This window comes from Ichthyophthirius multifiliis (genome assembly GCF_000220395.1).
Source record: "Ichthyophthirius multifiliis unplaced genomic scaffold scaff_1120509251419, whole genome shotgun sequence".
NCBI classification, from domain to species: Eukaryota; Ciliophora; class Oligohymenophorea; order Hymenostomatida; genus Ichthyophthirius; species Ichthyophthirius multifiliis.
In genome coordinates, this window is record NW_004085892.1 from 12,664 (window position 1) to 83,309 (window position 70,646).

The window sequence follows — 70,646 nt, forward strand, 5'->3', positions numbered from 1 at the left end:
TCAAAGTTTTCCTTTTCTATTAATTGCTTACTTTTTGATGATTTATAGATGTAAATAATATTTTCTGATTTTATTAATATTTTAACCCTTTATATTATGGTATTTAAATGTGCTTAGAAATCTGTACAATTATTAACTATAAATAATGTGTGTTCAATTATCTTTTAATTAGCTTAATCTATTAATACAAAATATATTTAATTTAACTTTTTATCTTCTTTTAATTTAAAAGCTAAAACACACAACAGAGGAGGGGCATTATTATTGTTAATATGTAACTATTTTTTCATATTTTATTTAAAAAAATATATATATATATTGAGTATAAATATTAAAAAAATTGTATATATAATAAATAAATATATATATATATATATATATATATATATATATATATATATATATATTATTTTCTAAAATAAATCAAAATAACGTGTGTTTAATTATTAAAGCAAACATAAATATAATATATAATTAAATTTAAAAGAAAAATAAAAGATATAATAAATAGAAATCATTTAATATTTTTAATAAAAAATAAAAAAAATATAATAAAATCTTAAATTTTTATAATTAAAAATTTATATTCTTTCACATTTAATTGCTATTTATTTTTTCTTTTGATTTTTCAACTTATTCATTTAATATGTTTTTTTATAATTCTTTCTTATATTCATTATCATCCATAATATCGTTTTCACTATCTTCACTTTTTACTTCATTTTCTTAATCATTATTATCTTAACAACATTAATTTTCTGAAAATTCACCTTCGATTTCTCCTTCAAACATAAATTTATTTTCTTCAAACATACTCAATTATTCCATAAAGCCTGGGTTAGGTTAACATATATCTCTTCTTTCTTATACATATTTTAATGTCTTTAAAATAAAATAAATTATTTATTTTAAAATTATTTTTAATTACCGCATTTAATGACCATTTATATTTTTTCATAAGATACATAATAACTATTGTTCCAGAACGTGATTTTCCTTAAGCGCAATGAACAAATATTTTATTTTTAGGATTTTCTAAAGCATTTCTTATAAACTAATATGTTTATTTAAAATATGGGAATATTTTGACATCATCTTCATCTAAAATAGATATTTTTAAATAAGTAACTTTAGCTTTTTTTGTTATTGTTTTTTTTTGGAAAAAAATAAAATAAAAAATAAAAAACTTACTATTTGACTCGAAAAAGTTTTCTACTTCAGTTGTCATATTTACAACATGAGTAATGCCTAATTAACTAATTAGCTCCTCTTAAGCAGCATGTTAACAGTTTCCATAATAAAATTATCCATTTAATATTTCATTAGGATAAAATTTTAGTTAAACATCTTATTTATTTTATAAAATATATTAATATTAATTAAAAATAATAATAATAAAAAAATAATTTTTTACTATTTAATATTTAAAAAAAGTTAGTCATAAAAGGATATAATTAAGTGAATAGTTAAGTAGGTTATCTTAAAATATGAACTTGATTAATTTTAAATTTTTTAAGTACATTATATAAGGCTAACGCTTTTCTTAAATTAAAAATTGATTGATCTGAATTTACATTTAACTTTTCTTCTAATAGTTTATTTTCTAACTATAACTATAAAATTTTATCGGAAATTTTTATATATCCACTATTTAATAATTCACTTCCTTTGATTTGACTGTCCATTATATATTATTTTTATATTAAATCGTTTAAAATTTATAGAAATTGTGTATTCTTATCCTAAAATACTATAAAGTTATAACACCTCTTATTTCTAGAAAATAGATCTTGCTTATTTTTAGGTAATTTTTTTTAAATATTTTCAAGTTTTATTATTTCTGAGTGAGCAATTATTTATTTTCCTAATTCATTATCAATTTTTATTACATTAGTTACTTCTTATTTGATGCATTCTCCGTTTGTTATATCATATATTATTAAACTGTTTTTTACTTATTACCCTTTTTAGATCATATTATAAAATATGTTACAATCAACAAATGATACATCGATATTTTTCTAATATTATTTAACAGTACTTTGTCTCTTTAATGTGCTTCTTCTATTCACTTTTTATTTATATGTAATATAAAATTAATGAATGTAAGGTTTTTTTTTTTATTTCTGAAAAAAAAAAAAAAACAATATTCTTACTTTTTTTCTATAATGTTTAGTTTTTATTTTATTATTAATTTTTATTTTTAAAAAATGCTATTCGTAAGTTATAAGAATTAATAAAAAATAAAATTAATTTTATTAAAATTAATAAAAAATAAATTAATTTTATTAAAATTTATAAAATAATAATAGATAAAAATTAATTAATTAAATATATAAATTTTATAATTAATTTTATAAATATCTGATAATATTAAAATTATAAAATAATTTATAAATAATAATAATAAAAATATTATTTAAATTGTTTTTTAAAAATATTTGTTTTATTTATTTAATAATTATATCTTTATTTTTCAATAAATAAAATAAAATGAATCAATAAATATTGATAAAAATAGCGGTTTAATATTAATTATTTATATATTCTAAAATTTTAATAAAAGATATATAATCTGATATTGAATCTGATAAATAAAAATAATTAGGTTTATGTGATTTATGTAAGAATTAATTAAAAAAAAGAAATTAATTTATTAAATAAATAAATAAAATAAAGCAAAAAAAGTTGATTATTTTTAAGAATCTTGTAAATTATATATAGCTTAAGTATTAATTACAAACTATGTATAAAATTAATTTATAGACAATAAATTTTATAAAAAAATCATTTACAATATATTATAAATGTATTTAGATAAAAGAATTACTTATTGAAAAAAATGATATATTAAAAAATATTGATAGACTAGAATCTTAATTAAAAGTTTTTTTTATTTAAAATCTAATAAATATTATATATATATAAAATATATGTATAAAGAAAAAGCAAACACAAGCTAAAATAAATTAAAACACGTTAAGACAAGGTGAAGAAAAATAAAAACGATTCAGAAGATAAGCAACACAAATATAGAGAAGTTTTAACTGTCCAGCATAAAATTGCTAAAAATCATATGGGTATATATATATAATTAAAATTAAATAATAAAATTAAAATTAATTATAAATAAAATGAATATATTTTTTCAATATTTTTATTATAAAATCAAATTAGAAAAAAAATAAAATATTTTTAATAATTAAAGAAGGATATTTATAAAATTTATATAATATAAAAAAAAATTAAAAATTTAAAAAAAGTAATATATATCTTTATAAAATATATTTATATAAATTTAATAAAATAAAATTAAAAATGTTAATATTTGTTATTTAAATATAATAATAATAATGTGTTATAATTATATTTATATACATATTTAAAGTTTATATATTTATATATAAATATAAAATTATATATATAAATATAAATTATATATATATTTATATAAATATATCTATTATAATATAATTCATTTTAAGTATAGAAGGTTCACTTTAATAACATATTAAATTGAAGCATCCTGAAATAAATTTAAAAGGTATAATTTTTAATATTAATAATTTCATAATTAATTTTATAAAAGAAATTAATTTAAAAAACTATAGAGATGATGACGGTTAAAGTTAAGATAGAAGCAAAGATATTAGTTATTAATAAGATTAAAGTAAGAAAAAGAATCTTTCAATAAGTAGAACTAAATAGTTATAAATATTTAGATAATTAGAATAACAATATGGATTTATACTAAAATGATAATTATAATAAAAGTAGTTAGCTAAGTGAAATTAATAATTAGAATTATATTGAAAATAATATAAATTAATAAAATATTGATAATTATACTTTTAATTTTATTCCATAAAATAATGAAGATTAAGATTCTTTAATATAAAGTACAAAGTAATATAATATTAAAAAATATAATTTATTAAATAATAAAAGCAAATACAATTTAGATTAAAATGTCGAAGAATAAAATAGAAATGTAAAAATAAATAAATAATTATGATATAAATAAAAATAAATAATTTTTTTTAAAATTTAATAAATATTTATATAAAAAAAAAATTATATTTATATAAATATTATTGATATGTTATTTTAATTTAATTATATATATATTTTATTTAATAAATAATTTATATTTAAATTATAAAGCAACCCTACTTAATGAATATATCAAATTTTATTTTTTAATTGCTTAAGTAAATATGATAATATATTTTAATTATCAATATAAAACAATATATTAATTATTGGACTTTTTACTGAACCTTCAATATAATTATTTATTTATTTTAATGTCTAAGGTTATTTTATTAATAATTTAAATATTTTAATTTTTATTTATTTTAATAAATCATTTTCAATGATTTTTGTAATTTTAAATATCGCATTTTTTTATATATAAAACTTATCAATATGTTTATCAAAAAGAATAGATGATTAATAATTTTAAGAATAAATAAATAATGATTATTAAAATTATAATGCTTAAAGTATGAATTTTTAATTAAGACAATCAGTAATTAGCATTTAGTCAAAAAGTGAAATAATTTTTCAATTTTTTTGTTTTATTCTATATTAATATATATGTCTATATTTATATTAATAGTATATTTTTTTTATTATGATTTCAATTAATTTAATTATATTTTAAATTATTATTAATTTTTTAATTAAATTTATAATTTTTTTGTTTGATATAATTATATATAATGATAATAATTTTATTTTTTAAATTAGAATTCACTTTAATATAATTGGGATTATATTATATTGTTTGTGTTTTTTTTAATAATTTTTTTATATTTTTTAAAAATAATTAATAAAATAATAAAAAAAATAAGAAATATTCAAAAAATGCTTAATTTTTTTTTAATAAAAAAAAAAAAAATCCTTAAAACAATTTATATTATATATTTAATACCTAATTCATATTAATATTTTTAAATTAATTTTTTTTTTTTTTTTTCAGATTTAAGAAAAAATTATATAAGATTTATTGATTAAATAATATATTCATAATTTTTTTAAAAAAAATTAATATCAATTATTTTTTATATTTAAACAAATATTTATAAAAAAAAAAAAAATATATATTTTATTGATTGGTTAATATTTTATTTTTTATTAAAAATTAAATTAGACTTTAAAATATTTAACTTTAATAATTAAATATATATATATATATATATATAATCAAAATTTAATTAACAAAATATTTTTAAAAAGGTATATATGTAAAAAATAAAATTACTAAAAAAAAAAAAATTAAAAATAACCAAAAAAAAATATACAAATTATATATAATAACAAGTAAAAAAATGAGCACTTATAAATTTGAAATAAAAATAAACGAAAATTCAAAAAAAAATATAAAAAAAATATAAAAAACTCATATAAAAGATTATGTAATCGAAAATAATATGTTAACTCCAAGAACTAAAATGGACATCGTTTAATTTTAAAAATCACCTACTTTAACTTCAAATGAGGAAAAGTTAACAAAATTTTCGGAAGAAACTATATCTGAAGATGAAAATAACTAAAATAGCTAATCTTAATCATTAAATACAATTACTACAAATAACGACAATACATGTAATAAAAATGAAAAGGATTCAAAAATAATAAAAAAAAATAATAATAATATTTTCTCATCATATTCTGAATGTACTGAATCTTCTGAAAATGATATAAATTCTTTAAATTAAAATTAATAATAAATATAATAATAATATCCTTTTATGTTATTTAAAGAAATGATAGATACACGTAGATATATAAAATAATAACCAAAAATTATTGTTGATTTATCATTTACTAAATACGATATAGTAAAGCATGTATGTGAGGATTTATTTATATACGATGTTTAATATAATCATAATGTAAAAAGTAATTTTAACCTTTAATGGATTGATACTTATTTATAAATTGAAGATTATAAAAGAATGCTTTCTTTTTAGAAAATAAATCACTTTCCAGGAAGTCAATAGTTAGGGAAAAAAAATTTACTATCCGCAAATTTATTTAAAATGAGAAATAGTTTTCCATAAAATTACAACTTTTACCCCCTAACGTGGATTTTACCTTAATAATATGAATAATTGAAGAGATTTCACTATTAGTCCTTAAAATAAAAGCCCTATTATATTGTAAAACCGGAAGCCTGTTCTTAAGGGAAAGGTATATTTTTAACAAATACAATTGATTAGTTATAGAATAAAGAACATTTTGTTATTCAAGAATATATAAAAAAGCCTTTTTTAATTGATGGATTGAAATTTGATTTAAGGCTGTATGTTTTAATTAAAAATATTAATCCTTTGAAAATATTTCTCTTTTAGGAAGGTTTAGCAAGATTTGCAACTATTTTATATTAAGAACCAAATAAAAATAATTAAAATAACCTTAATATACATTTAACTAACTATTCTTTGAATAAAAAACATCCAAAATTTATATAAAATTAATCTATTTAACATGATGATATAGGACATAAAAGAAGTTTTAGTTCAGTTCTTAAAGTATATATATATATATATATATATATATATATATATATATATATATATATATATATATATATATATATAAATATATATTGTTTATTTTATTTTTAAATAAAACAAAGCATTTATAAGAATAAGGACATAATGTGGAATTATTAATGATGGAAATCAGATAAATTATTGTTAAAAGTATAATTTCGGCATAACCTCATATTTCTAATTTATAAAAAACTTATTAATAGAGAAACGATGGTAATGAAATGTGCTTTGAAATTTTTGGGTATTTTTTTTTTTTCTTCTATAAAATTTTTTAATTAAAATTAGATTCGATATTATGATAGATGAAAATTTATAACCTTTTTTATTAGAAGTAAATCATACACCTTCTTTTTCTACTGATTCTCCATTAGATTTTATTATAAAAAGAAATTTAATAATAGATACATTAAATTTAATAAATACTTCCAATAAATAAAAACAAAAGTATATTTAATTAATTTTATTTAACAAACAAATTATATATATAAAAAAAAAGATATTATAACGAAAGAGTATAATAATAAATACATAAAAGATCTTTTATTAAAAAAAAATTCTCCTTTTTGAACGGAGATATAGATGATGAATTATTAAATCAAATATAAAAAGAAATATATGATTATGAGGAAAATAATATGGGTGCATTCAAGCGTATATTCCCTTCGGTTCAAGATCCTCTAAATTATTAATAGTTTTTATAAGCGGCAGGTTTTTCATAGGAAGATTAGGATGTTGAAAATAGAATATAAGAAAATTTATAAATAAAAAATTATTAATAGTATAATTATGAAAAATTTTATAAAACTTGTTTAAGGAATCGTAATTAAGATCATAATTCTTGTATTATTAAAAGTAAAGATTTTACATAGAAAACATAATTTAATAATTAAAAAAATAAATTGGAACCAATTGTATAAATAAATAAATAATTAAATAATTATACTACTAATAATACTCAATAAAGAAGTATTAGTTAAATTAAAATAAATTCTAATAATAATAGAATTTAATTTGTTATAAAATAAAAAAAAGAGATAATTAAGAGCGAGTAAATTAAAAAATTAATAAAAAAAATTTTAGAGCTAATAGCTTATAAGATGATAATTGCCTAGGTAATTCGTTAAAAGACAAAATATATGAAACATAATACATTGATAGCTATATAGATAAAAACACTGATAATAATAATATTTCTAATTAGATTAAAATTTAAAAATTAAATAATAATTATCTTTCATAATTTAATAAATAAAATTGATTGATATTAATGTATATGAAATTTAATTAATATTTTTTTGTAAATTTTATAAAATGATAAATTAAAAAAAAATTATATTATTTATTTTTTAAGTTTTTATATTTATGAAATAAATTTTTGAAAAGTTTAAAGCATTTTTTTTCATATTTAATTAATTTAAAAAGTATATTTTAATTTCTTTACTGATTATTAAAGTAACTAAATAAATTATATAGACTAATAAAAATTTTATAAATTTATTAAATATATATAATTTTATATTTCTAATAATTTTCAAGTGATAAATTAAATTTTATATAAATTAAAGATATAAATCTAGAAATTAATTAAAATTTTTAATATATTTAATAAAATATAAAAAATAAAAATTTATAAAAATTTTTCAATTTTAAAATTTTTTTAAAAAAATAATTAAAAACATTAAAAAAAAATTAATAATAAAAAAAAAAAAAAAATTAAATTTGCTAAAAATAAATAAAAAAAGTATTGTAAAAAAATATTTTAAATAGATATCATATTTATTATTTAAATTTAACAATTTATATTAATTAAAGTATATCTATTAAAGTTATAAAAAAATAATTCATAAAAAAATATGTAAAATGTCAATTTAAATATTATAATACTAAAATATTTTATAAAAAATAATAATATATAATTATATGTAATTATATAAAATTATTATATATATATTTATATATATATATATATATATATATATATATATATTTTCTTAAATCGAAAAAAAATATATAAATATAGAAAATAAAAAAAAAATTATAATAAATAATAATGAACACAAACAATATTCAATTTATAGAAAGTTCTAAAACATAAAAATTTAAATGCCCCATATGTATGAATATACTTAATTAGCCTACAACTTTAATATGTGGGTAAAAACTAAATAAAAATACTTTAATTTTTTTTTTTTTTTTAATTTTTAATATAGACACACATATTGCATAAAATGTATTAATAAATCAATAAAATTATATTAATATGATTTTTGCCCAATTTGCAGATAAAGAATAAATACAACTTAAAAGAAATTTAATATAAACTTTTTAATAAAACAATGTATTGAGGAACTTAAAGTTAATTGCATATGTAAAAATTGCAATTGGGTTGGTAAGCTTAAAAGACTTTAAAATCATATAAATTAATGTTAATTTATTTAATAAAAGATAATTGTTATAAATGATTTTAATTAAAAAAATAATTAAAGTATTTAAATTGAATAAAATTTTGTATAAAATAAACCACCTTAATATATATAGATAGAATAACAAAATAATCTGTAATTAAATAATCAATTACCTTAAATTTACAATGATGTAAAATATATATATATATATATATATATATAATATATATATATATATATATATATATATTTATTTTTATGTCCATAAATATTATAATTTTAATTTTTTTATATACTATATAATTTTTTTTATTTTATTTTAAATAATTGTTATTTTTATTATTAATTTTTAATTATATTTTTATCTTCCGTTTTATAGAATTGCTTACCCCTGATGTAATTTACTTTAGGACACATAAATTGCTTTATATGTCTTTAATAACTTGTTTTACAAACTAATTAAATGTGGGAATAAATATTTACAGGTAGAATTTGAGTTTATATTTAATTATTTAAGTCAATAAATAGAAATTAGTATATAAGAAACTATAAAATAATTCAAATAAAATATATATATATATAGATATATTAATTAAAAAATAACATATTTGTATATTAACTATATTAATTCTTAAATATATATATTTTTTAATATATATGTAATTTATTATTTATAATTATATTTATTTTTATATTATTAATTAAATTCATTTTTCTTATAAATCAAATTCTTTTAGAGTATGTTTCAATGTCTATTTTTTAACATTAGAAATATATTCTAAAATTACACAACAAGTTTCCTTTTTTAATTTAAAAAATATTTTTATAAACAGATATATTCAATTATTTGTTTTTTTATTATTAAAAAAATATATATGTATTTAAAAATAAATTAATTATAATTTTTTATAAGGAAAATAAACTTTAAAAAAGGTATTTTGAATACCACAAATAAAATAAATATAATATATAGCAAAATATTTTAAAAATAATAATTTATTAAATTTATAAATAATTAATATTGCCTTTTTAATAAATTAATTATTTAGTTATATTTTATATCAAATTATATATAAAATAAAATAACAATTCAATATATATTAATTTTTTATATTTTATTTTTATTTTAGTTAATATTTTACTTATATTTCATTTAGCTCTTATATCTTTTTTATTTTCAAGCTTTTATAATTTATTTTATTCTTTTAAAGCAAGTTTTTCTTTTTTACAAAAGTTCTTCTTTAATTTATTATAATTCCTCATTATCTATTTATTTGCTTATTATTTGATTATTATCCTTACCTATTAAAAAATAATCAATTCTTAGTTATTTTGATAGACTTTTTTTGTTCAAAAACATTTAAATTATATTTCTATTTTAGTTTTATCAAAAAATCTCTTATATTTTTAAGTCAATTTTATATTTATATTAAAAAATACATTTTATCGTCTTTTTATAATTAATTTATAACTTCTTTGATTTAATTTTCAACAATGTGAGGAAATTATTTTTCTAATTCCTAAAAGCTTATTGGTTCTTTTAAATTTTCTAAATATTATTCCATTTTAATTATATTTTTTTAAGAAAAATAAAAAATAAAAAAGTATTTAAATTAATTTTTATATTTTTAAAAATTAATAATTTTGAATTTTTTCTTTAAATTTAAATTTATTTTATTAATTTTCGTAAAAACAAATGATATTTTAAATACATATATTTGTGTAAAATTAACAAGTTTTTTTTTTAATATAATTTATATTTTTTTTATTAAAAATTATAATATTTAACCTTATTTATGTACATATTTTTTTATTTTATAAATTAAAATTTTCAGTATTTATTTTTAGAGTTTACTGAAGGAGAATTTTTTGTGTTATAATTTACTGTATTATTATTATGTTGTATAATATTTAATTTAGATTCGTTTAATTCATTTAAGTTTATTAAATAATTATATTACTCATTATTATTTTATATTTAAGATTCTTTTTAGTTATTTTATTATTTAATTACTCTTTAATATTAATTATACATATTATAAAATTTATGATTACCATTATTATTTTATTATTTAATTTTCACATTCGGAAATTAAATATTATTTTATAAATTATCTTTATGTAGTTAATTGTTATTAATTATCTAAAGTTAATCTAATATTTTATGGTCTTAATCATATTTTTCATTATAATATAATTATTAATTCATTTAAGTATAACTTATTTAATTTTTATTTTACGCATATAAAATATTTTTGCAAAATTTAGATTTACTATTAGCCCTATTTTATTACTTTTTTTATAGAAAAGTTAATAAATAATATATATAATTAAATATATATATATATATATATATATATTTTTAAAATAACTCTCGAATATTATATAGACTAATTTTAATCTGGTTAACATTTTTACTCGTTATTATTATTAAATGAATACTATTTTTTCTAATGATTTACTCCCTAAAATTTGTTTTTTTCACTAATAAAGGACATTTCTTTTTTTCTGTATCATCTTCTGTAATTATATTATTAGTTGAAGCAATATTATGTTCATCTTTTTATTTATTTTTTTAATATTTTTTTTGTTTATTTTTTTAATACAATTTGATTGTTTTATTATATTTTATGTTTTTTGCATTTCTGTTTCTATATTTTAATTATTATATTCTTAATTAATATGTATTATAGATTTTTTTTTTTTAGCATTTATCTTTTTTTTATATTTTAATATATTTTTTGTTGTTGTTTAGTTTTTTACAAAATTTTCTCTAGATTTTATTCTTTCTTAGTTAATTTTTTAATATAATGTTTCATCTAATTCTTAATTTTTTTAATTTTCTTAAATTTAATAATTATAAATTTAATTTTAAGCAATATTTTATTTAATATAATTTTCTGGAATATTAGTAAAGCTCAATTCTAATATATATAATATTTTTTTTTTTTTTTTTTTTACAGATTTTATTTATAGAAGTGTTTTTTATATAATATCATTTTTATTATTAATATGCTTATTTTCATTACTTGTATTTTTTCCAAATTTATTTTTATTTTTTATGAAATTATTTTATCTTTAAACTAAATTAAAAATAATAAAATATTTATTTTTTATTTTTTTACACTATAAATCATTATTTGTATTCTATTATTTTATTATTATCGTATTTTATTTATTAATTTAACTTATTTCTTTTGATTTTATATAAAATCCCTATATATTTTAAAATATATATTTTATATTATTTAACTATTTTTGATGCTGAATCTATTCTTTCAACTTATATATTATTGTTATTATTATATTTAGGAATATTATTAAATTCTTTTTCTTTTAAATTCTCAAAATAATAATGTTAAATAGCCTAACTTGCAGTAATTCTTTTATCAGGGTCTATTTTTAATAATTCTTTTACAAAACTAAAAGCTTTTTTCGACATTTTGCCTAAATACCTATTTTCTAAAATTTCTGATTTTTCAATATCTGGAAGTTTTATTCCTAAAAATCTTGGATTTTTTTAAAAAGATTCTTATTATTCACTTGTTAAAGCACCTTAAATTTTCTAAATAATAAGTAATTAATCGATTTCGCTTTCTCCGGGAAATAAAGGTTAACCATCAGTTAATTCGCACATAATACATCCTACAGCCCACATATCTACTGGTTTTCCATAATTATTTAAACCCAATAAAAGTTCAGGAGCTCTATACCTTTTAATTTATTTATTTTAAAATAAAATATAAAAAATTACCATCTAGTGGCTACATAATCTGTTAAATTTACATTTTTTGAAGAAATTACTCTTGCAAATCCAAAATCACATAATTTTAATGTTCCGTCTCTTTTTTTTTAATTTCAATTTTATTTTTTATTTAATAAGATTTAATGTTTTTATTTTTTACGGATTTATTAATAAATTTTCGGGTTTTATGTCTCTATGTATTATTTCTAAAGAATTACAATATTAAATTGATTTACATAATTAATAAATTATTTTTTATATTAATTCAGGTTCTAAACCATTTGGTTTTTCTTCAATAACTTAAAGAAGGTTTTTTTCTAAATATTCGAATACCAAATAATATTTTCCTTTTCTATTTTTTTTTTTTATTATTTTTTAATATTTTCTTTTGAAAATAAAAAACCGTTTAAAAGCTTCTTTTAATTAAACTATGTTTTCATGTTTTAACATTCTTAATATTTTAACTTCTCTTAAAATTGTTTTTTAAATTATTTCGTCTTCATCAGATTCCTTAAATTTTTTAATAGCAACTAATATAATTAAAATAAATATTATATATATTTATTTCAATTATATTGATACAAATATTTATATTTTATTATATATACTTTTTTTTTTTATTATATATACCGATTTCTCCATTTTCTTTGTTTTTACATTTTAAAACTACTCCATATGCACCTTCTCCGACGATTCCGATTACATCGTATTTGTTCATTATAATTACTATATAAATAGATGATATTATTTTATATGTATATATTAATATAAAAATATATGTATATATATATATATATATTTAATTTTTATTAATTATATTATTATACATTTATATATATTATTCCAATAATTAATATAATTATATTTATTTTTTTTGTAAATTAATAAAATGTAATATATTATATTTGTAAAAAGTTTTCTTTAATATTTTTATTTAAAATAAATATATTTTTTTAAAAATAAGTAATATATAAATATATTTTAATTTATAAAGCTAAAATAAAAAATTATTTATTATTAAATAAGAATATAATAAAAATCAAAATTTTTAATAATATTATATATATTTATAAAATATGAAAATTAAAATAAAAAAATCATTAAGTTATAATATTTTCAACATTTATATTTTCCTGTATTTAATTTTCAACTAAAAATAAGTTATTATTTATCATTTTTTCTAATTCCAATTTAAAATCGAAATTTTAATATTTAATTTTAAGCCTATTAATAAATGATAATTCAGTAAGATCGTCTGGATTAATAGGCTATAAAGGTATTTCTTTATATTTTCTTAAATCTAATTTTTTTTTCTAATTCCAAGCAATATAATGAACTGTACATAAAGTTCTAGGTCCCCAAGGACCTTTAGTAAAATTACTTGAAAATCTAGCCCCACAATATCTACACCAATCCTATTTTTTTTTAAAAAAATATAAATATATATATTTAATTCATTACTTTAGTATATTTTAAATAATCAAATTCTTTTTAAGAAGGTATAGAAAAATATTAATATGGGAGTAAGCTTTTTTCTTTTTATAAAATTTCTATTTTAGCATTTTCTTTAGCTTTGATTTTTTAGAGTTTTTTTTTAGAAATTGTTTATTTTTATTTCATGTTTTTTTCTTTAGTAGGATTTCTTTTTAAATTAATTTAATTGTTATGTTATTCACAAATCATTTATTTTTTGCTTATTTTTTTAATTTTCTCACCATTTAAACAACCTAAATGGTAAGCCTTAGGGCATTTAATACATTAAGAAATTACTTTAGAATCTCCAGATTAAGTACATGAAGCACAATAATGTAAAGAACATCTAAATCTTTTATTATTCGAATCAATAAATTTAAATAAAGGAGCATTTTTAATACAATTTAAATGATAGTATTTGTTACAATTTGCAGTAGAGCATTTATTTACAGAGTCATTTTTTTATTTCTTTAATTTTTAATTATTATTATAAATTCCATAATTTTTACAAATAAAGCATATAACCATATTTCCTTAACAATCTATACATATATATTTGTTATTAGTCATTTATTATAATTATAGGTCTTCAAAATTTAACTCTTTAGGGTAATAAATATCTGCTTTTTCTTTTAAATTTTATTTTTGTTCTATTGTTTCTTTACATTATTCATGGAAACTTCTTTTACAAAAAGATTAACAAAAAAAAGTACATTTAGGTTATTCACATAGAGAACATAATTTTTTATATATATCTTATTATTATTTTTATTATTATTAGTCTTTATTTTTGTTTTATTTTTTTTATTTATTATTTTTATTAGTGTTTTTTTATTTTTTATAATTTTTTAATTTCTCAATTTAAACATCTTCATCATCAGAATCTGAGTTTTAATCATTCTCATAAAAAAGATCGTCATTTTTATCATCATCTTCTTCAATTAATTATTTTACTAATAAAAAATAAAATAAATTAAATATATATTATTGTATATTAAATTACTATTAGATTAAATATTAGTATTATTATTTCCTTCTAATAAATCTTAAAGTGTGATCTTTTTAAATCTTCTAGAAGGTTTATTGATTTTTTCTGAGAAATCTAAAGCTAAGTTTTTATATTTAATATCAAAATCTTTACTAATAGATATTTTTTCGAGTATATTTTTAATATTATTTTCATCATCAGCATTATAATTTGTCTAATTTAATTTGCTATTAATAATTTCATATATAAATTCACATACTTTGAGGAAATAATTTGTTTATAATTCCTAATTATTTCCAAATAAATTAAATTCTTTTAATAATTAAAGACTTTTACTCTCCTAATCTTTTAAAACTTTATTCCAGAAATTAGGGTCATCAATATTTAAATCAGAGTCTCCTTTGTTAGCTATAAAAGAGCTTTTTTGGAATGTATAATTTCCATTAATTATTGAATATTGGGCAATTCTACTATTTTTTTATAAAATTTATTCTATATCATCTTGGAAAAAATCGTTTGATTTTTTTATTTCTTCTTCTTCATTTAGGAGTCCGATTATTCCCTTTTTTAGTAATGTTTCAATTTATTCTTTTTCCATTTTTTTATTATTGTTATTTTCACCATTATTTCTTTTAAATTCACCTCCCATAAATACTGCCTGGTCAATTCCAAGCTTTTTAGAAGCTCTCTCGAACATTTCTGCTTCATAAGTCTTCTTAGTAATAAATCTATAGACTTAAACTTCCTATGTTTGACCAATTCTATGTGCTCTAGCAGTCGCTTGAACATCATTCTGTGGATTCCAGTCAGAATCAAAAATAATTACTATTGAAGCTGATGTTAAATTAATTCCAAGGCCTCCGGCTTTAGTTGAGAGAAGAAAAACGTGAATATTTTTGGTCAAATCGTTAAATCGGTCAATTGAATTTTATCTTTCTTTGGATTTAATTGAACCGTCAATTTTTTCGTATTTTATTAATTTTTATTTCAAATAGAATTCTATAAGGGTTAAAATATGTACAAATTACGAAAAGATGAGTATTTTTTATTTTCTGATTTATATTTTTATATTAATTTGTCTAAAAGTATAAATTTTCCCGAAGTTTAAATTATTTTTTCGAATTTTTTTTATTAATCATTTTCGCAATCTAAAGTTAATTCCTACTCAATTTCTTTTATTAAAAATGGATGATTACAACATTTTCTTAATTACATTTCGAGATTATTTAAAGATGCACCCATTACTAGTGATGAAAATTATTTTTTTAACATCCCTTTGTTTTTTTCATATATAGCTCTATATATTGTTTTTTATATTGTTGTCATTTCTATATCTATTATTGTTTCTTATAATGGTGGGATACTATATATTTATTTTTATATTTTATATACTATTATTAAATAGTTAATTACCTGTTTTCTACATCTTCTTTCATTCTACGAAGTAAATATGGTTTTATAGTTTATTGGAGGTTATTGACTTATTCTTCAGTTTATAAATCGCCAAAATTCATTTTGAATTCTTTTAAAGAAGAGAATTTTTAAGGTTCTATGTAATTTAATAAGGTCCATAATTCTTCAGTATTATTTTAAATAGGGGTACCTAAAAAAATAAAAATTATATATATATATATATATATATATATATATATATATATATATATAAAATACCAGTTAATAATAATACTCTTTTGCATGGCATTTTTTTTAAATTTTAAAGAAATTTAGCTTCTGAATTTTTCAATTTATGTGCTTCATCAACCACAATAAACTAAAAGGGAATATCCAAAATGAAATTATTAAGATCACTCATAAAAATCTAATTAGATGTAATAAGTACTTAGAACTTATATATTTCTTATGAAAAGACAAAGTTTCCTTTAGTGGAAATATCAATATAGAAAGACTCGTAGTTTACACAAAAATTTCTCCCATCCTATCCTTTTTCATCTTAATATAAAAGCGCATTTAAATTAGTCCATTCATCAACTGTTCTTTTCCAATGTTAAAGAGTACTCAAAGGCGCAATAATAAGAAAAGGTCCTCTTACATTTTCAAAAGTATATAAATGATTAATAAAAGAAATACTTTAAATTGTTTTCCCCAAACCCATTTCATCGGCCAAAATTACGTTTCTTTTATTATACCAGGACTCTATGAGCCAATTTAAAGAGTCTAATTGATAATTTCTTAGTAGTTTTCTTTATTTATATATAGGTTAATTTTTTTAATTATATTAATGTAGTTATTTCTTTTGTTTAATATTATAGAAATAAAGTTAATTTTTCATATCTATTATTGCTTAATGAGTAAGTTTTTTAGCTTTTCGGACATTTGCACTGTCTTCTTCTAATTCTAATAGTGTTTGGTGTATATTTAATTATTAGACAAGTGTTTCTCTTGATTCTTTATCTATTGCCCGATTATTTTAACGAAATTCATTTATTTTTTAGGGATTTTGGAATTAACTTTCATATTCCCATGTACTTTCTAAATAGGAAAGCGATTTCCATTTAACTAGATATAACCTATCGATTTCTTTTACGAAAAATAGACTTTGTAATTCTTAATTAGATAAATATATAAACACGTATTTATGCATTTGTTGGTCATCATTATCTTTTAACCAATCATAGGAAAAAGCATGCGGATTGTATTTTTCGATTTCTTAAAGGGTTAAAGGTATTAAAATACCTTTTTTTCTGCGGTTATTTATTGAATTTATTTACTGTTAAATAAATTAATTTATTTCCTAATTTTATTTATTATTTTCATCGATTTCAATTTCTATTTTTACATTGCCTTCGATTTTAATTTTTTCAGTTTATTATTAATAATTTTAACTATTTTCAAATTAAGACTTTAGTAAATTATATTTTTTAGTTTCAATTTCATGCCATTATTTATATAAGGCAATAGCGCACTTTTTATATAGTAAATATATATATATAAATATATTCTATATATATTTGTTTTTTTTTATCATTAATACTTCTCTTAATGTATCACATTAAATTCTGATATACGAATTGGGATCTTAGTGATAAATTCTACAATTTTTAAAAACTTATCCTATGTCTTATAAGATATCATTAAAATTTTAGTAAAAGTCCAAATAAACTCTATTAATAACAGTACCGAAATCAATAGGATTTTAAATTATATCATTATAATCAGGAACTCCATCTTTTTCAGGATTAACAGGTTCCATAAAAGCTAGTCCATAATGTTCTTCATCTTTAGAAAAATTAAGTAATTTTTATATAAAAATAACCATATTTTCACTCCATTTTCCTTTTATTTCATTAGATTTTTTGGGGTGAATGATTGGAAACAATTCATTAGAATAAATAATTCTATCAACTTCTATATATGATAAATCAAAATAAATTTATTATTCTTCTTCTTGATGAATATCTTATATCTAAATATTAAAATAAAAGTAAAAATGTAAAGTATATATATTTATATAGGTATATATATTAATATGTATATTATATATATATATATATATATATATATATATATATATATATTTTTTAAAAAAACAATACTTTCTTTGTTGTTTTTTTATTTTTTCTGTTATTTTTTTATTATATAACTTAATTAACAAAAATAAAAAGGACAGTAAAATGAATGTAATTTTTATATTTTTTTTTGAATAAATGTTTATTAATAAATTATATAAAAACAAAAAAACATCATATAAATTTTTATATATATATATTTAAATTTTTTTTTTAAATGTTTTTTTTTTTTTACTTTTTCTTTCATTTAATTTTCAAAATCTTTTATAAATTTATTAAATTTAATTTTAAATCCTCTATTTTAGCCTACTATGTCTTTTTCTGAAATCCATTCACAATGCAAGTATGAATAATTTTAATACTTAACTAAATATTCATATTCATTATCGTTTTTCTTTCGTCGTGAAATTATTTAGTCTATTTATTTTTAATAATAACCATATTAGAGCAATTCTTATTTATCTTCTTCTTTATATTAAGAGTATTTTAGTTCAGCTTTTTATAATTAAAGTTCTATTTCTTCATCATTTAAATTATATTATTGCTTTTTTTGACGAGTTTGGTATTTTCTCTCTATAACTATTTCAGATTATTCCGTACTGTTTGTATTAGACTTATTTTGCTTTTAAAAATTTATATCTTTTAATGATGTTTCGTTTTTCTAAGGTTCTTACATTTATTTAAATATTTATTGTTTATATGTAAAAATATTTTATTTTTTTGTAAATAATAGCTAATAATATATATTTATTTATTTACTTTTTTAAAAAAAGAAAATATTTAAAATTAAATTAAAAAAATACATGATATTAATGTGATTTATATTTTTTAAAAAAATACAATAAAAATAAAGTGGAAATATATTTGTATATAAAAAAATTATATAATTATTCCCGCTTTTTTATTAATTTATAAAAAATAATGATGGAGTATTTTTTTTATAAAAAAAATATAATGATTATAAAAAATTAAGTAACAAAAAAATTTTTTTTTTAATAAATTTAACTAATATTTATTTACTATTTTCATATTTTTTCAAAAATTTTATTAATTGCTATTAAATTATAAGAATATAAAAAAATTAAAAATATTTCATAATAAAAATATATTACAGTATTTTATATCAACATATATTTTTATTTCTTATAAAATAAATATATCTAATTAAATCATATAACTCATATTATATATACTAAAAAAATAAATAAAAAATTCTGAAAAATAAGTATATATATATAAATTAATTTAAATATATATTTAAATATATTTAATTATATTTATATAAATTTATTTTATTATTATTTAATATATTTATTTTTATATATTTAATCAAAATTATTAAATTAAATATTATATTTAATAATCAATTGTATTTTTTTAAAATTTATGTTTTTTTACATATTAAAATATTAATATTAATATCCTTCATTTTGTTCATAATAAATTATTTTTTTTTTTTTTTTTAATTAAAAATATTTTTTTTAAATATTTAATACATATATTTTCTTTTTTACATAATAAATTTTTCTTTTTTTTATATATAAAATATAAAATATTTTTTATTTTTAAAGTTTATTTATTCAAATTTTTTAATATATTCGTTTTATATAATATTTTTTTTTTATTTTAAACCTGAAAATAAAAAATATTTATAAATTTTATTTAATATTAATAAAATATATTCATTAAATTGTATTAATTATTTAAAAAAAAAATATATACAAATTTAAAAATTGTGATTATAATTTAATTTAATATTTAAGAAAAATATGTAATAATTTTTTTTATATAATACTATTTATGTTTTTTAGAATAATTTCTAATTAATATATAATTATTATTTCATTATTAATATTTTTTTTTTTTTTTAATTATTTTAGTTAATAATAAATTAACATTAAGTAAAATAACGAGAATTTTTTTTAAATTAATTTAAATTAACAGTTAAGCAAATTAAAAAATAAATATTTAAAATTATAAAATAAATTAAATATTAATTTTAAACATTTTAATAAAAAAATACTTATCATTTTTTTATCTTTACAAATGCCCTTATATTTTGACTATAATAAAGATTTATTTTTTAAAATAAATATACATAATTTATAAATTATGTTTATTTTTTAAGTTTTTATTTTAATATAAATAGTAGAGAAAGCATAGTAAATAAAAAAAAAGAGAATATTAAATTATATTTTATTAATTTTGTATTAAAAAAAGTAAATAAAAGAAAAAGAAAATAAATCATCTTAAATCCATATTTATTGGAAAAAGTTACGATCCTACATTACTATATTTATTTTTTGAATTTTCGAATACAGTCCAGAACCTCAAAGTTTCATCTCCTGCTCCTGTAACAATATTCTACCCACAAGGGCTCATTGCTAAATAGAGAACCCTTTAAGTATGTCCAGTTAGTGTTTAAATTTTTTCATTGAAGGATATTTCCATACAATAATTTGATTCAGACTATATCCATGAGTAGACACTAATTCGTTATCATTTTTTGAAAACATTAAATTACAAACTTAAGATCCAGTATCTAAATAATCAATTTATTTAAGAGTTTGAGTATTCCAGAATCTTATACATCTATCAGCCGTACCCCCTCCACTGGCAAGTATATTATGTTAATGTGGAGAGAAGCCTATGGCTTTTACAGCTGCTGAATGTTACGAGAATTTAGATAATTCTCCTTATTTTTTTAGACTCCAGAGTATTAGTTTATTGTCATTTCCTCCCGAAGCTAATAATTGTTCATCAAAAGACCATTTTAGACCACATATTTCTTGCTTATGTCCCACGTATTTTTAAATGATGTTATTCTTTCCATCCCTTGTGTCTCTCACTAAAATATTCCTATCTCTCGATCCGGAGGCTATAAGTGTTCCATTCCATGAAATACTGCCAACCCTAGATTAATGTCCTGGCATAATTTAAACTAACTTATGTTTTGCAGTGTCATATAATCTTATATTACCTAAAGAATCACCTATTGCTATATGATTACTTCTCTAACTCCAAGAAACCGAACTTACTATATCTGAAAGGCCAAGATTGCATAATTAAGTTATAGTAGAAGTACAGCCGGACCATATAAAAACTTCATTTTTTAGTCCTACTGCGAGGTAGTTTTAGGGAGACCAATCTAGTAGGTTAAGATAGAAATCATCTTGGAGATTTTAAGATTCTAGTATTTTATAGGGTTATTTAGTTATTTTACGTTCAATTTCATTTTCGGATGGTTTTAATATTAATTATTATATGTTATTATTATTATTTTTTTGGGTTTTTAATTAATTAGGGTAGTTTTTATGACCGTATGTAAATAATTTTTTTGGTTCTTTCATTATTTAAGTATTTCCGTTGAAATTATTTAATTCGCCGTTATAGAGAATATTTATATTATTAAAATAATTATGCTCTTTTAAAATAGGTCCTTAATAATGAGAATTTAATATGTGTTTTTAATAGTCTCCTAAAATTTATTATTAGAGTAAATTTGAGTAAAGTTACGCACTTTACTAGTCTCGAGGGTTTATTTCAGTTTATTCAGTTAATTCGGTGTTTTCGAGTGTATTTTCATTCATAAATAAATCATATATATTAGAAGGGACACGATTTGGAATGTATCTATCAGAATATTTTATTTTTTTTAATTTGTAGAACTAGCTGAATTATAAGATTAACTGTTAAATTAAGAAACTAAAGAAGGACTCTATTAAAATGATTTTGATTTTAATTATATGTTTGTTTCTTCTATTTCTTATTCATTTATATATTAGAGAGATTGAGGGTTATTGTATTTATTCGTTTAGTATTTTTACTGTTATTAATCTAGCTGACTTTCAAATAGTTGAGTTTTTGATTGAATTTAGATTTCGCATTCAATGTCCATTTAGATGTTTTCTTAGTTTTTTTGGTTCATTTAAGATTATGTTCAAATATGCTTTTATATTTATGTTATGTTTATTTTTTCTTTTTTTTAGATGAATTTGTAGTTCCTTTTTTTTTTTTTTAACTATTTATAAAAAAAAAACAAGTATAATATTTATATATATATAAATTTGTTTTTATTTTATATTATAATTTTTTTTTATCAATATTTTTTTTAATGTATAGTTTTTTAATGTTAAAATTTATAAATTATTTTTTATTTATATAATATTTATTTCTAATCTGTTAAAAATATTTTATTAATAAAAAAAAATATTTAAATTACTTATATAATTTAATTTTTATATTTTTAATAAATATAATTAAAAAATGTTCATATAAATAAGTAATAAATTAATTTATTTTTTATATCTAATATTATTATAGTTAAGTACAATTCATGTCTAAAAAATAGAATAAAAATTAAACAAATATACATATTAATATTATTTATAAAATTAAATATTAATATATATATATATATATATATATAATAATATTTTTATAATTTATAATTTTATCATATATTAAAATTTTATTTACGAAAACATTATCCTTTTGATGATATTTTTAATTTTTTTAATTAATGTTTTTTTTTAAAAAAAATGAAAATTTTAAAACATATTTAAATTATTTTAATTTAATAATTAATATATTTTTCTTTAATTATTTTTTAATTTTTTAAATATAATAATTTATATATTGAAAAATAAAAATAAAAAAACCAAAAAAATAAGCAATAAATTACCAGAAGAATGTGCACTACATTTTTTTATATAAATAGGGATTAAAATGCTAAAATAAGATTTATTGTAGTCCGCAACCGAGACGAAAATTTTTCCCGTCCGACATTATAATTAGACAAGTTTGATAACGACATAAATATATATGGAGGTCGAGATATAAAAGATAAAGGAACATGGATTGGATTAAATATATAAAATTATAATATATCATTTTTGACTAATAGGAATGACTTACTTACTGCTTTTTATGAACTTTTAGTAAAATTAAAGATAAAAAATGAATTGTCGAATAAATATATATCAAGAGGCAAATTAATCGAAAATTTTATTTCTAGTGATTTCTAAGAGAAAATTAAAGATGAGGGAAATACAAAAATATATGAATATTCAAAATAAATATAAAATGTATATTAATAATATAAACCATTTAACTTGCTACTTGGAAATCTTAAAACTATGGAGTTTATATTTTAATCTAATATGGAATAAAATCCTCCTCAGTAATTAGAAGATGGGTATTATACTTTTTGCAATTTAAGGGATATTTAGCATCCTTTAAATAAATAAAAAGAAGGGCTAAAAATATTTAAAAGTATAATTGATTGTTATTTTGAGTAAAAAGAATATGAAAATTAGGTTTCGAAGGAAGATTTAGTAAAATAAATTCATTAATTTGCTTAAAATAAAAATTAATATTATGAATCGTTATTTTTTTTGTCTAAGTCTTCTATTTTTCTTACTCCTTATTATTCTTTTTTATAAGGAAGTTATAAAGGAACTAGAAGCTCAACTGTAATTTTATTTGATAATTAAAATAATATTATTATGTCAGAAAATACTTTTAATGTTAATGACAATTAAATTACGAATAAGAAATTTAATTTTGTTTTAAAATGAAACTATTCTTTTCTTATTATTTATACTTATTTACATATTAATATTTTTGTTTTATATTTTTTTTGTTTATTTATTGTTTTAATACTTGAAACTATTTATTTCTGACAATAATAGTTTTTTATATATATAAAATTAATTTACATTAATAATAATATTTTTTTATTTTTTTTTATTTTTTCATATTATAAATTTGATTATTGATATTATGCTATAATTAATTAAAATTATAATTTTCTATAATAAACATGTCAATTTTAAAAATATAAATGGTAAAATTTTAGAATATATATATATGAAAATAAAATAAATATATAAATATATTTATAAAATAAATAAGTATATAATAACTTACTTACTTATATAGTTATTAATTTTAAATCGAATATTTAAATTAATAATTTATAATTAATATTTTTATTCCAATTTATATTTTTCTTTAATTACAATAGATTACAATAGATTACAACAGATAAATTTATAATTAAAAAAATGATAAATATTATAAATATATATTTTAGAATATCATTTTAAGAAATTAGATAATATAATTTTAATTAATATTAAGTTTTTATAATTTTTAATTAATAAACTCAATAACTAAAATAACTTTTTTATATTAATTAAATAAAAATAATTAAATGTATAGAAAAATTAATTTCTTATATTATAATAAAAAAAACAATTAAAAAATAATTTAGAAAATATAATAAGTATTGATAATATTATTTTTATTTTTATATATTTATTTATTTATTTCATTTGTTTTATAATTATAATTAATCAAAATATTTTATTAATTTTTTTTTTTAATATTTAAAAAAAATAAATATATTAAATATAAATTTTTTATTTTATATTTTCAAATAAAAATAAAATCAACCACTAATAATATAATTAATATTAAATAAAAAAAAAAAAAAAAATATAAAAATGAGTACAACTACATATAAATAAGCAAAAGTTTCTTAATAATAAGCCGAAATTGAATAAAGAGAACGTTCTAAAGAAAGAAATTATAATAATTCTATCTACAATAGTGACAAGAAATTGAGAATTTCACCAGGTAAAACGACATATAATAATCTTATGAATTAATAAAAAAAAATTAATAAACTTCGTGAAACACTTTATTTTGATGAAAGGACTAAAACCGTTCCAAAAACTACAATCAAAAATCATATTGTAGAAAATATTGTTTAAGATGGAGAAATTTTTTTAACAAATTAATAACTTTTGGATAGTGTATATAAGCTTAAAACTTTAAATTTACTAAAAAATAATTAATCACATATCAAAAGCTATTAAGGGGTGACTAAATTTAACTTTGTTTACAATGATTTTCATGCAAAAGCAACTAATAATGGATATTCAAGAAATTTTGGAGGAGTTTTTTACACAAGATGATTATTATTATATTAAATTATAATATAAATTTTTATTTTAAGTATTTATGCATAAATTAATTATATTATAATTAACTTTTATTTCTTACTTTTTAATTAACTTTTCTTTTTTTCATTATTCCCTTTATATTTTTATTTTTGGAAAATCTATAATATATAATTTTTTTATTTATAAATAATTATTTATACATTAAAAATATTTATTATATAAATAATTTTGATTTTTTTATATTTAGAGTAAAATAAGCTTATATATAAATTTATAAAATTTTTTTTTAATTTTTGTATTATAATATGTTTTATGTAAATAATTATATAATTACATGAATATGAATATAAAGTAAATTGAATATCTATATATTTAATATTATATATATATATATATATATATATATATATATATATATATATTTATATTAAATATTTTAATTTTTATCAAATAAAAACTATAAATCTAATATTTTATATATTCAAATATTTTAAAATTATTTTTTTTGCTTAAAATATTTTAATTTTATAATTAAAAAAAATATATTTATATATATAATATAATATAAAATATAATAAATTCTTTGACAAAAAAAATGAACAATAATTAATTAGAATTAATATAATTTAATTTAAAGAAATTAACTAATTGTGATATTTAAGGCCAAAATAGGATTATATCTAAAACAAAATACATAGATTAATGTTAAGCTGAAATAACTTTTGAATTAGAAAAAATTTAATTTATAAAAATATGTAATTAATATAAAAAATATGTTATTTAATAATTATAAAAGAAAATTTTTCATGTCCTAATATAACATTATAATTTTAAAATGATAATGAAATAATTAGGTAGTTTCATAAATAATTAATTGATGAAAAAACTCTAAACGCATAATATGAATCTTAATTTGAATTTAAATTAGATTAATAATTAGCAAATAATTTAATTATAAAAATGTATAATAATAAACAAAACCTGATTTAAAAGTAAATGGAATTATCTTTTTAATTGTTCAAAAAAAAGAAGCGAAATAATTATAATCTAATAAATCAAGTGTTTAAAAAAAAATGGTTAATAATCCTATATAAGATATAATAAAAATGAAAAATAATAGTGAATAACTAAGATATTAAAGGTATTTTTTTTATATAAATAAAAAATATAGGATAAAAAATAATAATAATAATATATGTGTAATTATAAAATTAAAAAAATAAGAATAAATAACATAAATTACATGAGATTATGGACTTTTAAAAATTATATTAAATAAATTAAAAAAATACGGATATCTGAAAAAATAATATATATATATATATATATAAATATATATATATATATATAATATATTTAAATAATTTATATATATATAAATATATATATATTTTTTTTTATTCTTATATTATTTAAGAAATTCTAAAGATTTAAATATATTTGAAAACAAGATACTTAATTATGAAAAAGGAAGTAATTTCTAATTAGATTAAGTTATAAATGATAGTAAAAGTAATGAAAAGAAAAATTAAAAATCTACACTTGAATAAAGTGAGTAAAAAAAATAAGGTCTTTTACCATAAAGTTTTAGTGCTTTATAAAATAAATAATAAAATAAAAATATTTGGAATGATTCTAAAATAAGTTTAAATGTTTAAAAAGGAAATAATTAATATAAAAATAGTGATAAATTGTAATTATAAAAAATGGAAGAAGAAGAAGATGATTTGTATAAAGCTATGAAATTAAGCAAAAAATAATTTGAGGAAGAATAAATAAAAAGATAAAAAGATTAATAAAGATAATTATAATTAGGTGATAATGATGATTTTTTTAAAGACAAAATTTTTTATTAGTTACCTATTGAAGAGTATAAATAAGAAATAACTCCTAAAAAAAATAATATATAGTAAATTTAGGAAATTGAGGATAATAAAAAAATAAATAATTTTGAAGAAATTATATATAATGATAATTTAATTTAGGATGACTATAGTCCTTCAAATTATATAAATTAATAATAAAATAAAAATAATAAATTTAAATTTTAATAATTTGATTTAAAATATGAAGACGTAAATGAGTTTGCAAGAAATATACAAAGATAAGAAGAAATAAAAAGGAAAATAACTTAAAAAAGTTTTCTTTTTATTCCTGCATTGAAATCGATACTTGTATAAAATTCTAAAAAATATATAAAAAACGATAATAAAATATATATATATATATATATATATATATATATATATATATATTTAAAAAAGAAAGATAAAAATATTACTATTAGTGGTTATGAAGGATCAGAAAGAAATGATATAAAATAACTAATTTTTTCATTAGGTACATATTTTATTTAAATTTTTTAAAATATTTTATAATAAATAGGTGCTCATTATAATGAATAATTATAACCAGATTGTGATTATATTATATGTAAATTTACGAATACAGAAAAATTTAAATAATATTATAATAGTAAAGGAAAATTTTAAAAATAAATTCTTATTGTTAATAAAAATTATTTAATTTAATGTAAAAAAGAAAATAAAATAGTTGATCCTCGCCCATTTTTTCTGAAATGAATATTTTTTTAATTTGATAAAATACTAATTTGTTATATAATTTTTTAAAAATTTAAAAATTATAAATACATAAATTATTAATGATGTTATTTTTAAATAATATTAATATAAAATACTATTAAATATATTTAAATAAATTTTAATTGAGAATAATGTTTTATTTAAAAATTTATAAAATAAAAAATATAAAAATGTATTTTAGAAAAATATAATAAACAATATATATATTTATAAATTTATATATATATAAATATATATATAAATATATATATTTATATATATATATATATATATATATTTTAATTAATAATTTAATATTTTGTCTATTTAAATATAAATATTTTATATATAATCAAGCAATATGGATATATTAAATATAGATGATTATTTAAAAAATTAAAAGGAAAATGATAATTTATAAGACTTTAGTTAATTTCATCGTTAATAGATATAATAATCAACCAATTTAATTCCCAAAGCAACTAAAGAAAACAATCTTTAAGCCAACTAATAATAAGTAGGTCCATAGCGTCCTTAAATAGGTGCTGAATATAGCGATTCATCTTCTGATAGTGAAGATGAAGCTGATATATTGAAAAATGATCCAATATATATGCAATCTATAAACCAATAAAAAAATAAAACTAATCAATAAGAAAATATATAATAATTAGAAAATTCTGATGAAGAATAAGAAGACTAAATTTAATTAGAATAAAATAAAAGCTACTAAATATTTCCTGTATCCCACCAAGTAATATTAAAAGGACATACTAAAAAAGTAATATGTTTATCCATAGACTAATCCGGATCTAGACTAGCTTCAGGTTCAAATGATTATTTTGTAAGATTATGGGATTTTAATGGTATGAATTAAAATATGAATTCTTTTAGTATGTCGGAGCCTTTGGAAGGACATCCAATTAAAGCTTTAAGTTTTAATTCGAATTCCTAAAATTTATTAGTAGTAGGGGGCGGCTCGTAGATTTGTTTAATGAATAGAAACGGGAAAAGAGGTAATGAATCAATTAAAGGAGATATGTATTTAACTGATATGGCTAAAACTAAAGGACATATATCAAGTGTTAATACTGGAATGTTTCATCCTTATGATTATAATATTTTTGCTACAGGGTCTAGTGATGCAACTGTAAGAATCTGGGATTCTGAAAAGAAACTTTTCGGTATAGAATAATAGATGACGCATGTTAATTTAATTAAATGTGTAGATTCAAAAGGAATAAAAAGTGAAGTGAATAAACTCTAATATAGTAAAGATGGAAAAATTGTTATGATAGGAACTTTGGATGGATCACTGTAAGGATTTTCTACATAATAATTTCATAGACCAGCTTTTTGTATGAGAGGTATATTTTAAAAATTATTTATATATATATATATGTTTTAACATTTTTTTTTAAACAAAAAAATATTTATAGGAGCACATGCATCTAAAAGTGAATTTGGTGGTATATAGTTTTTTAATGATAATTTAAGATTCGTATCTAGAAATGTAGATGGTACATTAAAACTTTGGGATTTAAGGAAATTTTCAAAACCGGTTACTTATGTAGATAATATTGTTAGTTATAGCCCTAGTCCTGGAGTATGTATATAGAATGAAGATAAATATATAGTTACTGCTAGCTCTGTGTCTAAAAATATAAAGGAAAGAACTGCTTTTTTAAAATTTTATAATTCTTTGGATTTAGATGAAATTTCCACAATAGAAGTCGGAGAAGATACTATTACAGAAATTTTATGGCATCCAAATTTAAATTAGATTATGTTCGGATTCGGTCATTAGGTTATGATTTATTTTGATCCCGAAAAAAGTAAGAAAGGGGCAGTTTAGTGTATTTAAAAAAAACCCAGAAAAATAACTACTGAAGAACTTTAGAATAATAGGCCCATTATTAGTCCAAATGCACTTCCTTAATTTAAATCTTCAAATACTTATAGCTTGAATTAGGAGAGGATTGTAAAAAAAATTAGGTAGGACCCAGTGGCTTCTCATAAACCAGAATAACCGATATAGGGACCTGGAAAAGCAGGAAGAATAGGAAAATAATCTACTGTTACCTAGTTTATGATGAATAGTCTTAATTCGGCACCTGATAATAGGGAGGATACATAAGCTGCGTTATTGTAAATGTAAGAAAAAGCTGAAAAAAATCCGTTTTTTATTGTTAATGCTTATTAAAAAACTCAACCGAAAGCAGTTTTAGATATAGAAGATAAAGTTTAAGAACTTGATGAGTAAAAATTTTTGTAAAAAATTAAGTAAATTTGTCCATATTGTGGACTTAAGTTATGCACTTGTAAAGATAGATTTAGATTAACTTTATAGGAAGCTAAAAGTAAAAAATAATGTTGAATAATTTAATTAATTGATAATATTTAATTGATGTTGCATGTTAATTTTTTTTTTTTTAATTATTTATAATTTGATTTTTTTATGCTTTATTTTATATATATATATATATATATATTTAATTTCCTTTTATAATTTTTATACTTATAAAAAAATATTATTATTTTAATTCATAGAAATTTTTGTTAATATTTACAATTATTTAATTAAAAAAGAATATAATTATTTATTTATATGTTTAAATATTAATTTATAAAAAAATAATATTATCTATAATAATAAATTATTTTATTCTAATTAAAAACGTTATTTATAATTTTATAAAAAGAATTAAATGAAATATTTTTTATTATTAAATTATAATGCATTATTATTATTATAAAAAATTAAAAAATTATTTTTTATAAATAATATTTTTTTTAAAAAAAATATATATATTTTAAAAAAGTAAATTAAGAATTAATTGGAGCCAATAAATTTAACTTAAATTATAATTTTTATATATTAAAATTTTTCATATAAATACATTTTTTTATTTTAAGTTTTTATAAGAAAGAAATGTTTACGCATTAATTTGGAGAATTTCCATGAAAAGAAAAAATAACTAAAAATAAAAAAAGATAGAATAGTATCAAAAAGATTATGTAATTATATAAATAGAAAAATAATTTATTGAATTAAATAATAAAAAAAGGATTATGTAAATAATAAATTCTTTAGCAAGGAATGTATTTAATTATTAATATATATTTAAATTTATTATAAAAAATTATATTAAAATTAATTTAATAAAGAAAAATTATATAATATAAATATATATATATATATATATATATATATATATATATATTGGAATTAAAATCTTAATAACTTAAATAAATAAAAAATTTTAATAAAATAAATAAAAATTTAGATAAAAAATAAAAATATTCAATATAAATGATAGAAAAATAAAAGAATAAAAAATATTTAAAATTTTTATAAATTTTAAAATACATAATTTAAATATAAACTATATATCAATAAAAAAGTAATAATAATATTTGTAAAAAAAAAAAAATATTTAAATATATATATTAATTATTAAAAATTTATATAATTAATTAATTATTATATATTTATATTTAATTAAATTTCATATATTACTTTTTTTTTAATAAAAATATTAAAATTATATATTTTAATATATCTAATTTTTTTGTTTTTATTTATTATATATAAAATATTTTTATATATTGATTAAATAAATATTAAATGTAAAAAAAAAAAAAAAAAAAAAAATTATGAGAAATTATATTAATAAAGATATAAAATATTATTTAGAATAATTAATATATTATACAGATAAATATAAAAATATCAATAACTATAAAAAATCAATAATAATTATAATTTTAATTATTTTAATATTAATTTATACTATTATTAATAATATTATTAATATTATTATTATTATTAATATTATTATTATTATTATTATTATTGTTATTATTATTTTTATTATTATTATTTATATTTTTTACTTCTCCTTAATTTATTCTTTCTAATTATATGCATGCTATTTCTCCGTATTAACTAGACATATATTTTTTCGGTACTGCTTAATAATTTGATTTATTAATATTTTCTATAACATTGCACATTTCAAATGCACAAATTCTAACTTATTATTCATTATAATGTGAATTTTTTTCAATTATTATTGGCCAGCAATTCGCTTTTTTCAGAATTTTATTTGTTAAATATATTGCAGCACAAGCTTTTAAGCTTTCTTCGAATTTCACGAATTTATATTCAACCAAGCTTAATTCTAATAAATACATTGAAAGATCTGTACTTTTTTTATCAATTTAAATTAATCTATTATATCTTTCTATAAACCTTAAAGCAGAAGGCACTGTAAAATTAAAATTAAGAGCCATCACAATAGACCCTTCCATTTATAAAATATCAGTTTTTTAATAAGTTCTTTAAGTTACTTCTATGAAATCTTTTAATGGAGGAGGATATATTTCTTCATATTTAGCTGCTATAAATAATGCTGTAATACCCACAAGTTATAGCTTTTCTCGAGTACATGTAGCCCTATCTAAGAATCTATCGATTATATTTACACACATAAATAAAGTTTCGGGCAGAAGACGGAATCTTTTATGAGCTTCCACTATCCAATCTATTAGTAAATTTCGCATTCTTTCACTTATATGTATTTGTTTTTCCATATAATTTGTTATTTAATAATTTTTCTATATATAAAAACTTTAAATTAATTAATTATTTTATATTTTTTTACTTCTCTTTAGCGTAAATAATCGAAAATTTATTGCGCATATTAAGATATGAAAGATGGTTTTTCTTAATTTTGGATTTTATTTATTTCATTTTCACCATTTTTTATTGAAAAAATTATATTATTAAATGTATTATTGTTTTAATTTATTATTTGTGTTTAAATTTTCTTTTGCATGTTTTGGGGAATGTCAGATTAATGTTTAATATGCATTGTTAATTTTTTAGATGAATTTTTTTTTTAATTGTTGTCTTGATGTACATTTTCAAATTATATTTTATGTTTTTGGGAATTGTTTCTTAATTATTATATGTTCTACTATTTTTTTTTTAATTTTTTTAGTTTATTTTTTTTTTATATAATTTACAAAAAAGTTCGTACTTTCATTTTCACATATGTTGCTTATTTCTTTACCGAAATGTCGATTTTATTAAATTTAATAAGTTTCGTTTAATATATTATCAATTTTTTTCATTTTTTATTTTATTTTTTAATATATATGACCTTTATAATTAATTTTTGTTATTTTTATTATATTTAAATAAATACCTTCTTTTTTTTTTTAATTATTATTATTTAAATTTTTTTTTTTAAAAAAAAAATTAATTTTTTTATATTTAAATCATCTATTTTATTATAATAATGATAGATATTATTCAGGTAAACAAAATACTTTTTAATATTTATATTTTTAAATGTAATATGAATTTTTTATTGTAAAATAATATAAATAATTTATAAACTAAATGATTAATATTCAAATATATTTAAAAAAATTATAAATATAAGTTTTATAATTATGTAATTTTCAGCAAAAATTTCAAATTTAAAATGTTTTATTTTTTTAAAAAAAAATTGATTTTTTTTATATAAAAAAATATAATATTTATTTAAATACAAATTAAAAAAACATATATATATTATCAAATAAAATTTTGCTTATAAATTTATAAAATAATAAAATAATTTAACAGTAAAATAATCCATAATAAAAAAAGACATAATGTTAATTTTAATCTTATTTTATTTATTATATCTATAAAAAATGTAATAGATATATATATAGATATATATATAAATATAAATATATATTTATATATTTATATATTTATATATTTATATATTAACATACAAATATATAATTATTAACATACAAATATTTAATTATATAAAAATATTTTTAATAAATATAAAATATATTTATTTTTTTAATAAAAATATTTATTTTTTTTATTTAAAGTAAAATTAATAAATCTTATTTTAATATATAAAAAATGTTTAAAATATTCAATTATCATTTTTAATTATTCATAAAAAACTACTTTAAATATTCTAATAAAATAATATTTTTTTACAGTTCTTTATTCCTTTTTTAGTCTAAATTTTAATTAAATAAAAAATCAATTTGCAACGAATAAAATAAAAATAACATTATTTAAATAGAACCAGATAGTATTTTTTTAAATAAAATGACATTTATAAGCCGTTTATTAGGAAATAAAAATGAAAATTATATACTAATAATAATATAAGAAGATAATTATGAAGAAACATAATAAAGTATCAAAATATCTAAACATTTGAAGAAAATAATGACTGAAAATGATATACAAATGAATGTTTATGTAATTTCAATGAGTACATTAGATTAAGTTAAAAAAATGGCGTCTAATTAGATAGATAAATACAAAATTTTGGAAAAATATTAAGACAAATTAGAAGAAAATAATGAGAAAATTTAAATTTATTTAAAGACTATTTATTCAAAGGAGCTTATTTACATTAAAAAAAGAAGAAATTTTTACAATAATGTTTATAAAAGTAAAAAAATTGGTAAAAAGATAAAAAAATACACAAATTTATTTGAGACAATTGAAAATAATGAAAACGAGATTTAAAAAGATGAATAAAATTTAGCAATTTTAATCCAAAAGTAATTTTTTAGACTAAACGAACCCCTTATTTTAATAATTAATCATAGTTAAAATGAAAAAAACGTGAAATTAATATAAAAATGGTGTCTTTTTTGTATGGACAGGAAGCTTTTATCCTTAAAAGCTAAATTTATATTATTAAAAAATAAAGAAATTATAAAAAGAATGGGATTAGAGGATGGATAAATATATATTTTAAGAAATGATTTAGTTTAGAAATTAGAAAATTGCAAGATTTAATAATTCGGTTAAAAAGGATAAACTAAATTAATATTTTCGGATGAGATTTTATATATTAAAAATGAAAGAAATTTAGATGGAATGAATTTAAAATTAAACTTTTTTAAAGAAAAATTGGAAAGCTTTGAGAGTTTTACTTCCAATCGGAAAAAATAAAAAGATATAGATGGTTTTATGGAATTTATTTTATAAAGAATAAGCTTTATTAGTGATAATAAATTTAGTACTATAGGCAAATTTTTTAAGAATATAACAAATAATAAACAAAAGTATGTTTTTGCCTTAAATTTATAATAGGAAGATATGTAAAACTAGAATAGGGTTTTAGTTTTAAAATAAATATATAATAAATATAAAGATTAATTTCATTTTTTGGTTGTTTAAGATAATTAATTAAACGAACTTTTTCCTCATATGAGTTATTTTTATCCTTCTTTTTCATTATTTAATATATTTAAGAATACTTAACATTAAGAAAGGAAAATTTAAAAGGAAGATGTTTTTTTGCCTTTTGAGAAATATTTTTTAAGTGATTAATTTTCTTCACCTTTTTAGTAAAATTTTTAATCTTTAGAAAAGTAAATTAATTTAGTTTTAAATTCATAAATGTAAAATACTTTATTAGTTGAATAAGGAAATTTAATTAAGAAAATTAATAGGGATTAATTAGAGGAAATTATCAGTTTTTAAAAAGAACCATTTTTTGTTTATGTTTATGATAAAAGAAATATTTAATAGAGTTTTAATGATTTTATTATTTAATAGTAGATTATTAATAGTGAATTTTATAATAATTTTAAACTTTTTAAAATGGAATTGGGAAATTAACATTAAATTTTATATTAAATTTAACCGAAAAGTGATTGTATTATATATGTTAATCCTATAAAAAAATAAGTATATTATAGTTTTTTTAATGATGAATAAAATTAAATTGAAAATTTGGATGATATTTAATTTTTTATTAAGTAAGTTTAAGAAAAATGAATATTTTTTTTTTCGTAAAATATGAAAAAATACAAAAAAATTATAATTCTTTTTTTTTTTTTTTTTTTTTTTTTTTTTCAAAAATAAATTTTAAAATACATTTATTTTTTATTACATATAAACTAAAAAAATTATTGTTTTAAATTTTATTTAAAAAAAAATCAAATAAATAATAAAAAAAAATGGGTAATTCAAACACATCAAATGAAAAAAATTAAGAAAATGAATCCCGATTAATTTAAACTACAAGTCTAGCAATAAAAGATTTAATATATATTGCATATAAATCTGATGACGATGCATATGGCGAAATAAAGATTTTCCGTTAAAAAAATCAGACAAAAGAATTAGAAACTGTCGAATAAAATCAAGAAAATACTGAAAATTAAAGTAATTTTATTTGTGTAAAAAGTAAGATATTCGAGGATAAGTAAAAATGTGAACAATATATATAAATAATAAGCGATAAAATGAGATAATAGGAAAATAATATAGCAAAAATATTAAAACACGAATATATACATAATAGTACTTTATGTTCTAATGTTTATAAAGTTGATTTAGCTTTAGAATATTATGAAAATAATTTAAGAAATGAAATACAGACTAGATTTGAGATAAAGTAGATTTTTTTAGAAAATGAGATTTATTTTTTATTAGAAAGTGTTTTAAATACACTCATTTATATGGAAGAAAATTCAACCTTTCATGGAGAAATATGCCCAAATACGATTTTATTTGATTAATAAGGGAATATTATTATTAACAGACGTTAATTTTTTAAGAAAAGTAGTTTAGGGAATTCTGAAAATGGAATCTGTTGGCTTTTTTAAATAACATTATTTTTATTCGCCTGAAATGTTAAAGTGTATCTAAGAAAATGAATTCGGGAAATTATCTTTGAATAAAAATGACGTTTTTTGTTTGGGATTGGTCGCTTTGGAAATGGCTACTTTTGGAAATATTTAAAGTATATTCGATTTCGATAATTTTATTATAAAAGAAGAAATTTTAGTTTAACTTTTGGAAGATGTGAGGAATTTATATGGAGATTATTTGTATTTTTTATTGGTTAATATGTTAGAAAAAGATGAAAAAAGATAAGATTTGAAAGGTATTTTGGGCATTTTATAGAAAATTTTAGAAGGGAATCTAAGCGATAGAGAAATGAAAAAAATCATGAATGAAAAAAGTGGGGATAAATAGTCTCATTCATATATTTAGTAGGAATAATTATAATTAGAATAAAATGAAGAAATAAAAAGGGCAGTTAATGATTTTAAAATTAAAGAAAAAATATAATCAAATAATAATATTGAAAAAGATAATAATTTATAATAATCATAATAATAAAAATATTAAATAGAAGATAATTTTATTATTTATAAATGAAAAAAAGTTAATTTAAAATAAAATTAAAAAAATATATAAAAAAATTTAAATATATATATTATAAATATATATATATATATATATATATATATATATATATTAATATATATAATATATATATTTATACATATATTTTATATATATTTAGAAATCTTGATTAAATAGATTACAAAGTTAAATAAGCCCTAAGAAGAAGCCAAGAAGTTTGCTTGAAATATGAATATTCGGGATTAAGATTATTTAAAGATGAATTATTGGCAGATGAAATATATATTCCCGATAATAGTTAATATGCTAATAAATATAGGAAAAAATAATTTTAGGATGTAAATAATAGCTTGTATCATGGCAAAATTTAAAAAAAAAAAAATTGATTATATATATATATATACATATATTTTTTAAAGTATTTTTTTTTTTTACTATTTGTTTGACATAAAATCAGTTAAATATTTTTATATAAAAAAAAAATTAAAAAATTTTGATATAAAATAATAAATATTTTTAAATTTTCTATTTATTTAATTAAAAATAACAAAAAAATTAAATAATAATATCTTTTATTTTATTTTTAAAAGTAATATATTATTTACTGTAAGAAATTATCAATTAAATATAATATTATTATATTATATAAATATTTATTTTAATAAATATTGCAAATTTAATATTTTTTATTTAAATAAAAAAATGTAATTATATTTTATTTATTATTTACAATTTTATAAATATTATTTTATTATTTTTATAAAATACAAAAAAAAATTGATAATAATAATAAATATATAAATTTGATATATATAATTTGAAATAATGATTATAAATTATATAATAAATAATATTAATAATTTAATAAATAATAAAAATGGATTAAAAATAAAAATAAATATATATACCTTTTAAATAAAAATATACTTTAGGGGAAAGAATTAAAGAACTTGAAAAATAAAAATAAAAATATCCAAATATGATTCCTGTAATTGTTGAATTAGATAAATATGCGAAAACATTATAACCTCTTTAAAAATCAAAGTATTTATTTTAAAATAAATAATAATTAAAATTATCAAAAATATTAAATTTACTATTATAAAAATATATTAGATTTTTATTATCAAGAGAATTAAAATTACATGAATTTTAATAAACTGTACGTAGAAAACTTGAACTTAAAAATGAAAATGATGCACTGTTCTTTTTTATTGGAAACAGAAATATAGAAAAAATAAGTAAATTATATATAAAAAACTATCATAATAATAATTTATATATATTTCATAATTTTAATTATAAAGATAAAACTATGAGTGATATATATGAAACTAATGCAGATAAAGAAGATGGATTTTTATATGTAACCTATTCAGATTAGGATGCTTTTGGATATGACTGAATTAATAAAAAAAAATCATTTGAAAACAAAATATATATATATATATCTTTATATAATTATATTTAAAAGAAATTTAATATTTATTTTTATTTTTAATTTTATGTTATATATCATTTTACTAAAGTAAAATACTAATTTATATAAATATTATAGGAATATTTTGAATTATAAGGATTATTTATATAATATTAATATTATTATTTTAAAATATTATTTTTAAAAATTACTCACAATAAAAACTTATATTAAAAACTAATATTAAGCATATTATATACAAGTTACATTTATGGTATTGATTTATAAAAATGATCTCCATTATATATAATAAATTACATTTATAAACAATGAATATATATTTCTTTGATTTTAAATAATTATTATTATATATACATTAAATAAATTTGATTTTAAAAATAATTAATTAAAAACATAATATATATTTTTGTGTGTAATTAGTTTCAATATTTTTTATTTGTGGCCTAATTTTGTAAAAATATATTAATAATTTATTTGGCGGATATATGCTAAATTAATATTTTGTTTATTTCTTTTATATATGAAAATATATTGATTATTATTTTTGTTTTATTTAGTAATTTTATAAGAATTTCTAAATACAGAGTTTTATTTTATAAAAAAATGTCGTTTTATTTGTATATATATTGTTTTATTTTTTATGTTTAATATTTAATCTATTTATAATATTTTTTATTTTTTTTAATTAATTGAATAATTACAAAATCTAAAATTAATTAAATACGAAATCTTTAATAATATTAGTTAAAAAATAAATTAAAATGAATTTTTTTAAAATAATATTAAAATAAAGTTCTAAAAATCCTTTTTTAAATATAAAGCCATATTTTAATTTTGTAAAAATATTAAAAAAGCCAATAATAGCTCATAAAAATAATATAAAAAACTTAGAAAATAAGAAATAAAATTAAATATAAAATTCTTAAAAAAATTCTGAAATATTAATATAAGATACAAAATAATAAGAAATAAATGAAGAGCAAATTTTAGATTAATAATTTTAATAAGAAAACAGTACAATAATTATTGAAACTGAGAAATTAATAGAAAAGACAATTCCTATTATAGACGAAAAAGATAAGACTTGTATATTTAATACATAAATAGGTAAAGTAAAATACATAAATACTTAATTATCATTCGAAAAATAATAAAAAATAAATACTATATATCATCTACATAATACTACATCGGCTAATTATATAAGAAAAATATTTAAAAATGAGAAAGATTTTTTATTAATATTTAGTGTATATGCGAATTATTTTAATGCTAATTAAATTTTTTAGGCTGCCAAAAAAATAATCAACGAACATTTTTACGGAACAGAAAGGAAACCAAAAAATCCTTTCCAGAAATGCAAAAACGAAAAAGAAATTTATAATTTATACCGCCGAATAGAAATTTTAAAAAAATAATTTTTTTTAAAGAATTTGTATTGCATCTACCTATGATGGATAATTGAGATTACACGGCAATAAAATTCCTTAATCTTAATTATTAAAACTACATTTAGGAAACTAATAAAATGCTTTAGAAAAACATGATTTTATTCTTCCTTATACATTCTGGTAAGGTATTAATTCTGCCGAATAATATGAAAATAATGGCATTTCGATTCCCTAATTAAACGGTAAAAAAGTATTTCCTATATATGGAGTCTTCCCACCTACTCAATAGCATTATTTGTAACTTTTCCATAAGTACTTAGATAATAATAGGCATTTTACAAGAGGAATCGAGAATGCCTGTGATATAGGCTGTGGAAGTGGAGTTCTATCTTTTATTTTGGGATAAATGAATTCTGATGTAAAATATTGGCTTTAGATAAAGAAGAAAAGGCTGTTAGATGTACAGGAATGAATGGGGCTATTTTAGGGATGGGTTAAAGTATTAAAAATATTTAATTTGATTTATGTCAATAATAAGATAATAATAATGGTATTTAATAATTATTTAAAAGAATAGGAGTATAATAGAAGTTTGATCTTATTTTCGCAAATCCACCTCGGATTACAGTAAGTCCACTTAATAATGAAAGTTCTTTAGATATTTCTATCTATGACTATAAAGAATAAATGCTTGAAAGTTGTTTTAGATTTGCATGTATAATATTTTTATTTTATTTTTTTATATTTAAATATTAGAATAATATTTAAATCATGAAACTAAAAAAAATAGAAAAGGAAAATTCTTGTTGATTTATAGTGATATATCAGAAAATATAGGAATTTAATAAAAAGGAAAAATTGAAGAATTGTGTATTAAGTTTTAATTGGTTATTACAAGTTAAGAGTCTATGAAACTTATTAGTGATAAATAGCTTATATTAAAGAAAAACGATCCTCTTTTTGATATTAAATGTAAATCGAATGTTATTTTATATGAAATAAATCGTATTTGACTTAAATTATTAAAATAATATTATATATATATATATATAAATAAATAAATATATTATTAACAGATAGTAATAATAATAATGTTTTTAATTTAATGGTTAAAAATTATTATATATATATATAATTTTTATTTTTAATTTATTTTATAATTTTAAATATATAAATAATAATTAATTTTATTTCTAATTAAAAAAAAAAAAAAAATATAAAGTAAAAAATATAAAATATATAAGTTAATTTCTTTTAACCATAAAAAAATGTTTGAATTTGATTTTATTTAATTATACAAAAATATTTGTTTTATTTATGACTATAAATTTTATAAATAAAATTAAAAAAAAAATATTAAAAAATATTATTTACATATATATACTTAAATAAATTTAAATAACTGATAAATAAAATAATAATTATATATATATATATATATTAAAATAAATAAATTAAATATTTGTAAAATAAAAATAATGAGTGATTAAAATCCTTAATAATAAGAAAATTAAAAAATTTAAACAAATTAATATAAGCCGAATGAATACGAATAGGTTAATTTTATTATAAATTTATTAATATAAAAATATTAAAATAAAATATATTTAAATATTTATATATTTTATTAATTTAAAAAATATATAAAAAAAACTAATATGATAATATAAAATAAAAGTAAAACAAAGCAAAGTAATAATAAAATGATTTAGAAAAATAATAAGAATAGCAATAACATATATAAAAAGAATAAAAATAATCTTTAAACAATATAAAAAATAAATCTTAACCAAATAATGAGGTAAAAAATTATATAATTATTTTTATTTTATTTTTAAAATAATAAGGAAAATAATAAGTAAAATAATAAAAATTAAAAAGGTAATAAATATGTATATATGTATAAATAATTTTTATATTTACATATATATTGATTATTTAAAATATTTATATATATATATATAAACATGTTAATATATGCTTATATATTAATTTTTTAAATAGAAAATGAATTAAAAGATTAAAAATAAATCATGTAAAGAATTCAATAAAAAATAATAAATAATTTAATATAACTTATAAAATATTTTTCATAAATTTATATAATAATTTAAAAATTTTTAATAATTTTTAAAAGATATAATTACGTTTATATTTTTTAAAAATAGTCCTTAATAATCTGATTCACCATAAAGGAATAGTTTACTTTAGAAAAATATTAACTCAAATCAAATATAATCAGGTACAGCTATAGAAGAAAAAAAAGAGCAACAAAATCAAATTTTTAAAGATGATGATGACGATGAATCTAAACTTATAATTCATCCATTAGTAAATGCGTTTTTGAATAGTTTACCATTCAGTATACTTGTTAACGCTTTGACTTTTTTTACACTTTTTGGTGATGATATTAGAATAATAGCATTTGATAAAGATGCAGATGTATACTTTGATGCTATTAATATTTTAGCTTTGATTGTATTTTCTTGTGAAATTATATTATGTGTAATTAGTAGAAAAGGATATGCATGCTCGTTTTTCTTTTGGTTGGATACAATTTCTACTATTTCTCTAGTTTTAGACATTTAATTAATTTCTAATTATTTATTTTATTCTTCTACTGCTAATACATAATCTTTAGCAAAAGCAGGAAAAACTTCAAGAATAGGAACAAGGTAAATATATAAATATATATATATAAATATATATAAATATATATATATCTATATATATTTATATTATTTATATTATTTATATTATTAATTTTATCTTTTTTTAAACAATTATATTAAAGGGCAGGAAGAATAGTTAGATTAGTTAGATTAATTCGTATAGTTAAATTATATAAGGCAGCATCAGCTGAAAAAGATGATGAAATTTAAATAAAAAAAAAAATAGAAGAAAGACGAATGAAAAAAAAATAAGTTTATCCAAATCCTAGTAATTATGGTAATTTATAAAAAAACTCTAAATAATTGGATTCTAATATAGATAACGAGAAGAATTAAAATAATAATATAAATACTGAAAATAAATAGGAAAATATAATTGTTGATAATAATGGTTCTTAAAAAAGAGATAGTAATTATAATACTAATAACACTTAAAATAATGATTAAATAAAAAAAAATGTAATTAATATAATTATTATTTAAAAAATTATTAAATTAAATAAAAAATAAAATTAAGGCATTTATTCCTCCTAAAGAATCCCGTGTATCAAAAAAATTATCCGATTTAACTACTAAACGAGTAATAATAATAGTACTAGTATTACTTTTTATACTGCCATTATTTTCTGCTGATTATTATTTTGACCCACCTATTACTATGGATTTGTGTATCCAACAATTAGTATTAATCACAGAAAACAATAACTCCTAAAAAGCAGACATTAAACTATTATTTGATACTATAGTTGAACGTCATAAAAACTTACAAACCCCTATCGTGTATTTATAAACGCCTTTTTAGGACAAAAGTTTATAATATTAAAGTTCCGATTTTAATCTCCTACGTTTAACAGAAAAAGAAGGTACTGAACTTCCTATTGATTTAAATAATTTCAAATAAAATCACCTTAATGGATTTACTTAAGATATAATATATATGAGCACTTTAAGTGAAGATAATTTAGTATTTTCTGGATATCTGAATATTCGATCAAATTCAATAGTAAACGCAGGACTTTCGATTGGAAGGACTATTTTCGTATGTATAGTATTAACTGTTGGAGCTTTGTTATTCGCTAAAGACGCAAATGATTTGGCTTTAGGCCCAATAGAAAGGATGAGAGACAAAGTAATTTAAATCGCAAATAATCCTTTATCTTCGAAGGACTAGAAATTAATTAAAGGTAAAGATGTTGAATAATATGAAACTGTAATTATCGAAAATGCCATTATTAAAATTGGTACTTTACTCGCATTAGGCTTTGGTGATGCCGGAAGTGAAATCATTGGAAGTAATATGGCTACTACAGGAGATGTGGACCCTATGATTCCTGGTAAAAAAAAATGCGCCATTTATGGTTTTTGTGATATTAGGAATTTCACAGATGCCACCGAAGTATTATAAGAAGATGTGATGGTTTTTGTTAATAATATAGGTGAAGTAGTACATACTATGGTAGATAGATATTTAGGGGCTGCTAATAAGAATATTGGAGACGCTTTTTTATTAGTATGGAAAATTTAAGAAAATAAATATTCAATAGATGATTTGGAAAATACAATTGTTTATCATGACAAAAAGTATATTAATATGCTTTCAGATTACGCGGCGATTTCTTTTGTTAGAATTAATGCCAAAATTAATAGGTTGCCAAAAATTTTGGCCTATAGACAAGATAAAAGACTCTAACAAAGAATTGAAAATTATGCAGTAAAAATGGGGTATGGATTACATATAGGCTGGGGAATAGAAGGAGCTATTGGATCAGAATTTAAAATTGATGCCAGTTACTTGTCACCGAATGTTAATATGGCAAGTAGATTGGAAGCCGCTACTAAATAATATGGGGTACCTTTGCTTATTTCGAGTGATTTAATTGATTAAATGTCGGATTCGATGAAGGAGTTTACTAGATATATTGATAGAGTGACTGTTAAAGGGTCAGTTAGACCAATTGGGCTTTATACTGTTGATACTGATTGTGATGGATTGGAACCTTCTAAGTAATAAATTTAGAACTTAACTAATTATGAAAAAGTAAAAAATAATAAAAACATTATTTTTTTTAGTAAAATATATTTAATATATTAAAGCATGAAGAAGCTAAATATAAAAGATAAGAAAATCAAGGAAGAATGCATAATTATGTGGAAGGAATTGAAAATTGGAATTTTGGTGATTATATTAATGAAATAAAAGATTTAAGGATGATTTTTAGTAAAAGAAATCCGGAATTTCAAAAGATTTTCAAAGAAGGCTTTTAGAATTATTTGAAGGGTAAATGGAAAGAAAGTAAAGAATGTATCATTAATGCATAAAAATTAAATCATAATGATGGACCTAGTAAAACACTTTTGGATTTTATGGGATAGTACTAGTTTAATGCGCCTGCTAATTGGTCTGGATTTAGGGAGTTGACTGAAAAGTGAGTTTGTTTTATTTTTTGCTTTTTATTACTTTTATTAATATAATATTAAAATTTATTATTGATTATTATTTGATTTTTTTATATATTGAATAGTATTTTATTTATTAGTATTTCTAAATATATTAATATTTTTATATATGTTTAATTTAATTGAAATGTTATGATATTTTTTTTTATACAAAAAAAAAAAATAGATAATTCTTTATTTTAAATAAGTTAAATCAAAAATGCACTAAAAATATTAAAATTATATAAACAAGAATTATTTTTTTATTAATAAATAAAAAATAATATTTTTTTATAAATTTTTTAATAAAATACAAACAAATATAATCAAACCTATTTTAAAAAAAAATATTCCCTATAAATAATTGTATTCCTATTATAATTATTATCAATTTAATAAATAAAAAATATATATATAAAAAAATATGTAGAATATAATGATATTAATTTTTGTTGTAGATTATTATAATTTCTTAATAAAATAAATAATATGATAATACAAAATGCAAAAGTTCATTAAAATATAATTAAATCAGACTAAAGTAAAAGTATAAAAAATATTAAAAAACCATGTAAATAATTCTTTTATAAGTAAATAATTCTAAAATAAATTAAAGTTTAACAAATATTTAAGAATAATTCTAAAATAGAAATTTAGAAAAGTTATTCAATAAAATAAACTAATAAGATAAATATTATACATTTCAGAATTTGAAGCTAATTATAATGAAAAAACATTTAAAAATACAAGAAAAAACTCGGAGACCTTAATAATTTTCTAAATAATAATATAACTATATAAATGTTTTAGCATTCTAAAGCTAAGGAAAATGTCTATAGAAAACAAATAAATATTAAATTTATAAAAATCTACTCTAATAAAATAATAACTAAAATATTAAAAATAAACTTTTTTTTTACAAATATACCTATATATAATTTCCCTCTAATTCATTTTATTTAATAGTATATGGATTTTATAAAAGTTTTTATAATACTAAGTTCTTTAATATTTATACATTTACATACAGTTTTTTATATAGGAGTTATAAAAAAATATTAAAATAAGGAATTAATTATATTTTATTTTTATTTCCATAATTTTATTTCGGACATATTATTAAACTTTACATTTGATTGGAAAAAAGTATAATAATAATATAGAAATTATTAATTTGATAGATATGTTTTTGTAATTTTCCTTTCATAAAATAGTAAAATCGTTATAAATAATATTCAAATATGACTCATTTTTTTAAGAGATTTTTTAAGTGAATTAAATAAATTTAAAATAAAAAGAAATTTTCACACAGGAAAAAAAAAAAACATTATTGATTATTTTTAAACTCTTTTTACTGCATATTTATTATCATATCTTTTCCTTTCTTTTTACCTTTAACATAATGACATGAATTGGTTATTTTAATATATATAGAATATAAGTATACTTATGATAAGTTAAAAAATACTGAAATAAATTGGACAAAATAATTATGTATTAGCTTTGATATTGATGAATTAAAATTATTAAATATAGTCCAATATATGGATATTATACTTTAAAATACGAATAAGTTTTTTTAGTGATGTTTAGAATTATAATTTATACAGTGTTTTTACTTATTCTTTTAATTCTATAGAGTTGAAAGTTTAATATATTGACAAGCAATAGAAAAACTTTCGGGGGGAGTAAATGAAGAGTATAATTATGAATTTAAAATGAGAAATATAGACTATGAATTATTATTGGACTATAATAAATATTTAGAATATAAGCTTTTTTATGATAATTCTTATTTAATATTAGAATAATAATTCTGATTTTCAAATAGTGGAAAAATATGGAATTTTAATGCAATATTTTTCTTTGAGGTTTTTTTAAAAATTAGTATTTTTAATACTATGGAGTTTTTTAATAATTAAATTATTTTATATGAGGTAGATGAACATTTTTTTTTTAAATTCTATATTTATTTTAGATGGAAAAGTAAAAAATTATAATGAAGTTACTCTTAATATTTAGATTTAGATAGAATCCGGGTCAAAGCGATTTTTTCGTGCGAAACTTTATTAATATGTTAGAGAACAACTAGTCCAAAAAGCATAGTAAATAATCCTTTATTAGTTATAAACAAAATAAAAATTAATTTAATTTTTAGAATAGTTTCTGGAATAAAAGAAAGTTAAATCAAATTAAAATTATTTTAAAATAGAAAATTTTCTTATGTTTTTAGAATTGAAAATGTGGTTAAAAAAATTCCAAGAGTACATTTTGTATCCAATAAAAAATAAATTTTAAAATAAAATATTAATTAATAATACAAGAGTTTTATTTCAATAAAAATAGGTTATATAAATAAGATAGGCTTTTTTTAAAAATAAATGTTTTAATTATATTGGATAATTGTAGAAATTATTAGAGATGTTTTTTGAGTATAATATTAATAGAAATTCTAATTTTTAATAATATAATAATGAAGTTAACTCTTTGTTAGTTAAATTAAACAAAGTTAAGGTTTTTATAAAAGAATTAAGTGCTCATTACCTGATATTGTTTTTAATTTAAAAAGAAATAATACATACTTACTTAGAATAAAAATAATAATATTTTTAGATAGAATTAAGTAAAAAAAAACATATTATTAGTAATAATAGTTCATATAAAATTGTTATAGAGGTGGTAATCCATCAGGTGAGTTTAAAAATATTAAATTTTGAAGAAAATAAAGTTTAGTTTATAAATATGCTTTTTGGAATTTATTAATATTTAAATATATAATATAAAAATAATTTAAATAATTTAGCAATAAATGTAAAATAATAATAATAGAAATAAAGCTTATTAATCCGAAATTAAAAAATAAAAATATAATATTGTAAACGCTTAGATTAAAATTTATTTTGAATTTAACTAGTTTTCCCAAATTAAAATATTGATTAGTTAAAATAAATGATATTTTTTCCCTTATATGAACATTAATTTTATTAAATAATAAGTGATTTAAAATAATATTACATTTAATTTTAAATAAGCATATTTTTTGTTATTATTAATATTAATAAAAATTAAGATATTATATAAAAATGAAATAAATAAATATAATAAAAGAACAACATAGATATTCGTATATTTGATAGAACTATTAAAAATAAAATAAATTAATTTTAATTAATTTTATATGAAGAAGATTTCTATAAATTAATTGAATATTAATTAATTAAAAATATATTAATATAAATTTATTTGTAATTTAAAAAACTATTATATATATTTATATATATGTTTAGGTTCAATTTTTTTTTTTTAATTTATAAAATATGAATTAGTTAATTATTTGTTTTTTTTTTTTAAAAAAAAAAATAAGATTATGATTTATAAAAAAAGTTAATTTTTAATAATTCTTTATATAGTGATAAAAAATAAGTAAATAAAAAAAATAAAAAACAAAATAATAAAAAAAGAATGTAATAAGTAAAAAAAGATTAATTTTTTGAAGGAAAAGAATTCATTTTTGAACAAAAAGTTAATTTTTAAATTTAAATATATAATATATATAAAATAACATTTTATTTTTGGTTTTGATTATTTTTAGTAAAATTTATAAATAAAAAAAGAGTGAAGAAGAAATCAGAAAATATATTTTTAAAGAGAATCTAACTGATTTAGCAAAAGTATAAAAAATATTGGTATAAGGAGATATTATTTAAAGATATTCTATATATGGAAATTTAAATCAGTATTTTAAATTATAAAAAAAAGAACAAAAAGAGATTTTAACTTTGATTTTGGTAAATATATATATATATATTTTTTTTATAAAATAATATAGGAATAATTAAATTAATAATAAGTAGAAATATAAGTTGAAGCTGGTTAAGGGTTTATAAGTTTTTTAAAATAAGAAGTAAATAAACATATATTTAAAAAAAAAAAAATTTAAATAACATTTGTGAATTAAAAAGGCAAATTAAAATAAAAATATAAAATAAAGGGAGGAATAAATTAATTAGATTAAGATGAGCAATTTTTATTATTTAAAAAAATTTTTAATATGTTAAGATTAGAGAATAATCTAATAATCAATCCTTGGATTTAAGTTTTTTAATTGTTCATAAATAATGTAGATTATAATATATTCGAAAAATAAATAAATGAAGAATTTTTTAAGCTTTCTGGGATTACTTCAGCTTCTATAAATAAGGCAACTTCTATGAGATTATTAGGAATTATTATGCAAGTATTTTTGTTTTTTATTTTATTTAATAAATAAAAAAAAATATAAAAGATTAAAAAAGATAAAACTAATTGTGAAATGATTGATATAGCTAATTTATTTACTTAGACTTCTGAATTAGATATTAGATAAAGACTTCTTAATTGTGTGATTGAAAATATTTATAATTATTTACCTAGTGATATTTCAGAAAAGAATTGGAATGATTCTGTATAAGCTTTTTTATTTAAATATATTATTAAAAACAAAAATATAAATAGTTAATAGATTTCATTTAAGATAATAATATAAATATAAAAGTTTAATCAATATCTATTCTTTCCAGAATTTTGGATAAACTATCAGATAATTTTAAATAAAACAAAATAAAAGTTATTTTCTTTGATTTATTACATGCTAAATAATAATAAATAAGAATAGCTTTTTCTTAAAATATAGGTCCTTTTTTACATAATGTATTTTAAATAAAGACTTATATATGTGTAAATTTTATTTATATTAAAAAAAATAAAAAAGTTAAAACATATTCTTGAATAAAAATAAACTAATTAATCAGTAATACTAAGTGCAATATAAGAATATGTGGATAGTACAGATTATGAAATTAGAATAAATATATTATATAATCTACCTTGTATATTATAAATATACGGCAAAAAAATATGGGGGAGTATTCAAAAATAGTATAATAACATGCTTTTTAAAGATAATAATTTAGAAGTCCGTTTATAGGCATTAAAAATTTTCGTATATGTATTATAGTTTTAAGGAAAGGAAAATATTAAAGGAGTAGTAAAAACATAAATAAAATAAATAATGAATGAAGAATAAAATGAGATAAAAAAATTATTTTCGATAAGTGTTTTTCCCTAACTTTTAGATTTGTTTAGGGATGATGTAAAAAATTTCAAGCTTTTTTACTCTGAATTAATAAAAGAGTGTTTGGATGTGATTTAGAAATAAATATAGAATTCAAATTGGAGATTTTTGTATAAAATTATTGAAAATATAGATAATAATTAATAAATTTTTGAACCTACAGAAATTAGCGATTTATATATCCCTGTGTTAGTTTTATGTATGGAAAAAGGGTGTGTTGAAATCAGAAACTTTTCTCTAAAATGCGTAATTAAATTTTTTGAAAAGAAATGTACATTAGGATGTAAAGAAGGAGAAGATTTAATTCACGAAATTTAAAGCAATTTTTATTTCTCAAGATCTTATTAGAATAAATTAGTTTATGTACTTTTTGTTCAATCAGTTATTTATAATCTTGAACCGGAGATTTTCAAAAATCATAAATTAATTAATGTTTTAAATTTTTGTATTGATAAAGTCTATTATTTAAAGAAAAAAATTATTGATTTGTTAATTCCAATATATTTTATTATTGTCAAAATAGATAAAAATAATCTTAATAAGTTTTTCGAAGGTATATATATATATATATATATATATATATATATATATATATATATATATATATATATATAAATAAATATATATATCTTATAATTTTTTTTTTTTTTTTAAGTTCTTAAATATTTACTTACTGATAAAGATTATAGAATATAAAATTAATGTTAATAAGTAATTGATTATATTAAAGTTGATTTCGATTAAGATATTTAAAATAAAGTAGAATGTGCTTAAAATTAAATTAGTGACAATAATTTATAAATTAAAGATGAATATAAAACATACAGTTAATTAAATATTGATTAAGAAATTGAATATTATGAAGGGAAAACTAAAGTATATATAATTTTATTTTTTATAAATATATTATTCATTTAATTATTTTTTTTTTTATTATAGAATTCAAAAAATTAATATAAACTATAAACTTAAAATCATAAATATTAACATATTCAAGCTGTTAAAAAGTAAGTAAATACTAAATAATCTAATTAAGTTAGTTAAGTTAATAAAACAAATATAAGTAGCAATCCATAAAAAGTACTATTTAGAAAAATAATAATGTTTAAAGTACAATTAATAATAAATAAAAAATCGAAAACTAAACAAGTTAAGTTAAATAAATTATAACAAATAAAGGAAATAATAAAGTTTCAAGCAAAAATAAATGATGTTAAAAAAAAATATATAACTTTTTTTTATTTTTGGTATAAACAAAATTATAAAACATATATATATATATTTTCTTATTTTTAAATTTATTATTTCTTAAGATTAATGTTTTATAATTTTTTTAAAAAATATTGTAATAAATATATAGATAAATATATATATATATATATATATTTATATATTTTTTTATATATATATATATAAATGTATTTTCTAGTTTATATATATTCAATTAATTATATTTTTAATTTTTTACGTTAATATTAATTAACGTAATTTATAAATAATATAATTTATAAAATTTTTTTTTTTTTTTTCAAATATATTAAAAAAAGATTTCTTAAAAATAAATATTATGCTTTAAATATAGACTGATTTGTTAATAAATAAAGACATATGTTCTATTTTATAACTTTATTTTATATTACTGTTGAAATTTTAAATTGTTTTTTTAATAATTTTTATTAATTAGTTAAAAAACTTTACATTAAAAAAAAAGATTTTAATATACAATTATTAATAATATTTTGTATAAACGCTAATTTAAATTTAAATATAATTAAATAACTTAAGAATAGATATATCTTTATCTGCAATACATAAGATTTAAAGATTACAAAATACAAAATATATAAATAAAAATAACATTTGATTGATTGTTTTATTATATAAAATAAAAGGCTTTTAGATTTTATAAGAAATTCATATAATAAAATAAAATAAATAAATAAATATTTATTGAAATTAATTAAATATTTTATATATTGTAATATTAAAAAATATAATTAATTTTTCAGAATTATAAGTATATAATTATTAAATCTTATTATATTTTATATAATTGTTATTATTATATACATTATTTTATTTTTTATTATTATTATTTTTATATTATTTAATTATAAAAATATACTAATATTGCTTTTTAAAATATAAAAGAAAAGCTTTATATTATTTTTGTCTATTTATTATTACATAATTATTCGCTGTAGCGCTTTTTTCTGATTTCGTAATTAATAAGTTTTTTAGCATTTTTAAGGATTAATAATTATTTAAATAAAAAATGTTAATTAATATACGGAAAAGTAAAACTTTTAAAATAAATTTAAATGGAAGTATTTTAAATTTACTTTAAAATTTTATAAACTTGAATTTGCAAAATAATAATTATAATATTAAACTAATGTAAAATAAAAAATAAAAAATAATAAAATTTTATATAAAGAATTATAAAATTAAGATATTAAAAATAAATTTTAAATATCAGAAAATATGTTTTTTACACTAATAGTCATTATATTTATTAAAAATTATTTAATTTATTTTATTATGAATATTAACAAATTTTTTATTTTATTCTAATTCTAATAAAATATTAGATTATTTTATAAAAATATAAAAAAAATATATACAAATTTTTGAATAGATTAATATATATAAAAAATATACAAATTATTTATTAAGAAAATAAAAAAAAAAATTTAGGTTATTAAAATTAAAAAAATATATAATAGAATTATATAAAAATAAAAATTTTTATATAAATTAAATTAAATACTAATTTATAAAATTTAAATATATATATATATATATATATATATATATATTTATATATATATATAAATATATATATACATTAAAATTTTTATATTTATATATACTATATACTTTTTTTTCTTATAGATATATCAATATATATATATATATTTATTTTTTTTTCAATTTTCTTTTTAAATATTTAATTATTTTTTAATAAAAAAATAATATAAAAAATTTATATCAATCAATCATCAAAATTATATAATCCTAAGCCTTTTAAATATTTCATTTATATAAACTATATATATATATATATATATAAATATATTTAATTAATTTTTTTATTATTATTTTAAATTCTTTCAAAATTTATCAATTTAATACAGAAAATAATATTTTTTTAAATATAAGATATTATTTTATTTAATTAAATTAATTTAATTTAATTTTAAAATATTTTCTTTTTTATTAATATTATTTATTATAATAAAATTATTTGCTTCTTATACTTATTATATTAATATATTTAATAGTATATTTTTGATATAGGTACCATTAATTATGTTTTTAATCTTAATTTTAAATTTAGAATAAAGACGAATATATATTTCTATTTTAAATTTTTTTTAAACCTTAATATTTTATTTATTTAAAAAAATTAAAATGAATGATTCGCTTATTAATTTTTCAAGAAAAAATTAAGAAAGTATTATTAATTCTGCATAAAGTTTGAATTTAATTTATAAAAATACAAATTTTTATTTGAAATATTTTTTATGAAAAAATCGGTTTTTTAATAAATTAATCCTAATAAAATTTAAAACCCTTATAATATTAATATTAAAAGAAAAGAAAATTATTTTTTAAGAAGAAAAAAAAATACTATACTCATATTATTTAATATAATAATATTATTATAAACATAATAAAGAAAATATAATAAAAAAAATCTTTTTAATTTTTTTTAAAAGGATTCTTAAAATATAATAAAAAATTAAAACAATTGTGCTTCATATTAATTAATGAAAATTTCAAAAAATCATTATTTATTAAATAATTATTATTTTATTTTTAATGATGCTTTTTCATTTTTTCTGTAATTTAAAAACTTAATCAATTAAAAAAAAAATGATAATCAATTATTTATTTTTATATAAGTTTTTTTATTTTATTGAGTTTTTTAAAAAAATTACAGAAACAAAAAAAAAAAAAGTAAAATATTTATATTTAATATTATTTAAAAATTTATTTATTTAATATTCATTTTTTTATTGTAAAATGATCTATTTTTTTATTTATAAATATTAATCTAATTTTAATATTTATTAAATATTTTAGATTAATTAAAAAAAATTATTTAATTTTAATTAATTTTTTTTTTGAATAATATATATATATATATATATATATATATTATAAATAAATTTAATTTTTTTTAATGTTTTCAGAATCGTTGCAAGTTGGAGTAATATCAGTTTTATATAGTATAGGGTATAAATCAAAAATAAGAAAATTTTTAAGATAAATACTTTAATTTTAGGTCTAAGCCATTATAAATATGGGATTAAAAATGTTAAAACTTTAAAAAAAGAATGAAAAATATAAAAAAAAAATTGTTTTTTAAAAAAAGGTTAAAATGGTCATATTAAAGTTGTAAAAGATGAAGATTTATTATCATAAGTAATAGAAATTTATGGGACAAATATAACAACAAATTATATTATAGCTCCAAATTAAAATTAAACTTTTGGTTTAAAAACACCTTTTTTACACATATTAGTTAAGAATGTAAATTTTTTTATTTTTTTTTAAAATAAAAATAAAAAAAAATTAAAAAAAAAGATGAAGTAAGATTTTTCATTTGAAATTAGAATTTTAGATGATAAAAAAGAAAAAAGAAGATTTAAATTTAGTAATTTTTAAAAAAATACGATTGTTAAAAGTACTATTGTTAATGCCAAACTTAAAATGAATGATGGATGGAACCATTTCGTGTTTAATATTTAAAATATTAATTAAAAATCTTACGGTACTAATTTAAAAGAAGTTACTCATTTAATTTTTAATGCAAATTGTAGACTAAGAAGAGTATATTTTACTGATAAATTATATAATCCCAAAAAAGAAATTGGAGGTGATTTGCGTATTTTTTTAAGAGGGAAATCAGTATATTTTTATATTTTAATATTATTAGAAATATTTAATTAAAATAAAAAAAGCCTTATTAAGAAGAAGAAGAGGAAGAAGAATAAGAAGAATAGGAAGAAAATTAAAAAGAAGAAGAAGAAAATTGATTAGAAAAAAAAAAAAATATATATTTTTCAAATAATCTTAACATATCATATTTTAATATAATTTTTATTTTTTCATATTTTTATGTATTAATATTTTTTTATATATTTATTTCAGTTTTTATTCTTATATATAGCTAATCCTTTTTAAGCTAATTCATTCTCCCATTGTTTTGATTCGCCTTCATATAAAATTTTTAATTTAGCATTTCTGGACATTTTAAGTTCTTTAAGAGCATATTTCATTTCTTCATCAATAATTTTTTTATTATACTTATTTTTATTTGAAGCATCATATTTAACTTTGCTTTCATGCCAATTGGTTATACGTGACACACTATCTAATTTTTTAGCATATTGTTCTGATAATTGGTATTAGTCGTTCTTTTTTATTGTTCTTTAAATATTAATCATCTTTTTTTTTTGTAACTATTTTTTTATTTTATTTTTAAAAAAAATTATTTATTAATTGAAAATATATTTTAATATAAGTTTTTAATTAAAAAATACATTATTTTTCTTTCTTTTATAAAAAAAAATAAAAAAAAAATTATAATAGTTTTTTAAAACCAATTGCAATAATAAAAAATATATTCATCAAAATAATTATCAATTATTTATTAATATATTGAAAAAAACAGCAAAATCAATTAAAAATAAAAAACCATATATAAATGACTGAACAACCATTATAAAATGAATACGAAAAAAATATAAATTTAAATTCCCCTTAGGTTTTATAATTAAAAAATAAAGAAATATATATAGAAATGAATCTTGAGATTTCCAAAAAACAGTAAGAAACTGAAAAACAAATAGAATAGACTTAAAAAACTATAAGTATAGAAGAGATAGATAAAAATATTCCATAAATATAATGCGATAGGTAAGGACATACATTAGTAAATAAAGTTTGTACAGTAAAAAGTTGTAATAAAAGGCTCTTATGTGATTTATGTATTTAAAATGATCATGCTCCATTGAAGAAATATGCGAAAAGTTTCAGTGATTTTTTTAAATAAAAAAAACAGAAAAAAATGGTTAAAGATTAATAAATGACTGAAATTGAACATTTTTTAGAATAAAAAAAATATTTTAATAATAAACTGGATTTCGCATATAATATGGCCGTATAAACTGTCGAAAACGAATATTAGTTGTTAATAAATTAAATTTTAGATTAAATAAATACTTCAAAATAAAAAATATTATAACAAAAAGAATAAAACTATAATAAAGTTAAGGATGTACTTGATTATTTAGGAAATTAATTGAAGGAAATATATTTTGATATAGACTAGGAAATACAAAAGATTTTCGAAGTAAAAGATTATGAAGAAATGAATCAAATTATATTTAAAATTCTTGATTTTCCAAATTAGAAAAAAATAGATGAATCAATATAAAATTTCACCAATATTAATTAATATATAAAAGAATTTGAAAACGAAAATAATATTTAAATACTTAAATAAATAAAACCAGATATATAAAATTTAATCGAAGATTAATTAATGAAAATACACGAAGTATAAAACGAATAAATAGATAACGAAGTAATTTATTAAAAAGTTTTTAAAAATATAAATTTATATAAATATATAAATATATATATATATATATATATATATATTTTTATAGTAAGAAAATATTGATTAAAATATATAAATATGGAATTCTAAAAGAATTATAAATTATAAAACATATTCAAGATCATTAGAACCTATTTTATGTGGTTGTGAAATTGATAAATAAACACTCGCTTTTGGTACAGGCAATCCTGGCAATAAAATTTTAATTTATGATCGTTTGTTGAATTAAATAATTAACGAATTTACTGCTCATTCTAAATCTGTAATGTCCATATTACATTACCATGATACTATAGTTATAACTGGAGGCGCTGATATGCAAATAAAATTCTGGGATATTGAAGATTCTGAAAATTTTAAATCATTTACAGCACATACTGATTATATAATGAATTTGTAATAATTAAATCCAAAATTTTATAGTTCTTGCTCATTTGATAATTCAATTAAGATATGGGCTTTCGACTCTACTTCTGATACTCCTCAGGGTACTTTAATGGGACATAAAAATGGTGTTTTTTAAGTTATTGCTTTATAATAAGAAAGTATTATTGCCAGTTGTTCGGCTGATAATAATATTAAAATTTGGAATATAAAAAGATTTGAATGCTTTTGTACACTTAAAGGACATAAAAATTAAGTAAATTCAATTGCTAAATTTTCTGAAGATTAAAATTTAATTATTAGTGGAGGAGATGATAAAAATTTAATTTTGTGGAATTGGGAAAATTAGGAATAAATTAAAGTTGTTAATTGTGTTAATTTTTGTATTTGGGATATTAGACTTATGAATGATGGGAATTCAATTGTTGCTTGTGGAGAAAATATGAGTATTGCAGTAGTTGATTTTGGTAATGGGAGTTTAATTTCTAATTTATTTGGACATAAAAGCTTTCCAAGGAGCTTGTTATATTTAAAAGGTGGAAATTTAGTTAGTTTTGGATATGATAGTTAGATTAAATTCTGGAAAAGTAAAAATAAATAAAGTGTGATTTAGTTAAATTGATTTTTTTTTTTTAATTAAAAAAAAAAATACTTATACACAAAATTTTATTTTAAATATTTTTATGTGAATTATTTTTGTTTTAACAAAAAAATCATTTATTATTTAGACTTTTTAATGTTTCCTCCTTTAATTATTTTAAGGTTTTTTTTTATTCATCTGTTAATAAATTGCTTTCTTCTTCTTGAATATTTTTTCCTATTTATTATATATTTTTCATTTTTTATAAATCTTAAACATAATTTTCCCTTTTTTTTTTTTGGTTTTTTTTTTTTTATGCAATATAATATTTTATAATGTTAAAAAAATTAATAATTATTTTAAATACCATTATTATAAAAACATTTCATATTATTTATCACTAGCTTTTTAATGCTATTTAAATTCTTATTAGACATATGCATTTCCTTTTTATATTAAAAATTTATTAAAATAATATTATTATTAATATTATATTATAAATTTATATTATTTTAAATATTTCTACCAAATGATCGCATTTCTAAAGGCAATTTTTTCTGTGTAATCTTAATATATTTAAATATACAAACAATCCTTATTTTTTAAATTATCTAATTTATTCATTTTTTATTTAACTTTAAATGTTATTTTTATTAAATATTATAAAATAAAATTATTAAAATAACCTTAATTTTTTCAAAATAATTATAAAAATAAATAAATGTCTTTTTAAATTTAATATAAAGAAGATTTATGTGTATTTTACTAAAATAAATTAAAAAAAGAAATACTTATAAAAATAAATATATATATATATATATATATATATATATATTATGTTTATATTGATTTTTTTCTTTAATATTTTATTAAAAATTCAATCGTAAAAAAAAAATTAGTTATTTATTTTTTCTCCATTTTTTTGTCTTTGTTAATATAAAAATAGGAATAAATAAGTTAAATAAAAATAATATTTTATTGTACAATTTTTTTTATATAATTATTAACAATTCATAATAATAGTCTATTTATTTATTTTTAATCTATATTTAAAGTTTAGTAATTATCCAATATTTTTTTTATAGAAAAAAAATAATATTTTTACTAAAACAATACATTAAAAATATCAAAACAATATTAAATATTAAAAAAGAAAAATATTTCTAAACATTAATAAAATAATTTTAATTAAAAAGTTTTTATTTTTGTTTAAAATATCAAAAGGTAATAATAAAATTTATATATAATTACAAAATATAGCCTTTTATTATTATAGTAATTAAAATTTTAAATTAGAAATTAATAAGTCTATATTAACATTTATTTTTTAAAAATAAAATATAATAATTGGAAAAGAAAAATATAAACTATCATTATATTTTTATAAAATTTTTTAAAAGTGGATTTTTCGTTATTAATCTATTTTTTATTTTAATAATAAGTATTCAGTGCTCAATTAATTTTTCCTAAGGTCTTTAAATTTCTAACCTACTTTTAACTCAATTAATTATTTTTAAATTTATAAAAAATTCTAATATTTTACAAAATAAATAAAAGTATTAGATATAAAATATATTATTATTTACTTTTTAATAATTAATGTAAAGTTATTTATTTAAAATATATAAATATTATATATCTTTAACATTATATATGATTTTAATTTAAATTAAATAAATGAATTTTTTTTCAAATTTATAATATATATTTAATAAATTTAAAATATTTAAAATATAAAATTTATATATTTTTTGTAAAAAAGAAAATTAATATATTTAAAATTTATATTTATTTTACAAAATTATTTAATAAATTATATAATATACTTTAATTAAATAAAAATAATTATATTATAGAAAATCTATTTTTTTAATTATATTATGTGTTTTAAAATATATATTATAAACCATATATATATATATATATATAATAAAAAAATAAAAAATAGATATAAATTAATTTAAATATTATAAATATAATAGAATTTAAATATAAATATTAATAAATCTATTTATTTTTATATTTAAATATAAGTTTATATAAATATTTAATAAATAAATATAATATATCAAAATAAATTTTAATATTCATTAAAAAGCAACATTTATTGCAATAATTATTTATTTAAATGAAAAATAAACCTTTTTTTAAAAAGAATACATTAAAATATAATGTTATTTTAAATAACTGTATTTGATTTTGTTTTAAACTCCTTTAATGATCTTGATTATTAGTAATATTTTAAATTTTAAAATATTGCTTAGATTGTTAAGATTATTTATTTAAATTATTGAATAGTTTTATTAAGATATTTGTAATTTTTAAATAATAAAAAACATTATATTTTAAAAGTGCTATAAATTAATTATTTTTTACTTTAATTAAAAAAATCTAAATATTTAAGCATTTTGTAAAATATTATTATGTATTTTTTTTTTAATTTGATTATTTTTTTTATTTATAATATTTTAGCATTATAATAATTATCTTTATTATTATCAAAAATGTATTAATATTATAATAAATATTTTTGTTTTTATAATTTTGATTTAAAAATCTATATAATATAATAAAGGTAAATAAAGGATATATTATATATATAATTATATATAAAAATTTTAAAAATGGATATAATTATATAAGAAATAGATAGAATAGTAAATGATCCAAATATTACAAACGAAAATTTAAATTAATTCACTTAAGAATTATACAATTAAATAGAAAAAATGCAAATCAATTTATAATAAAAAAAAGATTAAAATATTTAGAATATAGATAATAATAATGAATAATAAATTTTTCCTTAATTTTTAGATAAAGAAATATAAAAATTAATAAATATATTATAAAATGATAATAATTAATACAATAAATCCTATAAATCAAGTCAAATAATAGTCTAATTATTCAAAAATGAGTTGATATAAAAAATAGAAAAACCTACTACATAAATTAATTTGATAAATATTATATGGAATTGCATAAATATATTAAATGGTTTAGAAGTATGTACTTATTTAAAAAAAATAATAAATTTTATAATTTAAATTAATCCAAAAAATGAAATCGATTATTAAAATTATGCCGAAAATAATAATTCAATATAAAAATAAGATAATAAAAAAAATAAATTAAATGATGTCCTTTATCTATCTGAAAGTACTGATTTTGGAAAAAAAATATAGGCTTTGGAATTATTATTGGATGTTTTTTCAGATTGTGAAAATTATTCTTAATAAATAGATCTTTTTTGTTAAATTTCTTAAATAATGAGAACATTATGTAGAATTCCATTAAAAATGGAAAAATAAGAAAAATAAATTAGAGATTTTATAATATATTTAAGTAAATTTATACTGACTTTAATAGTTTATCCCAAAGTTAAAGTAGAATTCGAAAAACCAAAAAGTTTGCAAAAATTTAAGTTTTTTTTACATTTAGATGAAGAATATATATATAAAAAAAATACTTCTTAAGAAAAAGAATAAAAATAAGTTTAAATATAAATATGAATATATATTTATATATATTTTATAGTAGAATAGATAAATTGAATTTGTTATGAATTATGAAATTTTAGGAATTAATAATGTATTAAAAAATATAGACTCTATTTATGGAAATTTAGCTTTAGTAGTAAATTGTTTACTTTTATTTCCAAAAGATTAAGAAATAGTGAAATATTGTCTAAATATTTTAAGAATTATTTACAAGTCTTTTCCTTTATTTCGAGAAAATTTATAAAATCCAATAATTTCGGCTTTTTAAAATGTCGAGAAAGAAAATGTATAATTAGCAGCGACTTTTCTATTTGAAATATAAGATGAATTTTAGGATATTATTTAAAATTAAAAAAATGGAAAAATATTTGAACTCATTTAATCTGAATTTTTTAATAAAAAATATATTTAAGATACTATTTTTAATACAAATATTTAACTTTTTTAAAATTTAATTATGAGAAATACTTTTGCATAATCTTATATTATTGAAGCCGAAAAATGTAATAATTAATTTATATATTTTTTTTTTTTTAATTTTTTTTTTTTTTTGCTTTTAAAGGTTATATATATAATGTGGAAATAAAAATCCCTTTTAGTATTTTATATATAGGATTCGCAACATTAAAATATGATATAGGTGTTAAAATTAGTAACGTTAATTTATAAAATAAAAATTTGAATATTGTTTATTTGGATGAAAGAATTAATTGTTCACTAAATCCTCATAAAGTACTACTTTTGGTTGAAAAACCAGGAATTTTCTAAATTGAGTTTAACAATAGTTATAGTTGGTATAATGAAAAAAATTTAAGGTTTAGATGCTTAATTTTAGAACCTGAGAATAAAAATACTGTATAAAATTTAGAAAAGTATATATATGATGAAGATATTTGATATTTTTATAATTAATAAAAAATATTTTAATTATATTTAAACAAAAATAAAAATTTATATATTTATTTAAAGAATAAGTAAAAAATAGAAAAACTGTTTTAATTTTTTTATGGATTTATATTTTAAATAATTAAAAAAAAAAATTAACATTTCTCTTAAAACAAAAAAATTATTTATATATATATATATTCTTATTGGAAATAAAATTAAAAAAATAAAAAATATAAAAAATTAAATTTATTAAAATATATATATAAATATATATTTATATTTATATATATATATATATATATATAAAAATATAAAAATTTTAAAATTAAATATTTTTATAATTTTTTTTTTATTATTATAATTATATAATACTTTAGATTAAAGATAAATTTTTTAAATAAAAATACTGCATATAAAATATATCAAATTTACAAAAAGTTTATATAAAATAAAAAAATTTATCATATTTTTATTTTGATAGAATTTAAATATTTTAAACACAAACCTAACCTTTTAATACTATTTTTTTATCCAAGAATTTCACAAGTTAATCCGATAGGATAATTATGATAATATCCTGTAAATGCAAATCTAGATAAAGGCAAAATATTATTTTAAAATTCTTTACTTTTGATAGTTTAAGAATATTTAAAAATACTATTATTTATAATATTTTCCTTAAATTCATTTTAATTAATATTTTTATTAAAAATGGTTATAATATCTTTCAAAGCCTAAATACATTTATCTATATCATCCTAGTTTTTCATTAAAATATCTTTAGATTTTTAAGATAAATAGTCATTTTCAAAATCAGGTTCTTTAAAAAAAAAATAGAATCTTTTCATTTCTTTAAAAGTCCTAATTCTATTAGTAATAATTTCACAAATTTAAATTATTTAATGTTCTTCTGTTTTATCAATTTCTTAGTGCAAATGTTTAGGCATATTTTCCTTTAATCTTTGTTTAAAATCTTTCACTAAATTAGATCTTTCATGTATTTATTCGATTTCAATTTTCTCTATAGGCTAGAATAAAAGAGAATATTTTTCCCTTATAAAATATTTGTTTAAATAAAGCAATTTCTCTCCATCGAATTATTCATCTTTTTCCTTAATATTTTATATAGAAAAATCATTTATAACATTATTAATTTATTTTATTTCTTTTTTTATTTCATCAAATTTATTTTCTATTAGGTTATTTTTTGAATTTTATTTTTTTTCTTCTTCTTCTTTTTTTTTTTCACCTTTTTTTTAAAAAGAAGAAAGCACGTAACTACTAAGACTTTCAAAAATAACTCCCTAATCTAATAAATTCTATATATTTAATAATTAATAAGATTGTTTATTATCTAATTATTGACCATTTATCTATATAATTATATATATTTATATATTTAAGAAAAAATATAAATACTCCTTTATAATCAGGTAAATGCATAAAAATAGGAACGTATTCAATCCCAAGTTATTAATAAATTATTTTTTATTTAGGAATATCCCTCATCCAGTTATTTTCTCTTATAATATGAGTAAATTTCATTACATAATCATCTACGGCATTTGCAAAAGGAAAAGTTGGGTTTCCATCAGTTTTAATAATAACAAAATAAGTTAATAAAGATGAATGTATTTAAAATTCTTATTAGTTTTATAATGAATCTTTATATTTTTAATTTTATTGTATTTGTTCTTAGGAAGTATTTAAACGTACTGTATAAGGAGTTTTTTTTTATAATTTTACTTCTATTTATTCTTCTGTGAGTTTTAAACAAGTTCCTTCGTAAATAAATTAGTTATTTTATTACATTTATTTAAATTTTTTTATTTCGTCGTGTGAACAAAAACATCTGAAAGCTTTTTTCTCTTTTATTAATTTTTCTGAATAATCCTGGTATATATTCTTTCTTTAACTACAGAAATATGGACCATATTTACCTTCGTTTTCAGTAAATTAATTATATGGACCTATATATATTTAATATTTTTTTTTTTTAACAAAAAAAAATATTTGTATATAATCTAAATTACCTTCATCCCATTATATGCCTGATTATTATAATATATTTATTTGATTTTTAAAGAAATTCTATTAATTAGGCTTTTAATCTAAATCATCTATTCTTAAAACAAATGAACCACCTTTGCTTCTGGCAAATATAAAATTTAAAATTGCAGACCTTAAATGATTCATATTCATATGATTATAAGGGTTTAATGAATATCTAACCCTAATATTATGAAAAGTAGAACAAAAAGAATAATTTCTTTTAAAGAACATTCTATTTAGTATTTTTATTGTATTTAATAGTATATATTTTTATATATGAATTTTTAGTTTTAAATTTATACATTATATATATATTTAAATAAAAAAAACTAATTCATAAATATGCATGTAAACATAATATTATTTATATACTTAAAATAAAAATTTAATATTCTAAAATAAAATATATAATCACTAATTCCCAATTTGAAATAAATTATTCAGAAACATCAAAGAACTTCTATATTGACTTTCAAAAATAATTTAATGATCAAATCCTACATATTCAAGTAAATTAAAAGCCTAAACATTCATACATTCACCTTCTACTAATTTATACAAAAACTAAATATTTTAATAATTATTATTTGCAAATTTAAAGTCCATTCTAAATAAGCCAACATTCTGAAAACCCCTAAATAAATCCAAAAGTAAATTCTAATTGGTACAAAACATAATTAATCCCATATTTTTTTCAAGTAAATATTTTAAAACGCTAATAGCAAAACAGACACCATCATAAGTAGAAGTACCTATACGCAAAATATATTTCCATTTTTTGTTTTATTGAGTTAATTAGAAAAAAATATAAAATTATTATAATATATATATATATGTATGAATATATATATATATATATATATATATATATATACATATATATAAATATATTATATACCTCTTCCTAATTCATCAATAAGGACTAAACTTTTATTATTTGCTTTATTTATTATCTAAAGAGTTTCTTCTAATTCTATATAGAATGTACTTTTTCCATATTCAAGTAATTCAGACATCCCTATCCGAGAAAAAATGTTTTCAAAAGGTGTCAAAATCATATATTCACAAGGTAAAAAGCAACCTATTTAAGCCAAAATAACATTAAGAGCAACCATTCTTAATGTAGTTGATTTTCCGCCCATATTAGGTCCTGTGATAATATAAGCTTAGTATGATAATTAATTAGAACAGTTTATATTTTATTTTTGAAATGATAAAAAAATATTATTAGGTACATATTCTTTGTTTTTATTATTTTATTATATTAAGGGATATTTTCCTTTTATTATTTATACGAAATTTTATGTATTTTATTCTTATATTATTATTGGTTTTGTTTTTTTTTAAGAAAAAATATTTAAAGAAATTAAACAATCTAGTTCTGATAGTGTGGAAATTAAATTTTTAAAAAAGTGCCTTTTTTAAAAAACTTCTTCGAATATCTCACTTACGAAATTTGCAAGAATCTACTTTATTTCGTCTTCTAAATACTCTACTTTTTCAATTAAAAAAATAAGTTCTTTTGTGTAAAATCTCTAAGTGGTTTTTGTTATAGAAACTAATTCAAAATGGGAAAGCTTTCCGTATTTTTTTATTATTTAAATAGGAAATTCAAGCTAAAAGGGACCTTTTTGGTGCGAATAAATAATCCTTTAGTCATTATCATATAATTTTTTTATATCTTCTAGATATATATTGAGTTAATTTTCTAAGTTTTTTAATTCTTCGACTTTTTTATCATACTAAGGACAGGTTTTAGGAGATGGAGTAGGTATTTTAGATTCTTTTAGCCATTAAATTTTATTCTCTATGTTTTTAATTTCAATAGAAATTTATTAGAAATTTGCTGGACTTACTAAATTTATTAAATAAGGTGTTTAGAATATATATTAACAATCTTAAAAAGCTTCTTTTAATTAAAAAAGTATAAATTTAATATTTTCAAAGAAATTCTTTAGTTATTTTAATCTTATTTAACTTATATTATCAAAATAAACACCTCTATCTAAAAGAAATAAAAATATTTGTATATATATATATATATTTAACCTGCTTTTATTTTAAAATCTATAACTAAATAAAGATACAAGAATATTTTATAAGTCTAGTAATTTAGCCATTTCTTTTTAAAAAGAAAGAATTAATTCATTATTATTTTATAAATCTTATATACAGTTTTGTCTTTATTCGATTTCTTATTTATCTATTAAAGGAAAACAAGTCCATTTTTGGAGCATTCTTTCACCAAAAGCAGTAACTGTATTATTAAGAATATCAAAAAGCGTATTTATTTAATTATTTTTCTATTAATTAAAAAACTATCCGTCATAAATATTTAAATTAAAAAGAGTTTATTTATCTAAAACAAGTTTATTTTAATTTTATGTTTTTTCTTTAAAATTTATTTCCAAAAACCCATTTTTAATAGTTTATTAAGAAATAAGATTTTCGTTTAAATATTTACAAAGTATAATAACTGCTTTATTTTCTGAATTATTTTGCTTTAAAAAATCCGGGATATCAACTTTTTCGTTTATTTTTAAATTAATAAAATTAATTAAAGGCTTAGAAGGTAATAAATTTAATGTCTTTAAAAAATTCTCTTTATAAATAATTTCCGAAAAAACAAGAATTTCTAATGGATTATAAAAAAAAAGAATATTTTTCATTTCCTACATTTAATCCTCATCCTCTAAAAAAAAATCGAAAAAACACTTCCGCTTAAAACATCATATATACAAAATTAATATTTAATAATTTATTTTTATTCATTTAGAATAGTTGTTTAAATAGGTTTTTCTTAAAAAATACTTAACATAATACTACTTTTAAATTTTTTTAAATTTCCAAAAGATTAAATACAAACTGTTCCTTTAGAAAATATACTCACAAGTTATCTTTACATTAATTTATCAACTTCATTTATAAATCCCCATTAAGCTTTTTATTAAGAAATTCTTTTTTTTGTTATTTTTCAGTTTCTATTTATTCAACTAAACCTACTTTATATCCATTTTATGTTAATAAAAATAAATAATTTTCTAGCACTTCTTCTGGAAAGCCCACTTTATTTTTCTTTATATATTTTGGATTTAATACAAAAACACATATTTAAGCATCTTAATAGTATGCTTCATAGAATCTTGCAATTTTAAATAATATTAAAGTATCAAAATATTAGCTTTTTATTTGCCAATATTATTACATAATAGGCTTTTGCCTTTTTAATTATTCATAAGATATTAAAAGTGAACTTTTATCGTAATCTTTTTAATTTACGTTATTACCATTTTTATCTTTAAGAATTTTTAAAAAATCAGGTAATTCGTCAGTTTCTTCCGGTTCTAAATCGTGCTTTTAATTTTTTTTAAAAACTAATTATTATGGGTTAATTATATCAAAAATTGTCTCGGTTTATGTGTTTAATGTTTGTTCAATTTCTTATTTTTCAATTTAATATTCTTCATCAAGTATTTAATTTTCTATTTCATTATTAGAGTTTTAATTGGAAACTATTTTATCGGTACATATATTATAGAATTATTATTATTATTATTAAGAAATTGAGTCTGTTTTTTATTTAGATTAAGGTTTTTCATATTTTTATAATAATTTCAAAAAATCTTAATTATACATTTTATAAAAAATATATTTATAAATAAATAAAAAAAAAAATATATACAATATTTTGAAATAAAATAGAAATTAAAATTTAAATTATTTTAAATATTAAAAAATAAATATTAAATTAAAAGTTTAAAATAATAAATATACAAAATTAAATATGTATTATAATATTTGAAAGAAAAATTTAAAAAATATATTTAATATTAAAAATTATAGATATTAATTTTTTAAAAAATTGTAAATATTTATAAATAAATTAAATAAAAATATATATATATATATATATAATATATATATATATATATTTATCAATATTTATATACTTATATATATTTTTCTAAATATATACAATTATTATTATCATATAAAAGTAACTTATTTTATAATATCGAAAAAATATATAAATATTATTCGATTTATTTTTATATTAAATGGATAAATTTAATTTTTATATATAATTAATTGTGATATTAAAATAAAAATTATATGATATAATAAAACTTCTCTGTTAAACTTTATATTATTTTAAATATAAAATGTATCTTTACTATTTATTTTTATCAGTTTTATAACAATTTTTTCTTAAAAATATGTTATTTAATAAATAAATTAATATTAAGTAAATATATATAATCATTTTTTTGTATATCGCATTTCAAATTAAGAACTATCTTTGATTATAGTGATTAAAATTATAAACTAACTAATTCAGTAAAAAAATTAAGAAACTTAAAAAAATAAAAAATGAAATATTATGATAATTAAATATATATAAATTTTAAAAATAATAAATAAAGATAATAAATATCTATTTATTTATATATATGTATATAATAAATAATATATAATTAATTATATATATTTTATATTGTAAATAATTTTATTTATGAAATAATAACTTTAAATATTTTTTAAAGTTATTATATTTTATTATTATTATAAAATTTTTATTTAATTATTTCTTTATTTTTTTTTTATTTAAAAAATATTATATGAAATAAAAAAAATGTATAAAAATTGAATTTTTTTTATTTTAATTGAATTTTTTAATATAAAAATAATAAATTTAATTTTTTTTTTTAATAAGTAAATTATAAAAATAATTATAATTTTTAATTTTTTTTTGTTTAAATAATTATTATTAGAATTTTTTTTTAAAAAAAATATATAAAAATGTATCAGTTTTAAAAAATAGGATAAAGTGTTATAAACTCATTAGACTATGTAAAATATTTATATTTTTAAATCAAAAAAAAGAAAGAAAATTATAATATAATATTAAACAGACGAATAATTAAATAAGTATTTCTTTTTTTTTAAAAAAAAAAAAATATAAATTAATTTTGTTGCTAAAATATAAAAAGCAAATTAATTATAAAATACTTAATAAGGTTTCTTATAAGAATCTTTAGAAAACTAAACATTAAATTATTAAATATTACACAATAAAAATTAATTAACACTCCCAATTAATTAAAGAACATATTTTAAAAATTAATCATAGTAATAATTAATAAATATAAAAATAATAATAAAAAAATTATTTATATATTTTTTTTTTTAATAAAAATAAAGAAATAATAAATTATATTAAAAAGAATATTTTCTTTAATATTTATTCAAATAAGAAGATGAATTAGTACTAGAAATGTTAAAATATGATTAAAATACACAAGAATATTAAAAAATAAAACAAAAATAAAACGAAATACAAAAAATTAAATAAATAACTTAATAAAGCTTAATAGAAGAGAAAATACAAGATATAAAAAATTCATAAAGTCTATATAATTATTATAAAACAAATACAAGAAATAACTCTATTTTAGTTGATTATTCAAATATTGGACAATCTTTTGTATAAAGAAATAATAATTATATACAAGCTGAAGGTTTTATGTTAATATTTGATTTTATGGAAAACATTCCAGATAGTTTTTTTGAAATTTAAATTAAATATGGAGTTTTTAAGAAAGGATTGAGTTTAGATCCTTATATGAAGACTAAAATTTATGAATGTTAATTTGATAATTAAAGATAAGTTCAAGAGTGTGTTTTTGGAGAAAGTTAAAATATTAAAAATATAAATAATGACCCTAAATCAATAATTTATTTTGAAATATTTTCAAATGATAAAAATATTATAAAACGTAAATTTTAAAAAAGAGTAATACATATAATATAAAATAATATATATATATGAATAAATATATAAAATATATATATATATATATATATATATATATATATATATATTTTATATGTTTTTTATATAAATTCTAATAATAATTTATTTAAATTTTTAGTCATTTACTATGCATGAAATTTTTTTAAATAGTAAATAATTACATTCTGGAAAATTTAAATTACCTTTATATAGTGTTATAAATAATCCTTAATTATTAATAGAATAAGGTTTAGAATAAATTGAAGATAGTTTTTTTTATATTAGAATTTGTCATCCTA

The 70,646-nt window shown here is 15.9% G+C and overlaps 12 protein-coding genes across 12 annotated transcripts, besides 125 other annotated features; 6 read left to right on the forward strand and 6 right to left on the reverse strand. All coding sequences in view use genetic code 6, as the record gives it.

Moving 5' to 3' along the window:
- The first annotated feature begins 322 nt into the window (after positions 1-322).
- Positions 323-372: a microsatellite.
- Positions 344-407: a microsatellite.
- A 319-nt stretch (positions 408-726) lies between these two features.
- On the reverse strand, positions 727-2,034 carry IMG5_199910 (hypothetical protein). The gene is made up of 3 exons (XM_004024040.1): positions 1,415-2,034; positions 1,192-1,347; positions 727-1,134 (listed from the first exon to the last, which is right to left on the reverse strand). Exons 1-3 carry the CDS (start codon positions 1,974-1,976, stop codon positions 806-808), a joined length of 1,047 nt encoding a protein of 348 aa, XP_004024089.1. The 5' UTR covers positions 1,977-2,034; the 3' UTR covers positions 727-805.
- A 197-nt stretch (positions 2,035-2,231) lies between these two features.
- Positions 2,232-2,309: a microsatellite.
- Positions 2,245-2,296: a microsatellite.
- Positions 2,310-3,390: 1,081 nt separating the features above from the next.
- Positions 3,391-3,473: a microsatellite.
- Positions 3,399-3,445: a microsatellite.
- Positions 3,474-4,103: 630 nt separating the features above from the next.
- Positions 4,104-4,161: a microsatellite.
- A 1,090-nt stretch (positions 4,162-5,251) lies between these two features.
- Positions 5,252-5,301: a microsatellite.
- Positions 5,302-5,374: 73 nt separating this feature from the next.
- Positions 5,375-5,403: a microsatellite.
- A 53-nt stretch (positions 5,404-5,456) lies between these two features.
- IMG5_199920 (tubulin-tyrosine ligase family protein, putative) lies at positions 5,457-7,146 on the forward strand (the record flags this gene model as incomplete). The annotated part of the gene is made up of 3 exons (XM_004024041.1): positions 5,457-6,539; positions 6,647-6,804; positions 6,849-7,146. 3 exons carry the CDS (start codon positions 5,457-5,459, stop codon positions 7,144-7,146), a joined length of 1,539 nt encoding a protein of 512 aa, XP_004024090.1.
- Positions 6,541-6,617: a microsatellite.
- A 1,041-nt stretch (positions 7,147-8,187) lies between the features above and the next one.
- Positions 8,188-8,220: a microsatellite.
- Positions 8,221-8,503: 283 nt separating this feature from the next.
- Positions 8,504-8,550: a microsatellite.
- Positions 8,551-9,163: 613 nt separating this feature from the next.
- Positions 9,164-9,218: a microsatellite.
- Positions 9,219-9,631: 413 nt separating this feature from the next.
- Positions 9,632-9,688: a microsatellite.
- Positions 9,689-10,706: 1,018 nt separating this feature from the next.
- Positions 10,707-10,748: a microsatellite.
- Positions 10,749-10,924: 176 nt separating this feature from the next.
- Positions 10,925-10,993: a microsatellite.
- A 157-nt stretch (positions 10,994-11,150) lies between these two features.
- Positions 11,151-11,198: a microsatellite.
- An 83-nt stretch (positions 11,199-11,281) lies between these two features.
- Positions 11,282-11,328: a microsatellite.
- Positions 11,289-11,328: a microsatellite.
- A 200-nt stretch (positions 11,329-11,528) lies between these two features.
- Positions 11,529-11,570: a microsatellite.
- Positions 11,571-12,101: 531 nt separating this feature from the next.
- IMG5_199930 (protein kinase domain protein) lies at positions 12,102-13,431 on the reverse strand (the record flags this gene model as incomplete). The annotated part of the gene is made up of 5 exons (XM_004024042.1): positions 12,102-12,681; positions 12,723-12,812; positions 12,874-13,065; positions 13,117-13,243; positions 13,344-13,431. 5 exons carry the CDS (start codon positions 13,429-13,431, stop codon positions 12,102-12,104), a joined length of 1,077 nt encoding a protein of 358 aa, XP_004024091.1.
- A 38-nt stretch (positions 13,432-13,469) lies between these two features.
- Positions 13,470-13,555: a microsatellite.
- An 80-nt stretch (positions 13,556-13,635) lies between these two features.
- Positions 13,636-13,683: a microsatellite.
- Positions 13,638-13,676: a microsatellite.
- Positions 13,684-13,810: 127 nt separating the features above from the next.
- Positions 13,811-18,948, reverse strand: IMG5_199940 (myb domain protein; the record flags this gene model as incomplete). The annotated part of the gene is made up of 9 exons (XM_004024043.1): positions 13,811-14,128; positions 14,175-14,968; positions 15,190-15,294; positions 15,505-16,173; positions 16,371-16,537; positions 16,588-16,777; positions 16,846-17,349; positions 18,184-18,598; positions 18,937-18,948. The coding sequence occupies 9 exons, from the start codon at positions 18,946-18,948 to the stop codon at positions 13,811-13,813; spliced, it is 3,174 nt and encodes a 1,057-aa protein (XP_004024092.1).
- Positions 14,943-15,035: a microsatellite.
- Positions 14,949-15,028: a microsatellite.
- Positions 16,794-16,839: a microsatellite.
- Positions 18,631-18,710: a microsatellite.
- Positions 18,901-18,930: a microsatellite.
- A 979-nt stretch (positions 18,949-19,927) lies between the features above and the next one.
- Positions 19,928-20,026: a microsatellite.
- Positions 19,928-20,030: a microsatellite.
- Positions 19,929-19,968: a microsatellite.
- Positions 19,931-19,991: a microsatellite.
- Positions 19,940-20,030: a microsatellite.
- Positions 19,972-20,041: a microsatellite.
- A 297-nt stretch (positions 20,042-20,338) lies between these two features.
- Positions 20,339-20,415: a microsatellite.
- Positions 20,346-20,384: a microsatellite.
- A 664-nt stretch (positions 20,416-21,079) lies between the features above and the next one.
- IMG5_199950 (hypothetical protein) lies at positions 21,080-22,291 on the reverse strand (the record flags this gene model as incomplete). The annotated part of the gene is made up of 2 exons (XM_004024044.1): positions 21,080-22,044; positions 22,222-22,291. 2 exons carry the CDS (start codon positions 22,289-22,291, stop codon positions 21,080-21,082), a joined length of 1,035 nt encoding a protein of 344 aa, XP_004024093.1.
- Positions 22,292-22,749: 458 nt separating this feature from the next.
- Positions 22,750-22,801: a microsatellite.
- A 304-nt stretch (positions 22,802-23,105) lies between these two features.
- Positions 23,106-23,130: a microsatellite.
- A 1,434-nt stretch (positions 23,131-24,564) lies between these two features.
- Positions 24,565-24,624: a microsatellite.
- A 95-nt stretch (positions 24,625-24,719) lies between these two features.
- Positions 24,720-24,751: a microsatellite.
- Positions 24,752-25,065: 314 nt separating this feature from the next.
- Positions 25,066-25,154: a microsatellite.
- A 693-nt stretch (positions 25,155-25,847) lies between these two features.
- Positions 25,848-25,900: a microsatellite.
- Positions 25,901-26,032: 132 nt separating this feature from the next.
- Positions 26,033-26,100: a microsatellite.
- Positions 26,101-26,403: 303 nt separating this feature from the next.
- Positions 26,404-26,455: a microsatellite.
- Positions 26,411-26,467: a microsatellite.
- Positions 26,468-26,981: 514 nt separating this feature from the next.
- Positions 26,982-27,063: a microsatellite.
- Positions 27,064-27,885: 822 nt separating this feature from the next.
- Positions 27,886-27,927: a microsatellite.
- A 421-nt stretch (positions 27,928-28,348) lies between these two features.
- Positions 28,349-28,381: a microsatellite.
- Positions 28,382-28,472: 91 nt separating this feature from the next.
- Positions 28,473-28,552: a microsatellite.
- Positions 28,553-28,615: 63 nt separating this feature from the next.
- Positions 28,616-30,634, forward strand: IMG5_199960 (WD repeat protein; the record flags this gene model as incomplete). Its single annotated transcript, XM_004024045.1, has 2 exons — positions 28,616-29,621; positions 29,694-30,634. The coding sequence occupies 2 exons, from the start codon at positions 28,616-28,618 to the stop codon at positions 30,629-30,631; spliced, it is 1,944 nt and encodes a 647-aa protein (XP_004024094.1). The 3' UTR covers positions 30,632-30,634.
- A 382-nt stretch (positions 30,635-31,016) lies between these two features.
- Positions 31,017-31,075: a microsatellite.
- Positions 31,034-31,075: a microsatellite.
- Positions 31,076-31,115: 40 nt separating this feature from the next.
- Positions 31,116-31,149: a microsatellite.
- Positions 31,150-31,261: 112 nt separating this feature from the next.
- Positions 31,262-31,341: a microsatellite.
- An 87-nt stretch (positions 31,342-31,428) lies between these two features.
- Positions 31,429-31,478: a microsatellite.
- A 22-nt stretch (positions 31,479-31,500) lies between these two features.
- Positions 31,501-31,555: a microsatellite.
- Positions 31,501-31,556: a microsatellite.
- Positions 31,501-31,569: a microsatellite.
- A 118-nt stretch (positions 31,570-31,687) lies between these two features.
- Positions 31,688-31,772: a microsatellite.
- Positions 31,704-31,760: a microsatellite.
- Positions 31,720-31,759: a microsatellite.
- Positions 31,773-31,972: 200 nt separating the features above from the next.
- Positions 31,973-32,011: a microsatellite.
- A 14-nt stretch (positions 32,012-32,025) lies between these two features.
- Positions 32,026-32,145: a microsatellite.
- Positions 32,049-32,139: a microsatellite.
- Positions 32,060-32,150: a microsatellite.
- A 1,087-nt stretch (positions 32,151-33,237) lies between these two features.
- Positions 33,238-33,276: a microsatellite.
- A 512-nt stretch (positions 33,277-33,788) lies between these two features.
- Positions 33,789-33,853: a microsatellite.
- A 114-nt stretch (positions 33,854-33,967) lies between these two features.
- Positions 33,968-34,033: a microsatellite.
- Positions 34,004-34,043: a microsatellite.
- Positions 34,031-34,086: a microsatellite.
- Positions 34,075-34,121: a microsatellite.
- Positions 34,108-34,149: a microsatellite.
- A 1,979-nt stretch (positions 34,150-36,128) lies between these two features.
- Positions 36,129-36,157: a microsatellite.
- A 1,363-nt stretch (positions 36,158-37,520) lies between these two features.
- Positions 37,521-37,615: a microsatellite.
- A 1,439-nt stretch (positions 37,616-39,054) lies between these two features.
- Positions 39,055-39,088: a microsatellite.
- A 1,671-nt stretch (positions 39,089-40,759) lies between these two features.
- On the forward strand, positions 40,760-41,304 carry IMG5_199970 (hypothetical protein; the record flags this gene model as incomplete). The annotated part of the gene is made up of 2 exons (XM_004024046.1): positions 40,760-41,006; positions 41,048-41,304. 2 exons carry the CDS (start codon positions 40,760-40,762, stop codon positions 41,302-41,304), a joined length of 504 nt encoding a protein of 167 aa, XP_004024095.1.
- A 738-nt stretch (positions 41,305-42,042) lies between these two features.
- Positions 42,043-42,088: a microsatellite.
- Positions 42,089-42,127: 39 nt separating this feature from the next.
- Positions 42,128-42,161: a microsatellite.
- Positions 42,162-42,298: 137 nt separating this feature from the next.
- On the forward strand, positions 42,299-45,393 carry IMG5_199980 (hypothetical protein; the record flags this gene model as incomplete). Its single annotated transcript, XM_004024047.1, has 4 exons — positions 42,299-42,966; positions 43,086-43,240; positions 43,500-44,967; positions 45,003-45,393. 4 exons carry the CDS (start codon positions 42,299-42,301, stop codon positions 45,391-45,393), a joined length of 2,682 nt encoding a protein of 893 aa, XP_004024096.1.
- Positions 42,351-42,405: a microsatellite.
- Positions 42,968-43,024: a microsatellite.
- Positions 42,971-43,030: a microsatellite.
- Positions 42,971-43,048: a microsatellite.
- Positions 43,006-43,052: a microsatellite.
- Positions 43,017-43,060: a microsatellite.
- A 50-nt stretch (positions 45,394-45,443) lies between the features above and the next one.
- Positions 45,444-45,495: a microsatellite.
- Positions 45,465-45,531: a microsatellite.
- A 3,280-nt stretch (positions 45,532-48,811) lies between these two features.
- Positions 48,812-48,859: a microsatellite.
- Positions 48,812-48,878: a microsatellite.
- Positions 48,875-48,931: a microsatellite.
- A 2,135-nt stretch (positions 48,932-51,066) lies between these two features.
- Positions 51,067-51,141: a microsatellite.
- A 719-nt stretch (positions 51,142-51,860) lies between these two features.
- Positions 51,861-51,895: a microsatellite.
- Positions 51,865-51,927: a microsatellite.
- Positions 51,880-51,952: a microsatellite.
- Positions 51,884-51,937: a microsatellite.
- Positions 51,953-52,547: 595 nt separating the features above from the next.
- Positions 52,548-52,609: a microsatellite.
- Positions 52,548-52,616: a microsatellite.
- Positions 52,548-52,627: a microsatellite.
- Positions 52,551-52,621: a microsatellite.
- Positions 52,628-53,114: 487 nt separating the features above from the next.
- Positions 53,115-53,205: a microsatellite.
- Positions 53,206-53,299: 94 nt separating this feature from the next.
- Positions 53,300-53,358: a microsatellite.
- Positions 53,359-54,153: 795 nt separating this feature from the next.
- Positions 54,154-54,192: a microsatellite.
- Positions 54,193-54,405: 213 nt separating this feature from the next.
- Positions 54,406-54,445: a microsatellite.
- Positions 54,446-54,544: 99 nt separating this feature from the next.
- Positions 54,545-54,597: a microsatellite.
- Positions 54,598-54,649: 52 nt separating this feature from the next.
- Positions 54,650-54,681: a microsatellite.
- A 20-nt stretch (positions 54,682-54,701) lies between these two features.
- Positions 54,702-56,236, forward strand: IMG5_199990 (hypothetical protein; the record flags this gene model as incomplete). The annotated part of the gene is made up of 3 exons (XM_004024048.1): positions 54,702-54,754; positions 54,804-54,835; positions 54,894-56,236. The coding sequence occupies 3 exons, from the start codon at positions 54,702-54,704 to the stop codon at positions 56,234-56,236; spliced, it is 1,428 nt and encodes a 475-aa protein (XP_004024097.1).
- Positions 55,072-55,104: a microsatellite.
- Positions 55,490-55,551: a microsatellite.
- Positions 55,493-55,555: a microsatellite.
- Positions 55,618-55,690: a microsatellite.
- A 764-nt stretch (positions 56,237-57,000) lies between the features above and the next one.
- IMG5_200000 (WD40 repeat protein) lies at positions 57,001-58,416 on the forward strand. Its single transcript, XM_004024049.1, has 2 exons — positions 57,001-57,110; positions 57,196-58,416. The coding sequence occupies exons 1-2, from the start codon at positions 57,069-57,071 to the stop codon at positions 58,150-58,152; spliced, it is 999 nt and encodes a 332-aa protein (XP_004024098.1). The 5' UTR covers positions 57,001-57,068; the 3' UTR covers positions 58,153-58,416.
- Positions 57,131-57,186: a microsatellite.
- Positions 57,131-57,187: a microsatellite.
- Positions 57,136-57,187: a microsatellite.
- Positions 57,145-57,187: a microsatellite.
- Positions 58,417-58,573: 157 nt separating the features above from the next.
- Positions 58,574-58,608: a microsatellite.
- Positions 58,592-58,632: a microsatellite.
- Positions 58,633-58,913: 281 nt separating this feature from the next.
- Positions 58,914-58,945: a microsatellite.
- A 3,189-nt stretch (positions 58,946-62,134) lies between these two features.
- Positions 62,135-62,163: a microsatellite.
- A 360-nt stretch (positions 62,164-62,523) lies between these two features.
- Positions 62,524-62,597: a microsatellite.
- Positions 62,598-62,712: 115 nt separating this feature from the next.
- Positions 62,713-62,746: a microsatellite.
- Positions 62,747-62,755: 9 nt separating this feature from the next.
- Positions 62,756-62,806: a microsatellite.
- Positions 62,807-63,791: 985 nt separating this feature from the next.
- On the reverse strand, positions 63,792-64,784 carry IMG5_200010 (hypothetical protein; the record flags this gene model as incomplete). The annotated part of the gene is made up of 2 exons (XM_004024050.1): positions 63,792-64,471; positions 64,535-64,784. The coding sequence occupies 2 exons, from the start codon at positions 64,782-64,784 to the stop codon at positions 63,792-63,794; spliced, it is 930 nt and encodes a 309-aa protein (XP_004024099.1).
- Positions 64,785-64,915: 131 nt separating this feature from the next.
- Positions 64,916-64,957: a microsatellite.
- Positions 64,958-64,964: 7 nt separating this feature from the next.
- IMG5_200020 (hypothetical protein) lies at positions 64,965-67,231 on the reverse strand (the record flags this gene model as incomplete). Its single annotated transcript, XM_004024051.1, has 3 exons — positions 64,965-65,305; positions 65,452-66,554; positions 66,603-67,231. 3 exons carry the CDS (start codon positions 67,229-67,231, stop codon positions 64,965-64,967), a joined length of 2,073 nt encoding a protein of 690 aa, XP_004024100.1.
- Positions 65,371-65,450: a microsatellite.
- A 1,045-nt stretch (positions 67,232-68,276) lies between the features above and the next one.
- Positions 68,277-68,339: a microsatellite.
- A 107-nt stretch (positions 68,340-68,446) lies between these two features.
- Positions 68,447-68,513: a microsatellite.
- Positions 68,454-68,535: a microsatellite.
- Positions 68,536-69,007: 472 nt separating this feature from the next.
- Positions 69,008-69,041: a microsatellite.
- Positions 69,042-69,230: 189 nt separating this feature from the next.
- Positions 69,231-69,319: a microsatellite.
- A 1,050-nt stretch (positions 69,320-70,369) lies between these two features.
- Positions 70,370-70,436: a microsatellite.
- The last annotated feature ends 210 nt before the right edge of the window (positions 70,437-70,646 follow it).